Consider the following 72,089-nt stretch of genomic DNA (forward strand, 5'->3'; position numbering starts at 1 on the left):
TTTCCAACTGACTTAGGTCTTTAGCCAAACAATTTTATTTATTATTCGCTTCAATTAAATCAATTGATCGCGGTAGGTAATAATCAAATAACTATTTAATTCTTAAATATAAATTAATAACAATTTATTTTGCTAAATGGTTTCAACCAAATCTATTGGTTGCGATGATTAGCATATTTCCCTTTATTAAATTCGTTATTATTCGTAATCGAATCTATCGATTATGAGGTGTAACGATAATCAATTAAAATATGCACATTTTCTATTCGCGATGATCGAATCTATCGATTATAGTGGTTAGCAATCCTCCATTTAATCCGTTAGCTATGGTAATCAAATCTATTGATTATTGCAACTAACGGTAACAAATTAAAATCAGGGTTGTACGCCCTAAACTTAAAACATTCAAAACACTTCAAATCAAACTGCGGATTTTCATCCCTTTCAAATCACAAATTCAAATCTACGATAGGCCATTCAAAAAGCCTTCAAACCATTCAAATTCAATTCTAAGGCGTACAACCCTGTGCCCCGAACTACGTAGACTCTGATCCTCCATAAGGAGGTACGTAGGCACTTGGCAACAAGGCGAGTCCCCTTCCCAAAAATCTCAATTTTTCCCCTTCTCATTTCCTTAGCTATTAACCTCTGTAATTTTTCTATAAACTTTTACCTTAAATTCAAAGCCAATAGGAAAAGGTTGAGGGTGCCTAACACCTTCCCTCGACCTGAATATAGTATCTTACCCTGATCTCTATACTGCGTAGGGTTTCCTATTCGCCCTTCAGAATAGGTGGCGACTCTCTAAGTTAAAATTTTAGGCAGGTTGCTACACCGTCCCCTAGTCACGGCGTGAATCCAACAACATGTTTGCCAACACAACAAAACTTTGAAATAATGACTTGAGTCTTGAAATTTGTGTACTGAAAAACCATATGAATGAACCTTCCATTTTTGCAAGCTTGAATTAATTCTTGATAAATCATATGCTTAAGAATTTGGATCCCACCAACTAATCTCGAACACCAATTTGAATTTATGGAATCACTTGAATCAACTTCAAATCCCACTCATCTCGATTTCCTAATGAGCCCTTAACTCAATTCGATTCACCACGTCCAACATCACGTGTTAAGCCAAAAATATTAGCAAGAATGGTGCTTTGTACACAATGCTCTCCTTAAGCTCATAACCTTGTACCATGACTCAATATCTTTCGCAACTCACCTCACAAACCCCTTGACTTAACGATCTCAAAACAATAGAAACTCTTTAATTTTTCTTGATTTTCAAATGACGAAATAAACGCCATCGATAACTTATAGCACAGAGAAAGAGGGCAAATTTTGGGGTGCAACAGCTGCCCCTATTCAAACTTCTTGAACCTGACGAGCGAGAAACGAAAGTTTCGAACCGTTGAGGTGGAAGGAGATTGAATACCAGAATGAACTCGAAAATTTGCGCTCTTAATCAATATAAGATTCCATCTTGCAATGAGAAGGAATGTACCACCCCGCAAGCAGGGAGAAAAAACTTCAATTGACCTGGATAATTAAATAAGCTCCAACTTGCGATAAGAAGGAACGGGCACCCACAGGCAGGGGAAACACTTCAAATGATCTGGGCATCAAGAGAAGGAACATCTCGACTGATCTGAGTATCAGGCGTAGCAGATGTCTCCGAACTTGCATCGGGACAGATGTCTTAAGTCGATCTGGGAATCGAAGGAGATACATCAGTTGATTCAGACATCAACGGATAATAGGTATCTCTGATCTGGGAATCATGATCTGGGAATCTGGGCAGACATCTCTTCTGATGCAATTAAATCATCAGGTAGATATTCCAACTAATCTGGGAATTAGCGGCTAGCTCCTTCGTAAGACCAAGGGGATCCGGAGGCGGCTCCTTCAACTGAACTGGTAATCAGGATAGGAACAATATCTCTTCCGAACTGTGTACACCTGGGAAAGAATGCCTTTAAACTGATCTGGACATGATGCCAGAAAATAAGTAGGACAATCTTCATCTGAAAGACAAAGTCGATCAGGCAAACATCTCCATCTGATCTGATGATATCAGTGGCTTGCTCCTTCGTAAGACCACGGGGATCCGGAGGCGGTTCCTTCAACTAATCTGAATCTGAATATTAGGATAGGAACAAATGTTTCTTCCGAACTGTGTACGCCGGGTAAAGAAAGCGTCTTCAACTGATGGTTAGGCATCAGGACTGGGCAGACGAGTTTCTTCTTCTGAACGAACTAAATTGTCAGGGAGTAGATATTTCCAACTAATCTGATGTATCAGAGGGCTTGCTCCTTCGGAAGATCTTGGGAGATCCGGAGGCAGTTCCTTCAACTGAGCTGAATACCAGGGCAGGAACAAATATCTTCCACCGATCTGGGGGCATCGGGAATAGGAATGTCTTTGAACTGATCTGAGCTGCGCCAGAAAATAAGTAGAACAATCCTCTTCTGATTCAAAACATCAGGATAAGCGCCTGTAATGGCTAGGCGGATATTGCTCTCTGGGGAGCATTTGAATCTGGATATCTTTCCTGCAGAAAAGAGACAGATATGATATGATTTATGCATGATGCATGTGTGAATGTTTATGGAATAACGTTCCGGAAAAGGAAGACGCTACACGCTTTTGAGAATGCAATGCGAATGATGCATGGTTCGGACGCTGCTTAGGAGAACAGCGGAGGAGCACTGAATTGCTGAAGTAGTCCTAGAGAGAGCACATGGAACTCTGCGGGGAGGACAAGACGAGTGACTAGAAGTCACAACAACGAGCTGGCAAAGATAGATCGAAAATCTGCTGGAGACGATCAAATCTAGATGTGAGCTCTAACTGGGGAATAAATCCTGCTTGGGGATATGAACATCCTGATTAACTGCTTAGGGAATACCCTGGCAACTTCACTGGAGAAGCAAATTCTCGACACACTGGGGATGTGAAGATAAGGGCAAGTCATGAAGACAACTCTGATGAGGAGTAACAAACTTGCTTGCGTAGAACGCATTCCGCTGGGGAAATCCTTGACGGGAACAGATTATGCTGAGGATACATGTGAACCTCTGCTGAGGAAAGATTCAGTGGGGAAGATGAATACTTTTGCATAACGATCCACTGAGGAGATGAGAGATCCGCTGGGGATAAGGAACTTAGCATAAGATCCTCTTGTTTAGGCAACTCCACTGGGGAATAAGATGACTCTCCTTGGGAAAACAGGTCCATCTGATGGAGAGAGAAGCGCTCTACTGGGGAAAGAGAGGCATTCGGGCAAAGAACCTCATTAAGAGCTTGCTGGGGAATCAGATACCATTCTATCATGATTCAACTGGGGAGAAAACATTCCGTCGGAAACAAGACTTTTGGAGAATGAAGAATGCATTGAGATATTCTTTGACGAGGATATAAGAATCTTGGAACAAAGAAAGTCTCATCTGAATGTACTCAGCTGGGGGATGAGAATCTCTCATTAGGAAGCACTCGGCTGGGGAGTGAGAATCTCTCACTTGGCTAGATCTGCCGATGCGCTGACATGGCACATTTGAAAGGATGTACTTGCAAGGTAAACAGATGAAAATGCCCCAGGATATCGCATAACATGACTTCTTCACGGGGTTTCCTCACATGACAGAGGATGGTGATGCTCACCCACAATGGGCAAATGCAAGAGCAAACAGATTGTCCCACATATTGGCTTTGAAACTTTCCGAACAAGCAATGGATTCAATGAGCTGATAGGCAAGCTATGATTAGAACACCAAACAAGTATCGGTCGGAGTATCAAACAGGCATTGATTCTCCAAAAGAATACCAACAGGAAGTGGGATTAATGGGTCAAACAAGTATTGACTTCAAAGGGACCAAACATGCATTGGATTTCACAGTGTTCTGAATATTCGCCTTGATTGTAAGAATGCCAACAAGTATTGGACTTTCAATCTCAGATCAATGTTAAGGATGACGACCCTGACTTTCAACAGCCTTCGAGTTCATAAGTTGTTTAGCTAACACCTGAACTTTAAACTGAACACCTCATGATGAGGAAAGAATGCCACTGCATAGTGCTTGCCCCAGCCTGTAAGGACTTTGAAGAAATTATTCTCGTAAGGACTTTCTGATATATGTGCTATCATAGCCAATTTGCCCCAGTATCATGAATTATGGAAACATGCCCTTGCTTGACCTGTATTGGAGGTAGCTTCGATTGCACTTGGGTGAATGCCCCTGATTGCTTAGCACTTTGAGAGATTCTTCGAATCTTGACCTGATTGCCTCAGATTGATTGAAAACTTACTCGATAGAGTATTCAAACGCTTCTTGTGCCCCTGAGGGTGATCAAACTTTGAAATATTGTTGCGTCTGCTTAACGGAGTCCTGAAGACAACTCGTCCTTCGGGAGGAAATAACTTTTCATCTGAAGTTCATGCTGGAAACTTTCTTGATGTCAAGCACTTGTTCATATGCAAAGAATGTTTATTATGAGAAATATAATTCTAATGCAAAGAGTATGTTTGTCTCGAAGTTTAAAGAAACTTTTTTTTTGAAAGGATGTCGTAACATCGAGTTTTTTTGAAAGAAAGATGGTGTGATACCAACTCAAGCGCTTAGCGGATCTCCTAGGAGTCAGCTTACCGTATTCTCGTGTATAGTTTGCTTTCGAATTAACCCTGCTTCAATTAGGACTTTTAAGGGTTGTAACGTGGCCAAGTTCACGGTTTTTTTTGAAAAAAAGATTTTTAGGCTCAAAGTTATTTGGTGCCCACCCCCTTCGTGATGTTCTCCAGTCCTAAGTTCAGTTAACTTGACACAAGCATTCATCTATCAAGAGAAATTTGAGATGATTGAGGAATCAATGAGGCGTTCGGACATGGCAGTCACTTTACCTTTCGTTTCTGGTGTCTAATCACACGACTTTGTTCTTTGTTGAGGATCTTTATTTTGTAATCCTTGTTTTTCCTCTTTTGCTTTGCTTTCTTTTTTTGTTTCCCTAACTTTTGTCTGGATAAATTCTTTTGAATTTTGATTTGGATATCCAGCGGGATGCCCTAACTTTTGCCTAAGTCCCATGCTTTCAAGTTGTTGACTTAGCAGGCTTTTTCTTTTTTTTCTTTTTTTTTTTCTTTTTATTTTTTGAACAAGTCGTGTGATCTTGAATCTCAGATTTGTTGGAAATGATTGTGACTGCTTGAGTCCTTGATTGATGAAGAATTACCATTGTGGTATCCTCATATTTTAACCTCTTGATGTGAGGGATAAACCACCGCGGCTTTGATGTTGGTCTCGACCTCTTGATGTGAGGGATAAATTTGATGTCTCGACCTCCTGAGGTGAGGGATAACCGTTGTGGTTTTGACGTTTCGTCCTCCTGATGCGAGGGATAACCATTGTTGTATCCTTAAGTGCACACTCTTGATGAATTTTGAATGCTCGATCAGGTTAACTGAACATTACCCTTCCCCAGGATTAAAATAAGGGTTTTTTAAAGAAAAGAAACTCCTACTTCGAAGGCTCAGAGGGGTAACGAGGGTTTCACTCCCTTATATCTCCAGTGTTTGAGAATTTGAAACAATGCCTGTACATCATCAACAGGGTTCTACTCAAAAGCATACCATTTGAGATTATTGGTATTATGTTCATCATTCTCCCTACAGAGTTATCATGCTTTATGTAGCAAGAGTTGAGTATCACAAAAAGCATAGAAAAACATATAAGAGCAAAAGCGAATGGATTTTTTCAAGACAAACATATCCAATGCATTATGATTATAGTTCAAAAATAAACAAGTTTTGCATGCAACAGTATTGAACAAAGCAAGAAAGCTTAAACATGAACATGCATGATGAATTAGGAATTGCCAATGTTAAGGAGATTCTCTCTGTATGGACTTATTGCTTCAGAAGATCCACTGAGTCGGAGGAGAACTTCAATTCTGGACCTCAAGTGCGAATGTGATAGCCTTTGAGTCAATCAGGTCTTGAACCTTTTCTCTAAATGTTGGATAGTCTTCAATCAAATAACCAAGTGCCCCAGAGTGGAAAGCACACCAAGCACTACGTTAGAACACTTTAGATCACTTCTTGGAAGAAGATTTCGGCAAAGTCATACAGAAGTTGCAAGTGTCCAGATTTCAGGGATTTGAGCCATGCACATGGTGCACAGACTCAAGATACAAGGTGTCTTGCTTATCCCTCGGTCGGGAGCCCCAAATATAGTTGCTGAAACAGAAAACACCATTATGAATGGAGAAACTTTGTATTACTATTGGTGAACAACCATAACCTCTGCCGTCTGGCCATCAAAGTCGTTACTTGGAACACACAATGGTTGTTGGGAAGGAAGCCTCTAGTAGTACAAATTGCAAGTGATTCTCAAGAGTTACTTCCTCGAGGAAGAACAAATAATCTACTTGCAGCAGATGAAATGGGATTGACCAGTAGAAACCATTATGAATAAACTCTAACATCTTTGAACCGAGCAAGTCCTGGACTCTTTGTACCTCATCACCTTGTAAGGCTTGACATTTTGATCAGGTGCCTCAGAATGGAAAACACCGAGTATTGTCATCGAAATCAGGAGATCTATTTGTGGTGAGAAACACCCAAAGCACGAATCTTTAACCAACTGAAATTCCATCAAGCACAGAAGCAACTGAACATAATGGCACTAGGATCACATCAGCTTATTTCTTATACACCTTCCGTCTCTGTTGACAAGTAAAGGTTGCTGAAAAGGAAACTCTAGGAGGAGATGACTCAGGATGTGAAGCAGAACCTTGAGAATGAGAGGCGTGCCCTTGCAGATCACTCTTAATTACTGTCTGGCAGAAAATTAAGTTGAAGTCACACGGAATTTGTAATGCTTTAGGGATTCGAGCAATGCAAATAGTGCAAAGCTCAAGATAGACAGTGTCTTGCTTATCCCTCGTGCGGGAGCCCCAAGCAATTTCAAAGACTTGTAGATCCTAACATCACGACCAGGTGCTCAAGGATAGAATTCACACCTAGTGTCATCATCATCAAGCAGAGAACTTGCAAACATCAATACAGTACGGAACTTAACCAGTTGCAAATAAAGCATCCGTGGAAGCAAATGAGAATAAGACCTGTCTTCAAAAAGAAACCCAATTGAGTTTTCACCTTGGATAAAATCCCCATAAAGTTGTTCCATGACCAATCTTTGAGCTCACAACAGTAACAAGTCAAGTGTGTGAGCCTGAAGAGAGTACCAAGTCTGAATAAGAGATCCTCGAGCTTGAACACCTGTTATGCATGAAATGTATGAGAGGCATGGTATGAATACAATGCCATGTTCATTCGATTTCCAAGGAATTCTCATGTTTTTATTTTTAGCAAGAGATGAAAGAGCTTGACACGAGGCTTAAAGATATGATTCCTTGAAAATGGAAGGAACATGCATGCTAGTATGCTAGTTATTTTTTTTGTACATCATTTTTTGGAAAGTAAACATGCAATGATGCAAGGTGGTGGGATTTTGGATGTCTCCCACCGGACATGTCTAGATATCCTCAAAGTTATACGATCCAGGTTCAAAGGTTCGGCACCAATTCAGAACTCCCCGTAGATCACGGGCCATAATCAATAGAAACAGAACCATAGTCATCATAACAGGAACAAAACCACTCGAACAAGAACCATAGTAACCCTCGAACAAGAACAGCGGTAACCCACGGACAAGAACAGCGGTCACCAACAATGTACCTGTTATATAATCATTGATTCCCGCCCCACTCACGGGTAAAATCTAGGCCAAGGTAAGGTCATGAAACGCAGTATACGGTCCGCCCGAAGGTAAGCATCATCACAGCGTGTAAGCGGGTGACGATAATACATCCGTTTGAAACCACTACTCTGCTCGTGTTCACATAATCCATCCCGAGACGTACACCTCGAGACAAACCATGCTCCCACTCTATCCTAGGGTTCCTATGGTTCACACATAGCCTGGGTATTGGGCCTTTTACCTCTTGAAACACCCACCCAACAGACAGAGATCCAGACAGTCCAGAATATGATGCAGAAAAATAAAAGCGCACATAGAATGCAATGCAAACATGTAAATATGCAAAGCAATAAAAGCACCCAAAGATAAACACACAAGCGCTAGGATCGACTCGCTAGGTCCGGACCAGCAACAGGTCAAGACGTCCCCAGCAGAGTCGCCAGTTGTCGCTACCGCGAAAATTAACAGAGTCGCCACTAACATATTTATCCTGAAAAGGAAGGGAATGCCAGCAAACCACAAAACAAAACAACGGTCTCACGACCAGAGAAAAGGGTAAGGGAGTCGGTTACGCGAGGGGAAGGTATTAGCACCCCTCGCGCCCATCGTACTCGATGGTATCCACGCTTGTGTCTAAAACTATGGGTGTATAACAAATCTACGCTAATCTGGACTAAAATGAATGCAGAATGTAGGGAAAAGAAAGGATTGTGCTCGCACGGGCCCTACCCCGCTGCCTACGTATCTGTTTTGCAGAATCAGAGCTACCGTAGCTCGGCTAACTAATTTCTGTTTGTTTTGTGTTTTTTAGGTGAACAAGTTACATTCACACTCCGCTGCTCGACCTTTGGAGACTTATGCTGGGAATGGAGAGGAAATAACAAGTTCTTAAGAAAAGAAAATCAAAGAGTGTGGTTTGTGTTTTAAAGAATGCATGAGGAAGACCTAAGCTAAGGGGGGAAGCTTGCTACCTAATGTTAGCATACAAAGGGTACAAGTCTAAACTAAACTAACAACCTATGAGGGAAAAGGGAAGCAAACAATGAGCACACAAACGAGCATCTTCTCGTAAAGCAAACAAACCAACGGTACTGAGCGAATGGTAGAAAAGCGGTCCCGCCATAGCCAAGGGGAGCAACTCAACCCAAGTCAACCAAGCATTAGACCTCGCGAAAATGATCGGGCCATAGACAAGAGGGGCGGATCCCTCTCGGCAACCAAGCCGTCACGGATCGTAAAGGAAAACGGTGCGTGCGTACACCGAGCATCAACGTCGAGCGACGCGAGCTATAGGAAAGGCGGGGGTCCGGCTGCATGAACCCTTTTCCTGACATACTCGATAACAAGATCTTGTGCAGGTTCAGAAGCGAGCCACGCGAAGCGTGCGCATACCAAACGGACTCGATGAGACTAGGCGGGGGTTGATTGCTAACCCTTTCCGCGTGCCTTCCATGAGGACTTAACGGAGTGCCATATAGGACTTATTACACCGTGACTCCCTGCCGCAAAGCACAAATATAAACACACCAACAAAAACAGAGCCTCTTTCGAGGGCTTGGCCAGATGAATGTCTAGGTCCTACTTCTCATGTTAAAGGATGATGCGAGAAAGCGATAAAGTGCAAGAGAAATAAAATGAAACGGAAGACAATACCGAATGGATAGCAAATCCGCAATGAGCTAGCAGGCGTAAGCAAAGAAGTCCGAAATACTTCGCGTAAGCCATCATCAAGCAAAGCGAGTCAGAAAGCGTCGTCGTGAAAATAAATCACGAGCGACATGTGGTACACGTCGAGCATAACCACATGAGTAACCTGCAAGATAAACAATCCAGACAATACAAGAATATACATCTCAATGAATGAGAGACCAGGTGAATCGCATCGGGCATAAGTTCGTATCCCACAAATAAAGTGGAACACGACTCAAATCAATCGCACTGGAAGCGAATTTGTGTCCCACAAATAAAGTGGAACACGAAGCAAGTCGAATCGCAATCAAAGGCTCTCTCGAAGCACCTCGCACATCTCAACAAACAAATCAGAAACAACAAGGAGGCACGCACCCGCCATAGAAAATGATAGAAATTAAATTCTAAGTAAATTCTAAAACAAAATCTAACAAGAGCAAATTGTTTTCATGACATTTTTATCTCAAAGTAAAAGAACAAAACTATGTACAAAACAATTAAATTCTAACAAGGAAAAGATATTTTTTATCACTTAGAACAAATATAGAAAACAAACATCTAATTCTAACTAGAAAAGAATACATGTTTTTATTATTTTTATCGAGCAAAAATCTAATCAAACATAATATTTTTCATGGCATTTTCTATCTAAAAACTAACAAAAATAAGAGATCACATGTTTTTGGTTATTTTTTATCATGCTAACAAAATTGAAAGTTTATTTGCTTTTTATTATACTAAGAATTCTTGGTGGTTGAAACCGATTTCTGTTACGTATGGTTGTTGAATTTGAAGGAGTAACAAATGAAGGTTCATAGAGAGCGTTTTTCTGAGTTTTTCTGCAGAATTGGTGGAAGGTCAAGATTGAAGAAGTGAGTTATTCGATTGAGGTTGATAAATCATGGAGAAGATTGAAGCGGCGTGAAGAATTGATGTTTGTTGAATTGGGAGAGGTTGATGAAGATTCGAGGACTTTTTTTTGGTGAAGAGATTCAGAACCTGAAGATTGGTTATGGAGGATTCGGTTATGGCTGAGAAGTTTGTTACGTTTCAGTTAGAGGTTTTGTTACTCTCTTTTTCTCTGTTCTGAATTCTCCTTTTCCTTTCTGTTATACCATTTGGTTTTGTGCCGTTTTGTCAACTTGAAGTAGCAGTCCCAAACTGGTTTATTTACTGATGCGGTTCAGTTTTTATTATGTGCAGCAGGAATCAGTTCTTTTGGGAGTTGATATGGTGCGGTTGGAGAATTGTTTTGAAAGTATCCATGAACTTCTGATTGATTTTGTAACATATGGATTTGAGAGCAAGTTTAGCATAGGCTTAGACTTTGTTTCATTTCTTCAGAACTTGTTTTTTTTTCGATACCAAATTCATGATTGGGAGTGTATGTAATTTGGACTCTGGAATGTATAGACACTCTGAGAGAAATTTTTTTATTGTAATGAATTGTATGAACTTGCAATGCTTTGTAACCTTGTAGACTCGTAACTTCAATGAACAAAATCCCTCAATTATTCAAAACAATCTTTTCTTTTAAATTGAATTTGAAGTCCCAAACCGCTTCGACAAATGTCTTACATACCGTCCCCTAGTCACGGCGTGAATCCAACAACATGTTTGCCAACACAACAAAACTTTGAAATAATGACTTGAGTCTTGAAATTTGTGTACTGAAAAACCATATGAATGAACCTTCCATTTTTGCAAGCTTGAATTAATTCTTGATAAATCATATGCTTAAGAATTTGGATCCCACCAACTAATCTCAAACACCAATTTGAATTTATGGAATCACTTGAATCAACTTCAAATCCCACTCATCTCGATTTCCTAATGAGCCCTTAACTCAATTCGATTCACCACGTCCAACATCACGTGTTAAGCCAAAAATATTAGCAAGAATGGTGCTTTGTACACAATGCTCTCCTTAAGCTCATAACCTTGTACCATGACTCAATATCTTTCGCAACTCACCTCACAAACCCCTTGACTTACTGATCTCAAAACAATAGAAACTCTTTAATTTTTCTTGATTTTCAAATGACGAAATAAACGCCATCGATAACTTATAGCACAGAGAAAGAGGGCAAATTTTGGGGTGCAACATGTAGCCAAGACCACGAGGCCATGAGTCGATGATAACTCGTTGATGGTTTGCAACCATCTGGATCGCAACGCCTATGCTCCCAACCATCTAGTTCTACTTCTCGTAGATGCATCTCTCAGGCATTTAACTCTTGTTCCTAGTTGACACGTTTATGTTTGTGGACAAAAGTGCAACCTATGATGATGTGGTCTACCTTGAGTACTTCATCGACTTGACGAAGATTCATGAGTACAACTGGGGGGTTGCCATTTTGGTCTACCTACACTCGAAGTTGGGGGATGGTTATGAAGGATAGAAAAACACTTAGAAAAGGGGGGTTTGAATAAGTGTAGTCTAAAATCTTGAACGATAAAAACAATATGCACAGTTATTTTTATCCTGGTTCGTTGTTAACTAAACTACTCCAGTCCACCCCCACGGAGTGATTTACCTCACCTGAGGATTTAATCCACTAATCACAACAGATTACAATGGTTTTCCACTTAGTCCGCGACTAAGTCTTCTAGAGTATCCTGATCACAACCTGATCACTCCAGGAACAAATGCTTAGACACAAGCTAAGACTTTCTTAGAGTATCCTGACCACCACGTGATCACTCTAATTACAACTGCTTAGACACAAGCTAAGACTTCCTAGAGTATCCTGATCAACACTTGATCACTCTAGTTACTTACAAATTAATGTAATCAAATAGGAGTTTTACAATGCTTCTTAAAAGCTATAATCACAACAGTGATATTTCTCTTAACGTTTAAGCTTAATCTCACTAATATATTACAACAGCAATGTAGTGAGCTTTGATGAAGATGAAGTTTCTGAGCTTTGAATTTGAACAGCATTTCAGCAAGTTAATTGTTAGCAAATCGTCCACCTTGCTTCACATCAGAACTTCATATTTATAGGCGTTCGAGAAGATGACCGTTGGGCGCATTTAATGCTTTGCGTATTCCGTACAACATTGCATTTAATGTTTCACGCTTTTGTCAACTACCTCGAGCCTTGTTCACACCGTGTCTACTGACGTTGCCTTTAATAGCTTCCAACGTTCCTTTTGTCAGTCAGCGTAGCCTGCCACCTGTACTTTCTTCTGATCTGATGTTTGTGAATATAATATTTGAATATCATCAGAGTCAAACAGCTTGGTGCATAGCATCTTCTTGTCTCCTGACCTTGAAGTGCTTCTGAGCGTGATACCATGAGAACTTCAGTGCTTCTGCTTCTGATCTCAAGTTCTTCTGATGCTTCCATAGACCCATGTTCTGATTCTGCCTTGACCATCTTCTGATGTCTTGCCAGACCATGTTCTGATGTTGCATGCTGAACCTTCTGAGACAAAGCTTCTGAGCGCTGATTTGTGCATACTCTTTATATATTTCCTGAAAGGGAAATTGCAATGTATTAGAGTACCACATTATCTCACACAAAATTCATATCCTTGTTATCATCAAAACTAAGAATATTGATCAGAACAAATCTTGTTCTAACAGGTTATCTATGGAAGACAAAACACGTGAAAGAGAGTTGAATGCTGCTTACAGTAATTTACTACTACTAATATTTTTATAATTCATTTGTTACACTTGTTTTTAATATTGTATCTGAACTATTTTCAGGGATGGACCATCTCCTACTTCCCTCGCGTTACCGGGAGGAAAGCTGTGCTTGCCTACAACGAGTATTGGCCACGTGTTGCCGCATTTTTCTCGTACAAGGGGTTATAATGCAGTCAAACCATTCAGAGTGTATCTTGGTTGTCATGTACCAAGTGACGTTTCCTTCTGCCCATATGAGGGTCACCGCGAGACACGTCAGTTTGACATCATTTCCTTATACTCCGGATGATTGGTATGAAAGTCATCTCTTGTGTATCCTTATCTGTCCGAGCGAGTGATGTGACAATTTTCCTATTTGTAGGTTATTCCGAGACACCATATGAGTCTGTTCCTCCCACCATCCGCTGCAGAGATCTTGATGCGATACCAGATGCTTTCGAGAGTGACTTGGTACTAGATGAGTATTGCAGGGTACAAACTTCTTTTCAGTGGGTTGTATCTAACGCCTACATAACATGGTTCTATAGAGTTTCACGCGATATCATGATACTAGACGCTTCTAGAATACGACATATGCTAACTAATCAGGATGATTGCACCTGTTAGAAATGATAGAAGAGTTTTTCATTTTGCTGTAACATAATTTCTCTATTGTGTATAATCTGTTAGTTACAAAAGGTGAGAACAAGCTATATATAGCAAAGATATGTGACCTGCTACAGCAGGTACACATTTACAAAATACTGACACATGTCAGTTTCCCTTCTATCTATACTAAACAAGGAACTCCTTCAATACCCCCTCACAAACTCATGGGGAGCTAGCAACCCTGAGTTTGTGCTTGAGTTCCAAAAACTTTGTAGAAGGCAGGGGTTTGGTGAAGGTATCTGCCAGTTGTGCAGTGCCAGGAATGTGATGGACCCGAAGTTGTTTAGCCATAACCTTCTCCCTTACCAAGAACATATCTATTTCCATGTGTTTAGTTCTAGCATGCAAAACAGGATTGTGAGCTAGAGAAACTGCAGACTGATTGTCACAGTAAATAATGGATGGAGTGGTGACAATGCTGAGCTCTTGAAGGAGTGTCTGAACCCAAAGTAAGTCAGCTGTAGCTTGGGCCAGACTCCTATATTCTGCCTCAGTGTGGATCTTGCTACAACTTGCTGCTTTGTAGACCACCAACTGATTAGATTAGCACCAAAGAAGAGAGCAGCACCAAAGGTGCTCCTTCTATCATCAGGACCAGATGCCCAATCAACATCACAAAACACTTGAAAAGATAGAGTAATAGATGGAGATAAGGGTGTGATCAAGATGCCCCAATTGATGGTACCTTTGAGGTATCTCAAGATTCTCTTAACTGCCAGCCAGTGAATTTCAAGAGGATGAGCCATATATTGGCAAACTTTGTTGACAGCAAAGGTAATGTCAAGTCTTGTGATGGTAGTAAATTGCAAAGCTCCAACCACAGACCTGTACATAAAGGGATCAGAAAGAGCAGGGAGCCTGTTTTTGTAAGCTTGCAGGTGGACTGCATAAGGGTGTTAACATAGGCAGCTTTAAGCATATTAGTTTTCTGCAGAAGATCTCTAAGATACTTGGCTTGTGTCATCAAAAGGCAACCTGAGGGGGCTTGTTTGACCTCAATTTCTAGGAAATAGTCAAGTGAGCCAAGTAATTTAAGAGAAAAAGCATAATTAAGCTTGGAAATAGTGGCTTGAATGATAGATGAAGAACTGCGCGTGATGATAATATCATCAACATACACCAGCAAATATATTGTGTGACCTTAAGAGACCATGGTGAACAAGGAGGGATCACACTTGCTAGCTTTGAATTGCAAACTGAGCAAGGTAGATTTGAGCCTCTCATACCATTGCCTTGGTGCCTGTTTTAGGCCATATAAGGCTTTAGAGAGCTTGCAGACTAGAGAGGAATCAGAATGCACAAATCCTTGTGGCTGCTCCATAAAAACTTCTTCTTCAAGGCACCCATTTAAGAAGGCATTGTTTACATCAAGTTGCTGAATAGTCCACTTGTGTGTGATGACAATAGTAAGGATGATTCTGATTGTAATAGGCTTGACAACTAGAGAGAAAGTCTCATTGAAGTCAAGTCCTTGCTTTTGATGAAACCCTTTTGCAAGCAGCTTTGCCTTGAACTTATTTACAGTGCCATCTGGATTCTCTTTGACCCTGAACATCCATTTGCAACCTATGGTCTTCTTGTGAGCAGGAAGAGGAACTAAGGACCAAGTATTATTCTTCATGAGAGCATCATATTCAGCCTGCATAGCTGCTATCGATTGAGGATCTGTCAGAGCTTGCTTAAGACTTCTAGGTTCAACATGAGTGAGAAGAAGCCTTGGCTGCAATCTGGGTTGTGCAAAACCAGACTCGGCTCTGGTTTGCATAGTATGGAGATTTGAGGGAATGGCATCCACAGGAACAACATTAGGACCAAGTATTATTCTTAAGAGATGATTTAGCCTTCTGAGACAGATGTTGTAACATATGTTCTGACATCTTAGTTTGACTCTCCACATTGGCTTTATCAATCCTGAGGTCTTCCATGCCCCTGAATCAGAATCATCCCATGTTTCCATGAGACCCTTCTTGGCTTTGAACACTTTCTTAGGTTTCTTGTCTTTCCTAAAATTTGGACATTCATTCTTGTAATGTCCAGGTTCATTGCACTCGTAGCATGTGACTTCTTTTCCAAAAGCTTTATTTTGACCATAAGATGATTTAGTTCAGTCCTTTGATCTTCTTGGTCCTATGAACTTGCTCTTTCTATGTTTCCATAGATGATTTAATCTTCTGGATATTAGAGAGAGTTCATCTTCGCCTGGGTCTTCTTTAGACTCTTCTGAATCTTCTTCTGCTTGAAAAGCTTTTGTCTTTACAGACTTAGGCTTTAGAGCTACAGAGTTTCCTCTCCTATGAGGTTCACCTTCTTGAAGATCAATCTCATGACTTCTTAAAGAACTAATTAGTTCCTCAAGACTGGTGTTGTTCTGATCCTTTGAAAGTTTCAAAGTAGTTACCATTGATCTCCATTTATTAGGCAGACTTTTGATAATCTTCTTAACATGATCTGATGTAGAATATCCTTTGTCTAGAACTTTAAGTCCTGTAACAAAAATCTGGAATCTTGAAAACATCGTTTCCACATATTCATCTTCTTCCATCTTGAAGGCTTCATATTTTTGGATTAGGGCCAGAGCCTTTGTCTCCTTAACTTGAGTGTTGCCTTCATGAGTCATTTTAAGACAATCAAATATGGATTTAGCAGTCTCTTTATCAGTGATCTTCTCATACTCAACTTGAGAAATAGCAGATAACAAAATAGACCTAGCTTTGAAACGATTCTTGTAATCTTTCTTTTGTTCATCTGTCATTACACTTCTTGCAATCTTGACACCACTTGCATCTATTGGATATCTGTAGCCATAAACTACCAGATCCCAATGATCAAAGTCAAATGCCATAAAATACGTTTCAATTCTATCCTTCCAATAGTCAAACTTTTCTCCATCAAACATATGAGGTTTAGCTCTATACTGATCTTTATCCCTATTATCAACAGTGACATTGTTAGTAGGATTAACTGTGGGGGTAGCCATTGTTTTTTACACAGTCTTGATCGGTACTGAACACTGTTAGGTGCTTGATAAAGATTTAAACTCTTTATCACCACTTAGAACCGGAGCTATGATGCTAACTGAAGGTGTGAAAAACACTAGAAAGGGGGATTTGAATAAGTTTTTTTTTTTAAAACAAACAAAGCTTTTATAAAAAACAACTCACCTCTTTAAAACAAAAAAATACTCCACTCTTGATACTAACAATAGATTACAAGAAGGAAAGAACAAGATATGTTTATACTAGTTCACTTGAAAATTATCAAGCTAATCTAGTCCACCCTCCAAGGTGATTTCTCCTCTCTCAAACGAGGTCTTAATCCATTATAATCAAACAGATTATAATTGCATGGGCTAGCTGCTGATGACTAACACAATACAATCTTTAAAATGCACAAGTCCTAAACCTCTCAAGAAATTGTGACCAACTGGTATCTTGAGGAGAAACTCTAAGACACACTAGTCATAGACTTCTCAAGAAATTCTGACCAACCAGTCTCTTAGGGAACAATCAAACAACAGTTTGAATAAGAGTTTGTTTACAAATAAATGTTTTTACACAAGCTGAATGTAAACGATAATTTTTAGATTCTAGACTTCTAAAGAGAATGAAGCTATGAACATTCTTTCAAGAATGTATATGATCGTGAATTAGCAGCTTCCTCTTTGAGTATTCAAGCATTTATATAGCCAATATAATAATATATCTGTTGGAGTGCAAATCTGGAAACTTCAGAAGTTTGGCGGCTTGAACGTATTGGGAGACAAGGTCGTACAACGCGCCCGTCCTTTTCATGGTAGTGGAGTGAAACATTCGTTTTGTACCACGTACTATGTACTACGTATCGTTATCTTTTATTCTTCTTGAACTTCAGAGACTGGCAACATGAGTTGGAAGAACGATAATAATCCTTGGGTCTTCAGAACTTCAAGTCTCTAGAGTCTTCAACACTTGTTCTTCAATACTCTTTGTCTTTAGAAACATCAATCTTCAGAGCTTCAAGTCTTCAGAGTCTTCAGAACCGCGTCTTCAGATTCTTCATCACTTTGTCTTTAGATTGGTTTCTTCAAACTTCGTATCAGAGTCACAACTTCAGAGTCTTCTAAAGTGGTTTGCTACTGTTCATCAGAACTTGTGTAGCGCAGAAGCGGAACTTGTATCTTCTAATGTGTTGGCCACGCCTTTCATCGGATTCCGAACCTGTTTCTTAAAAGCTCAAAGCAACAAACATTAGAGTACCAAAAATTGTTCATACAAACATACTCATTGTTATCATCAAAACTCAGAGATATATTGCAGAACCAAATCTTGTTCTAACATCCATCATATTTGATTTTACTTGGAGGCAAAGTAAATCTATTTAGTGTTTCATAGAAATCTATCATTTTCTTTTTATTGAGACACAAGTCTCGCATGTTGTAGCCGAGTTCCTAATATTAGCAATTTCAAACATAAGCGTTTTATTACTCTTTTCCGTAAATTCATGATAGTCCTTAAGGTTTAAGTTACATTTTTTAATCTTATCATTTTTTCTATTAACTTAGCACTTAACTTAGCTAACTGCTTGTAAGATAGTTTTGTTACCTCATGGTCATCTTCCTAGTGAGACACTTTCAAGCAGGATTTATTTTCTTCATTTGAAGAAGATTCTTCAACAAATCTTCCTGAGATTGATTCTTTTTCATTTACAGAGGTTTTGTTCTCTCTTCTTCTCTCAGAGATTCCATTTGATAATGATTCTTATTTATATCCTCCCACAGATGAACTTTCATCATTTGATGTTGAATCCTCCGAAGAGTGTTCAACTAATGAGTATGTTATTTCAAAGGAAATCACATGAGTTGTTTTGTAGGAGTTTGATGAAGTTGCTGAGGATTCTTCCAGATTTGAACCTATTCCTTCATCATTAATTAATTTAACTAGTTCATTCAACTTTTCTATGATTTCACCCTTCTTTGATTTTTTTTGAAAATTCATAAACACTCACATCTCTTGAATAAAGGTTTGGATCAGATTTCTGATTTCAATTATTAACTCTTAAATATTTGTAGGTAACAAACGTTCCAATACAATTTCTTACATTTCTAAATTTGGAGAAACATTTATGAAAGAAGCGTTCATCTTCTTTGCCTCGTGTATTCATTTGTTATCCTTTGATACTCAGAGAAACTCCATACACCATTTCAAGAGTATTCAATATTCCTTGGAAGATTTACAATTATAAACATAAAGGAGATTACTATCATCTAAAGAAATTACTAGAAAATTCTTACTTTTGAAGTCAATTTCAAATTTTCTCTTTTCCTCTATTCTCGAAAGGAAATCAGATTTATCTACTATTTTTACATTTATGTGTTGAATAGAGATAAATTGACTATTGATTATTGTTTCCCACAATGTTAAATCTATACTTTGAATAAAAAATTTAAACTTAGATTTCCATAATTCAAATCTATCATCATTAAATGATGGAGGTGTTTTAAAGAAATATCTATTATTAAAAAAGTGTTAGGAGTGATCTTCCTCCTGAGACGATTAGTCTTTAAATAGAAGTTAGGCTCTAATACCACTTGTTGGATATATAACTCCACACACGAGAGAGGGTGAACTATGGGGGTTTGAAAAATGAAAGTTTACAATATTATTGTTTTCACTTTCAGAGTTTAAAAACATTTTCGATAAAAATGTTTGACTGATAGTAGGGGAAAAATATATATGCAGAAAATACATAGATAAGGAAAATAGATGACACCGGAAATTATAGAGGTTCATTCTAAATTAAGTGACACAATACTTTTCCCAATATTTGACCTTGAGAGTATCCAATAACTCTTATAAGCTTTTAGTAGGTTGAGCTTACGGACCCTTTTATACAAGGAAAATGAAGTTCCAGGTTAACTTTCAACCAAACAATGAACATCAGAGAAAAGCGGTTAGTCTTTCTTCCAAACACGAACTTGAAGTTGTTACTCCCCAAGTTAAATTGATATTTTGTATAGACTTATCTCGAACCAAAAGTGGAGTTTTAAACTGGCTATCCCATAAACCAAAATAGGGTTTTACACGGGCTGACCACGAATCGAATTGAGATTTTACATCAGGCTAATCTCAAACCAAAATAGGATTATACACAGGGTGACCATAAACCACATTAATATTTTACACTATGTTAATATCAAACCAAAAATGAGCTTTTACTCAGGCTGAACTCACAAACCAAACCAAAGAATTAATACTAAATCCCCAAACCAAGCTTTTAATGGGTTTAACTTTGAACCTTAAGAGAAATTATCCAACCAAGAGAAAAAATGCCTATTAGTGAATTTACAATATTACCCCTTTTCTATAACAAAAGACCTCACTTAAACACAAAGACTTACTCGAAGCATTACAGCTAAATTAAAGTTAGAGAAAATAGAAAAATATTTTTAGAGAGAGTGTGAGACTGAGACAGAGAGATCATGTTTCTGTATGTGAAAATGTGAATGAAGAGGCATCTTTTTATAGGCTAGAGGTTGGCAAAAAAAGAAAAGATCCATGGACTAATTTAATGTCGCAATCAATTAGTTATTTGTCCCAATCGATTGGATGACCCAATACAATAGAGTATAAATGCCCAAATTGGAAGGTTTTCAAAAATAGTTGTTGCCATTCATTAAGATTCTGCCACAAGAGATTAATAAATTTTTTTTCACTAACCCATTTGATTGGGTATATGTGCCAATCGATTGGACAATTAAAAAAATCCAAAATATTCTGACAATTCCTGATTCATCTGGCATGTCTCTAAAATTTTTTTGGTTGTTTTATTTGAGAAATAGAGGATTTAAAGCATGTTTTAGTGTGTGCGAGTGTGTGTGTGTGTGTATGATTTAGCCATACTACTTTACAAGAATGCCTTTGTGTTTTTACAACACATTGATTACTCAAACGCGACTGGGCGAGCTTTCATGCTTTCTCTCTTTCATACTTTGAAGCTTTAAGACTTTGTCGAATAAACCAATCATATAATCACTTGCTTGAATCTTCTTGGATATGAGGCTTAAGATATCTTCAAGTTTAATTCCATCGTCGGAGGATAGAGATTGTAAAATTACCCTAGTTCATCTGCTTGATACAAAGGAAAAGCTTTGAACAAAATTTGTCTTGTGTTGTGCATACCGCTTGCATCTTCACAAGTTTTCATCAGTGAAACCAACACTAATTTGTCATCAAGTTGTAATCATCAAATGCACATCATAAAAATAAAAGTATGATAACCTTTAGCTTTGATCACTTATTGACTGGCCTGCAAAACATGATTCCGTAGAACGTTGTTAAGAGTAACATCTATATGGGAGCTCTCAGTGTTGAGATTAATTGTTGGAGGGTTGAAAGTCGCTTCAGGTTCCTGGGTAGCTTTAATATTCTCATGAGGATCATATACACCACCAACTAGGTCAGAAATGGAAGTGGAAATATGATTAATTTCCTTCTTTAAAGTCTTGCACGTAAACTCCTTATGCTTGACGAGAGGACTAACAACTTCGGACTTACCATCAACATTCTCTCCAATCAATATGACCTTCATACAAACACCATTAGAATTCCTAAAAGAAACATCCTTTTTGAGGAATTTTTTCTTTGAAATATTCTTAGGAAATTTCTTAATAGAGCTCCTAACCTTCTTGACCACCCCTTGCGAAATTCTCAGAATGCTCCCATATTTCGGAAATGCATTTCCGAAATCACTTTTTTCTGAAAAAAAGGGTGATTTCGGAAGTACACTTCCGAAAACACCCCTTTTTTGGGTTATCGGAAATGCATTTCCGAAAACACCTTTTTTTTTGGGAGGGGGTGTCTTCGGATATACACTTCCGAATTTTTTTTGGGAGGGGGGTGTTTCGGATATACACTTCCGATTTTTTTTTTGGGAGGGGGTGTTTCGGATATACACTTCCGAAATATTCCAAGACCAAATTGGTCTTGGAATGTTTCGGATATACACTATCATTAATAGGTATAAAATCAAGATGAATCAATACAACTAATAGGTATAAAATTTCCTAAACAATTTTAAAGTTAAAAATTATTTGACTAATTTATATAAATCAAAAACATCTTAATTTCATAAGTAAATTTTGAATTATTTAAAATTAAGTATAATATATAAATATAAATATAATATATATTATAAATTAAAACACTCATTGTTTTAATTTTTATAATTATTATATAAATGTATAAATATATATATATAATTAATATATAATAATTATTATATAAATATATAATAATTTTTATAAATATATAATAATTATTATAATTATTATATAAATATATAAATTAAAACACTCATTTTTTTAATTATTTTTGTAAATATATAAATATATAATAATTATTATTAATATAAATATATTAATAAAAAATTATAACTCATTTTGTAAGTGAAATTATTTTAATTATTTTAATTAAAATTATTTTAAATTTTAAAATATGAATCAAAATAGAAATATATAATAATTATTATTCATAATTCATAAATTATATCAAAATATATAATAATTATTATTCATTAATCATAAATTATATCAAATTTATGATAATTGAATTAATTAATATCCTAAAATTAATTTTTGGGATTTTTTTGGATTTTTTTTTGTTGTTTCGGAGATGCATCTCCGAATTAGTCAAAATCCCAATTTTTGGGATTTTTTCGGAAATGCACTTCCGAAGTCTGGAAAAATTTAGAAAAAAAAATATTTCGGAAATGCATTTCTGAAGCGGGGTAAAATGGAGTTTTCGCTGGGGTCACCCCATAGGAAGGTGGGTAAAGAAAAAATCATATTCTTATCCTAGTCATACGTGTTCGGCCCTTGTCCGCCATGTTGTTCTAGAGATTCATAGAGTTCTCATAGAAAGATGGAATGTTAGAGTACGATTTGAGTAATGGAAGTGAAAGATAAAAAATGGGATCTTTTTTAATATATATAAATCGAGCCTTTTTGTGTTGGTATGAAGGATATAAGTGACAGTATTTTTGATAAAAGTGGGCTGATAAGAAATCCATTGGGCCCACCTATTTTTCAGCCATACGTGTACTAATTGCAATAAATTAATAATACAAAGACCTAAAGTTGATCAAATATTTTCATATTAAATAGCGTCAAGAGCTTTTGTGAATATGTCAGTCAGTTGTTTTTCTATTCGAACATGCTCAAGAGTGGTTTTCTTTTTTTCAACTAGTTCTCTGATGTAATGATAATGAATACCTATATATTTGGTTCTGTTGTGTTGGACATTGTATGTTATACTATCTTCTTTGAGCATTTGTTCCTTCCACAATAGTTGAGTGAAACTACTTCGAACAACAATATACTCTACTTCTGGAGTTGAAATCGACACACGATTTTGAATTTTTACTGAATAAAGAGGTTAAATTGTGTCCTGGAAAGAAAATTTACCAAATGATGTTTTTCTATCTTCAGCATTGTCTGTCTGGTCAACATCACAATATCCAATCAGATAAGTTGTATAAAGGAGCACAAAATTCTATAATTAGATGTGCCTCTTAACCTAATTAGGATGACAAATCTTAGGACTGACTTGATAGCAAGAAGAAGCACCAATTAAAAAGTGATGTTGTGACAAATGACAGTGACATAAAAGAGATTACCAATCAATAATTACTCATTGTTCATCCTTTGATAACTTGATATGACTGACAGCCGGAGTACATTTATATTGATCATTCTCCATTCAAATTTTCTTCACAAAGTTCTTAGTATATTTGCTTTGGGAAAAAATATCATCTTTCATTCAATTTACTTGGAACCTTAAAAAATAGGTAAGCTCGCCAACCATACTAAACATGAGCATAAATTTTACTCCGTTCATTTATGAACTTAGGATCTTTAACAAAACAATCATTAGTGAAGAATACTCGTGTAAACAAAACCATTTCTTTAAATAAATTATTAAAACTTTATAAATATGCTTAAAAATATAAAAAAACACACACATGCACATGCATGCGTGCGTGCACACACGCCTTCCAGTTTAACCTACTATTTTTGGTGGACCGATGTTTTTGGCTCTCTACCTTAAGAAAAAGGGATGAGGGGGGCAGATTTTGCCCACGAGATTTTTCTAAAAAATTTTGTGTACATAGAATCAAAATTGGATAGTGAATTGAGGAGCTAAATACACTATTTTTTTTCTTTCTCTTTATTGATAAAAAAATTGAATGTTTCAAGATTATATAAATATAATCTTACAATTTTATTTCATCCTTCCCTAACTAGATTTCTTTCCATTTATTTCATCAGCCTCGCTGGAAAAAAAAGACTAGAAGTTGATAAAGTAATAATTCATGACTTATTAAGGAATAAATTTCTAAATTCCAAATTGATTACTTATCTGTGGTTTTTCTTCTTTTGTATGTTAGACTTCGGGCTCATTGTCTTGCATTATACATCATTATACTTGTAGCTTGCACTCTCCTTTAAAATGTAAGGAGCTTTCGCTGCCTGTTTTAGCATAATGACCAACTCCTTTTGTTTTCTTTTTCAATTCTGAAGTATGACTAACCACATGATTTTTTTTTTTTTTAGAATATAAGAGCATTGCTATGTTGAAGCTACTTCATGTTATTGGATCTCCTTCAAGTCCAAGCCATTTTACTATTCTTGTTTGATCAATTCCCTGGTCTGCAGACGAATACTGTGACACATTGCACAAATTCTTCCCATATTACCATGCATCATATATTTGTCTCACCAAATGATTTAAAAATCTGACAAATACAAGAAGTTAAAGGTGTGCTTATCTTACCTTTTTATGGGTTTTTTTCTTCTATTTTTAGTTCATCATCGTATTGTTTTTTATTTTTGTCAAAGTAACAAGGTTTTAAATAAAAAGAGAAAGGAAATATTAAGAACTTAAAATATGACATTGATGTAATAACATCTAGACAGTTAAAATAGAAATAACATGGATCATAAGATCCTACAAAGTTCCTGTAAAAAAATCCTATATAAAATCTTATTTCATTTTTGTACAATATGTAAAAAAAATAAAAATTGGCGTGTCGACCCGACAACCACCCAACTCATTAATAAATGTGTGGATTTGATTTTTAAGTTCGGATGCTGAAGTAGGTCCACTTTTCCATTTTTAAAGACGCTCACACACTCATATGCACGCACACACGCGGATATATTAACTTTAAATATTTAAAATAATATGTTTGATAGGGTAGAGTTAGCTTTCGCTAGACCCAATTAGGAATCCGTTTATTTTGGTTTTTTTTTTTTTTAAATGATTTTTATAACACAATTTTGTGTAAAAAAATGTATAAAGAAACTAAAAGCTTAAAATAAAATTTAGGTTTGAATGATTATTCTTAAAATTTTATTTTAAATATTTTATTATTTTATTTTATTGAAGTTATTTTTGAAAATCAAAGTTTTAAAAAATTACCTAATTTTGAAGTTATTTCAAATAATTTTTCATAAAAATAATTTTTGAGATACAATTGTTTTAAAAATTGCGATTTCGACTTTATTTTGATCTTTAAATGTATCTTTACGCTATAGTATGTCAAAATTAGTCTTTCATTTTAGAAAAAATAAATATAAAAATTTATATTATTTTAAAAAAACAATTTTATAAAATCTACTTTTAAAATATAAAAAAAAAATCCAATTTTAAACAACTTAATCAAATAGACCCTAAATGATAGGACTAAATGTTGTGACAAAATTTTAAAAATAAAATTTAAATTATTTATAGAGACAAAAATATATTTAACGCTAAAAGATATATAATAAGTAAAAAAACTATTTATATTGCAATTTATAGAGACAAAAATATAGGAACTAAAATCTTATTTTACCATTATATTTAGTTTTGTATATGCCTTTATATGTGTATAATAAGGAAAAAAATCTAGGCTTAATTGCAACTTTGGTCTTCTTATTTTGTTTTTTTTTTAATTTTAGCCTCCCCATTTTTAAAATCACGATTTTGGTCCCCTTTTGAGTTTTCTATTGAAAAAGATATAGGAATAGGGATTAATTTTGCAGAAAAAAGCAAAATAGGGGGACGAAAATTGCACAGAAAACTTAAAAATGGAACTAAAATAGTGATTTTTAAAATAGAGAGATCAAAATCAAGAAAAAGACAAAATAGGGTGACTAAAATTGCAATTAAGCCAAAAATCTATTTATATTGCAATTTTTACTACCAAAAAAAACTCAAATTTGTCAGGTGAAAAGTATCCCGCAAATGTAAATATCACCCTGCAACACAACAGTTACGAGGTGATCTTCCCACCCTGCAAAAACGTTAGTCACAACTTTTTGCAAGGGAATTTACACCCTGCAAACACGCTTTTCTAGAGTTGCAAACAACTTCGTTTCTTGTGACAGCTTCGTTCAGAACAGGTGCACAGTTGAGTCAGAGCAGTGATAACAGTGACTTGCGGGGTGAAATTCACCTAACAATATTGAAGGATAGAAAAACACTTAGAAAGGGGGGGTTTGAATAAGTGTAGCTTTAAAAACTTGATCGATAAAAATAAATTGCACAGTTATTTTTATCCTGGTTCGTTGTTAACTAAACTACTCCAGTCCACCCCCGCAGAGATGATTTACCTCAACTGAGGATTTAATCCACTAATCGCACGGATTACAATGGTTCTCCACTTAGTCAGCAACTAAGTCTTCCAGAGTCTTCTGATCACACACTGATCACTCCAGGAACAACTGCTTAGATACCCTCTAAGACTTTCTAGAGTATTCTGATCCACACGATCACTCTAGTTACAACCTGCTTAGATAACCTCTAAGACTTCCTAGAGTATTCTGATCCACACGATCACTCTAGTTCCTTACAACTTAATGTAATCAATTCTAAGAGTATTACAATTGCTTCTTAAAAGCTATAATCACAAACTGTGATATTTCTCTTAACGTTTAAGCTTATTCTCACTAATATATTACAACAGCAATGTAGTGAGCTTTGATGAAGATGAAGATTCTGAGCTTTGAGTATAACAGAGTTTCAGCAAGTTAATATGAGTTGTTTTGTTCAGAATCGTTAACCTTGCTTCTCATCAGAACTTCATATATATAGGCGTTGGAGAAGATGACCGTTGAGTGCATTTAATGCTTTGCGTGTTCCGTACAGCATCGCATTTAATGTTATACGCTTTTGTCAACTACCTCGAGCCTTGTTCACGCTGTGTCTACTGACGTTGCCTTTAATAGCTTCTAACGTTCCTTTTGTCAGTCAGCGTAGCCTGCCACTTGTACTTCCTTCTGATCTGATGTTTGTGAATACAACGTTTGAATATCATCAGAGTCAAACAGCTTGGTGCAAAGCATCTTCTGATCTTCTGACCTTGAAGTGCTTCTGAGCGTGATACCATCAGAACTTCAGTGCTTCTGATCTCATGTTCTTCTGATGCTTCCATAGACCCATGTTCTGATTCTGCTTCGACCATCTTCTGATGTCTTGCCAGACCATGTTCTGATGTTGCATGCTGAACCCTTTGAGACAAAGCTTCTGAGCGCTGAATTATGCATACTCTTTATATATTTCCTGAAAAGGAAATTGCATTGGATTAGAGTACCATATTATCTTAAGCAAAATTCATATTATTGTTATCATCAAAACTAAGATAATTGATCAGAACAAATCTTGTTCTAACAATCTCCCCCTTTTTGATGATGACAAAAACATATATAAATGATATGAATTTGCGATCAGAAAGAGCAGACGGCAAAAGACAAATTACACAGCTATAGCATAAGCATGTGAATATGTCTCCCCCTGAGATTAACAATCTCCCCCTGAGATAAATAATCTCCCCCTGAAATAAATACTCGAAGAACTTTAATAAAAGACTTCCCTGATTATTTCGGTAGAGACGATCACATAAGCTTCTGTCTTCAGAGAATTCATAGCTTCTGACTTCTACTTCCATTGGACAGCTTCAGAACTTGAATTTCTTTAGATCCCTAGAACACTCATAGCTTCTGATTCCTGCTTCCATTTAGGACAGCTTCAGAACTTGAGTTTTCTGGATCTTTAGAACATTCACAGCTTCTGATTTCTGCTTCCCTCGGATAGCTTAGAGCTTTGAATTTCTACCAACATCACTTCATGCTAGATTTGTATCAGAACATTGTTGAATGTACCAGAGCATCATCAGAGCATCTCTACATCCTGAAATGTTACAAAACAAAAACTAAACGACAAAAGTCAGCATGAACGAGTCAGAACATAAAATGTATATTAGAACACATGATATGTATCAGAGCCATATAGGCTAAAATAATGTATCAGAGCGAATAGAATTTTGTCAGAGCAGATAGACAAATTTTGGATCAAATTCTATTATCAGAAATTCTGATCATTCTTCTTTCTTGCTTCTGATTTCTGAAGCTTGACAGCACTCAGCTTGCTTCAGTTTCCATAAGCTTATTCTTTTAAAACCATAAGAAGCGTTATTCTGTAAAATTTTACAGAATAACGCTTCTTATGGTTTTTCTTCTTGTGTGCTTTGAAGATTCTCTTCACTTCTTTATACCTGCAAAACACTTAAACCATATAGAACTTGCAGTTCTTGTTAGTGAATGTGTGGGAGCTTTACCCAGCAACTGATAGATTAATCAAATCATTTATCATTTATCTTCTCCCCCTTTTTGTCATAACATCAAAAAGAATATTTCAAAAGATTCAGATGTATAAAACGACAAATAAAATCACTGGAATGTAAAAACAAAGAAACTTTTCATTGATAATCAAAAGATATTACATGAGGTTCTTATGTTTAACAAGATGAGAAACATTCCTAGCAAATACATAAAAAGTCATCCCAAGAGGAAATGACTACAAAAATTAAAAACAAAACCCTAGCAAGACACATTCTGTGTCAACCCATCAAGAATCCCTGTGGTCTTCTTGTCTTTCCAGACTAGAACCTCCACTGTAGGAGAGATTCAAGAGACCAAAGAGAAAGAGAGGGACAGTTCACAGACAGAGAACTGCTGTTGCAAACGGGGCTTTCTCTTAACATAGAAGTTAAGAATATCATTCTTAACCTCTTCCCATAATTCAAGAAAGTCTTCTGTCTTTGGGTGAACGTTGATAACAACATCAAAGAAGAGGTCTGACTTGAGAGGTATTAGGAGAGCCATCCCGAGATATGCATAGATCTGCCGCCTTTGAGTCATAGATCTTCAACAGGCTTAGAGCATGATTACGAGATCCCGACAAAGGATTCAAGATGAACGCTAGGTTTGAACTAGGATTTTTTAAAGAAAGAAAAACTTTGTTTGAGCAAGAGAAAAAAAACAGGAGAGAGAGAGAGAGAGAGAAAACTTGATGAGGAATGCAAAGGAACGGAGGATTTAAATAGACAAAAAAAATGAAAAAGTACAATAAAGAAAATGGTGAAAAACAATTAATGATACATGACAAGACGGGAGAGAGATTTTGACAAAAAATAAGATACGCACAGTTACCTATGGTCGGCGTCCCTTCAACTGCACGCGCGCTTATCCATGAACAGTAAAGACAGGTTTACCATCCGAGATAAAACCTTACAGCTGTTTTGCTTTAAAAGAGGTTCTGAATCAACTTAGACAATGAAACGTTAGTAATAACCGAATCATAATTTCTAAAAGATTTCAATCAGAACTTCTGATTAAAAAATAATCCACTTTCATTTCAGAAGATACTCATACATAAGAACTTCTCATCTTCTCATTCTGGGCATAAATCCATACTGATGTTCTTCAGAATGAACTTAAACCTATCTTCAGCCAGGGGTTTTGTAAAGATATCAGCCCATTGATGGTCTGTATCCACAAAGTTTAAAGATAGAACACCCTTCTGAACATAGTCCCTTATGAAATGATGTTTAATCTCAATATGTTTAGCTTTTGAATGAAGAATAGGATTCTTAGATAAACATATAGCAGAAGTATTATCACAGAATATAGGAATGTTACTCTCATATATCTGATAATCTTCTAGCTGACTCTTCATCCAGAGCATCTGTGTACTGCAACCAGCAGCAGCGACATATTCTGCTTCTGTTGTTGAAAGAGCAATAGTTGCTTGCTTCTTGCTATACCAGGAGATCAAATGACTTCCAAGAAATTGGCAACTTCCTGAAGTACTCTTTCTTTCAATTCTGTCTCCAGCATAGTCAGCATCGCAGAATCCTACTAAGTTGTATTCTTTAGATTTTCTGTAAACTAAGCCAACATTAGTAGTACCTTTCAGATACCTTAGAATTCTCTTAACAGCAGTTAAATGAGATTCTCTAGGATCTGATTGGAATCTAGCACACAAACAAACACTGAACAGAATGTCAGGTCTAGAAGCAGTCAAATATAGAAGAGATCCAATCATACCTCTGTATAACTTCTGATCTACCTTCTTACTTACCTCATCCTTACCTAGGATGCATGTTGGATGCATAGGAGTTTTGGCTTCTTTGCAGTCTAGAAGATTAAACTTCTTCAGAAGTTCCTTCACATACTTGGTTTGGTGAACATACGTTCCTTCTGATGTTTGATTTATTTGTATTCCAAGGAAATACTTGAGTTCTCCCATCATGCTCATTTCAAACTCAGCCTGCATAGACTCAGCAAACTCCTTTCCAAGTGTAGCATTAGATGTTCCAAAAATAATATCATCTACATATATTTGACAAATTAAAATATCCCTTTTAAAGGTTTTACAAAAGAGAGTAGTGTCCACTTTTCCTCTAGTGAAACCATTATCCAGAAGGAAAGAACTTAAGCGTTCATACCAAACTCTGGGAGCTTGTTTCAATCCATACAACGATTTCTTTAGTTTAAAAACATGATTAGGAGACATAGAGTCTTCAAAACCAGGAGGTTGATGGACATAAACTTCTTCATCTATATAACCATTTAAGAAGGCACTCTTAACATCCATCTGATAGAGAGTGATGTTATGTTGAGTGGCAAATGAAATTAATAGACGAATAGATTCTAACCTGGCCACTGGTGCAAAGGTTTCTGTATAGTCAATCCCTTCTTGCTGACTGTAACCCTGAGCCACCAGTCTGGCTTTATTCCTTACCACTTCACCTTTCTCACTGAGCTTGTTTCTGAAGACCTATTTTGTACCGATTATATTGAATCCATCTGGTCTAGGAACAAGATCCCAAACATCATTCCTTGTAAACTGATTCAGTTCTTCTTGCATAGCAATTATCCAGTCTGGATCTTCTAGAGCATGATCAACAGAAGTTGGCTCGATCAAAGATACAAGACCTAATTGACAGTCTGCATTGTTCTTAAGGAATGCTCTTGTTCTGATTGGATCATCCTTCTTTCCAAGAATGACATCTTCTGAATGACCAGAGATGAGTCTGGGTGATCTTCTGACAGATGGTTCTTCAGAAATGCTTAGATTCTCCAGAGAAGCTGATACTTGATCTTCAGATTCTTTGCTTCTGAGAAGCTCTGCTTCTGATGCGTTGCTTCTTGGCTCAACAACTTCTGATACATCAATATCACAATCTGCAAAATTATCAAACTGCTTTGGTTTTTCAGAACCAAGCTTATCATCAAACCTGATATTGATTGATTCTTCTACAATCAATGTTTCAGTATTGTATACTCTGTAGCCTTTTGAGCGTTCAGAATATCCAAGAAGGAAGCATTTTTGTGCTTTGGAATCAAACTTACCAAGATGATCTTTAGTGTTCAGAATAAAGCATACACATCCAAAAGGATGGAAATATGAAATGTTGGGCTTTATATTCTTCCACAATTCATAAGGAGTCTTATTTAGAATAGGTCTGATAGAGATTCTATTCTGAATATAGCATGCAGTGTTTATTGCTTCTGCCCAGAAATGCTTAGCCATATTGGTTTCATTGATCATGGTTCTGGCCATTTCTTGCAGAGTCCTATTCTTTCGTTCTACAACTCCATTTTGCTGTGGAGTTCTAGGACAAGAGAAATCATGGGCAATACCATTTTCTTTGAAGAATTCTTCAAAGAATCTGTTCTCAAATTCACCACCATGATCACTTCTAACCTTTATGATTTTACACTCTTTTTCAGATTGAATCTGAATGCAGAAATCAAAGAACACTGAATGAGACTCATCCTTGTGTTTCAAGAATTTTACCCATGTCCAGCGGCTATAATCATCTACGATGACTAATCCATATTTCTTCCCTCTGACAGATGCTGTTTTGACTGGGCCAAACAGATCAATGTGCAGGAGTTCTAATGGCCTTGAGGTAGAAACAACATTCTTGGACTTGAATGCAGGTTTGGAGAACTTGCCCTTCTGACATGCTTCACAAAGAGCATCTGATTTGAATTTCAGATTAGGGAGTCCTCTGACAAGATCCAGTTTGTTAATCTGAGAAATCTTTCTCAAACTAGCATGACCTAATCTTCTGTGCCAGACCCACTGCTCTTCAGAAACAGACATAAGACAAGTCACCTTCTGACTCATAAGATCTTGCAGATCTGTCTTATAAATGTTGTTCTTCCTCTTGCCGGTAAATAGGATTGAGCCATCCTTCTGATTTACAGCCTTGCAAGACTTTTGATTAAAGATTATATCATAACCATTGTCACTCAATTGACTGATAGATAAGAGGTTATGTGTTAATCCTTCTACAAGAAGTACATTTGAAATGGAAGGAGAGTTACCAGACTTTATAGTTCCAGAGCCAATTATCTTGCCCTTCTGATCTCCTCCAAACTTGACTTCTCCTCCAGACTTAAGCACCAGGTCTTGGAACATAGACCTTCTTCCTGTCATGTGTCGTGAGCATCCAGAGTCCAGGTACCACGACATGTTGTGCTTTGTCCTTTTTGCAGCCAAGGATATCTGCAATAGGAATAATCTTATCCTTAGGTACCCACATTTTCTTGGGTCCTTTCTTGTTAGATTTTCTCAAATTCTGATTGAACTTGGGTTTAACATTGTAAGCAATAGGAGGAACAGCATGATAATTCTTAATGTGAGTTTCATGATATTTCCTAGGTTGTGTCACATGCTTCTTAGTGTGTGTAATGTGAAAACTTTGAGCATGTGAAGTGTGCCTAATATCATGTGAGTGGCCATACTTGAACTGATCATACAATGGCTTGTATGTGATTTTCATCTTATCAACAGGTTCAAGTTTGTATGGGGTTTCACCCTCAAAACCAATGCCGACTCTTTTGTTTCCAGACACAGCATATATCATAGAAGCTAGCTGACTTCTGCCAATACTTCTAGATAAGAACTTCCTGAAACTTAAATCATATTCTTTCAGAATATGGTTTAGACTAGGAGTGGATTTTTCTGAATCAGAAGGAGATCCAACATTATTGGATAATTTTAACAGTTTTTCTTTTAATTCAGAATTCTCCAACTCAAGCTTCTTTGTTTCAAATTCAAATAGCTTTTTCAGCTTTTTGTATTTGAGACTAATCTGAGACTTGAATTCCAGAAGTTCTGTTAGACTGGAAACTAACTCATCTCTAGTAAGTTCAGAAAATACCTCTTCAGAATCTGATTCTGATGTAGATTCTGATCCGTCATCTTCTGTCGCCATCAGCGCACAGTTAGCCTGCTCATCTTCAGAGTCTGAATCATCTTCTGACTCATCCCAGGTTGCCATAAGACCTTTCTTCTTATGAAACTTCTTCTTGGGATTTTCTTTCAGAAGTTTTGGACATTCATTCTTGAAGTGTCCAGGCTCATTGCATTCATAGCACATGACCTTCTTCTTGTCAAATCTTCTGTCATCAGAAGATTCTCCACGTTCAAATTTCTTTGAAATTCTGACGCCTCTGAACTTCCTTTGCTTGTTCTTCCAGAGTTGATTTAGCCTTCTGGAGATCAAGGACAGTTCATCTTCTTCTTCGGATTCTGATTCTTCAGGATCTTCTTCTCTAGCCTGAAAAGCGTTAGTGCATTTCTTGATATTGGATTTTAATGCAATATACTTACCTTTCTAGCCTGAAAAGCGTTAGTGCATTTCTTGATATTGGATTTTAATGCAATATACTTACCTTTCTTTTGAGGCTCGTTTGCATCCAGTTCAATTTCATGACTCCTCAGGGCACTGATCAGCTCTTCCAAAGAGACTTCATTTAGATTCTTCGCAATCTTAAATGCAGTCACCATAGGACCCCATCTTCTGGGTAAGCTTATGATGATCTTCTTTACGTGATCAGCCTTGGTGTATCCCTTGTCAAGAACTCTCAATCCAGCAGTAAGAGTTTGAAATCTTGAAAACATCTTTTCAATGTCTTCATCATCCTCCATCTTGATGGCTTCATACTTCTGGATTAAAGCGAGAGCTTTAGTCTCCTTGACTTGAGCATTTCCTTCATGAGTCATTTTCAAGGACTCATATATGTCATAGGCCGTTTCCCTGTTAGATATCTTCTCATACTCAGCATGAGAGATAGCATTCAGCAAAACAGTTCTGCATTTATGATGATTCCTGAAAAGCTTCTTCTGATCATCACTCATTTCTTGCCTTGTTAGCTTTACGCCACTGGCTTTTACCGGATGTTTGTAACCATCCATCAGAAGATCCCATAGATCACCATCTAGACCAAGAAAGTAACTTTCCAGTTTATCTTTCCAGTATTCAAAGTTTTCACCATCAAATACCGGCGGTCTAGTATAACCATTGTTACCGTTGTGTTGCTCAGCAGAGCCAGATGTAGATGTAGACTTTGCAGTTTCATCAGCCGTCTTTTACTGAAGCGTTTTTCTCTTCCCGGATCTTTTCTAAACACAGTTAAGTGCTTGCACCTTAGAACCGGCGCTCTGATGCCAATTGAAGGATAGAAAAACACTTAGAAAGGGGGGGTTTGAATAAGTGTAGCTTTAAAAACTTGACCGATAAAAATAAATTGCACAGTTATTTTTATCCTGGTTCGTTGTTAACTAAACTACTCCAATCCACCCCCGCAGAGATGATTTACCTCAACTGAGGATTTAATCCACTAATCGCACGGATTACAATGGTTCTCCACTTAGTCAGCAACTAAGTCTTCCAGAGTCTTCTGATCACACACTGATCACTCCAGGAACAACTGCTTAGATACCCTCTAAGACTTTCTAGAGTATTCTGATCCACACGATCACTCTAGTTACAACCTGCTTAGATAACCTCTAAGACTTCCTAGAGTATTCTGATCCACACGATCACTCTAGTTCCTTACAACTTAATGTAATCAATTCTAAGAGTATTACAATTGCTTCTTAAAAGCTATAATCACAAACTGTGATATTTCTCTTAACGTTTAAGCTTATTCTCACTAATATATTACAACAGCAATGTAGTGAGCTTTGATGAAGATGAAGATTCTGAGCTTTGAGTATAACAGAGTTTCAGCAAGTTAATATGAGTTATTTTGTTCAGAATCGTTAACCTTGCTTCTCATCAGAACTTCATATATATAGGCGTTGGAGAAGATGACCGTTGAGTGCATTTAATGCTTTGCGTGTTCCGTACAGCATCGCATTTAATGTTATACGCTTTTGTCAACTACCTCGAGCCTTGTTCACGCTGTGTCTACTGACGTTGCCTTTAATAGCTTCTAACGTTCCTTTTGTCAGTCAGCGTAGCCTGCCACTTGTACTTCCTTCTGATCTGATGTTTGTGAATACAACGTTTGAATATCATCAGAGTCAAACAGCTTGGTGCAAAGCATCTTCTGATCTTCTGACCTTGAAGTGCTTCTGAGCGTGATACCATCAGAACTTCAGCGCTTCTGATCTCATGTTCTTCTGATGCTTCCATAGACCCATGTTCTGATTCTGCTTCGACCATCTTCTGATGTCTTGCCAGACCATGTTCTGATGTTGCATGCTGAACCCTTTGAGACAAAGCTTCTGAGCGCTGAATTATGCATACTCTTTATATATTTCCTGAAAAGGAAATTGCATTGGATTAGAGTACCATATTATCTTAAGCAAAATTCATATTATTGTTATCATCAAAACTAAGATAATTGATCAGAACAAATCTTGTTCTAACAAATATTTGAATATTCAAAAACCTGCAGGATGAACTTCACCTGCCAAATATTTTGAGATACCATGTATTAAACCTCGTAAATTATAACGTTGATAATCAAAAAAATTATATTTTTCTAAATATTAAAATTAATATTTAGAATAATTTAAATATATAATAAATAATTTAAATTAAAAAATTTTAAAAATGCAAATTTATAATTAATTCTAAATATTTAAATTCATACTTAATATAAAGATATTCATACTTAATATAGAAATTCATAATTAATCTAAAATATTTAAATTTAAAATGATATTCAGTCAGGATGTGAGACGTCCGTGTTATTTTTCGTTTTCTTCATCATTCTCGTCTACCACTCCTTGGTTACCAACCGCTCCAAATTCACCACCACTATATTATTGTTGAAATAGTTGTTGCATTTGTTGTTGCATTTGTTGTTGTATTTGTTGTTGCACTTGTTCTTGTGTAAGCATTATTTGCTCTTGTGAAAATCTCAATGCTTCCTCCAACTCCATTTGTTTATTTCTCAATGTTTAATTTTTACGTGCTGCTTCACTTTGAGCCAATTGTCTAATTGTTTCAGTAATTCCAGGTGTTAATGTCAGAGGACGTGAAAACCCTTCCCCGTCTGCAATTCTCCTAAATAAAGAACACCTAAACATTTCTCTTTCCCAGTAACTAAATTCTAAAAATTATAAAATTACTTGGAAGTTTCCCTCATTAGAAGTTCTTATTTGAACATTCAAATCAAATCTTTCAAAAAGAGAAACTTCCAAAAGTATTGAAAAAAACTTCGAAGAAAAATATTTAAATCAGAAATATTGAATATGATAACTTCTAATTTCCATATTTAAACTCTAAATATTATATAGTGAAAAATACAAAACTCAGTCTAATCTTTTAGAACTTTGGTTATTTTTGAGATAAAGTGTTTTTAGAAGAAAAATATTAAAATTTTAATTTTAAATCTTTAGAGGTATTTTAGTATGTTCATATAATTTAGAGATATAGGTCTCTATTTCATTTAACAAAAATATTTGGGCTAAGAGATATTAAAGACTAGTACAAGTCCAATGACTTTTTTTTTTGACGGGGAAAATTAACTCATTTCATTAATAATAATATTCTGAATACATGTTGGAATATCATAGAAATTATGAAAACTAGCCATAAATGGAGCCACCCGTGCAAGAGCGTGAGCAACTTCATTAGCTTGTCTTCTAACGAACTTAACATGAGAGTTCCTAAAGAAGAGGGCCATCAACCGGTTACATTCTCCCGTAATAGCTCCTAGATCCGAGTCATTAGGTCTCGGAGAGGTCACACTATCCACAACCCGCTTAGCATCTAATTCAAAATCCATATTGTCGTACCCCATATCATGGACCCAGTTAACGGCTTTCAGAAGGCCTAGAGCCTCGCCAATAACAACATCGGTGCAAGGAGAGAACCATTCCGTCCGAGCTACAATGAAATTACCCAATTCATCTCTAATACAGGCACCAAAACCAACCTTATTATGAGAAAAAGCGGCGTCAATATTGCACTTAAATCTGCCCCTCTGCGGTTTTTCCCATCTGATAATAGCTGGCAGTGAATTAATAATCTCATTGTTGAGGCGATATTTCTTAGCTTCTTTCCAATCTGTCAACAACTGATTTGCCCGCTGACAGATGAGCGTCGGAGAGTCTTCCACCTGATTCCAAACCTGATTATTTCTCCCTTTCCAGATACTCCATAAGGTAACTGAGAAAATCGCTTTTTGGTCTTGATTGGAAACCTGCAAAAAGGAGAAAATTACAGACGCAAATAACTCTCCATTACTACTAATCCGCTGCAACAAAGGCCACAAACCCACTCTTATCCAACACTCTATACTTTTAGAACACTGGATGAATAGGTGATAACTATTCTCTTCGCCATCCCTACACACAACACAATTTGAGGGACAATTTGTAACACCCCTCTAATACCCCACGGCAATTATTCAAAATTCAATCAGAGTAAACATGCAAAGGGTGTCACAATTCGAAAATAAAAGAAAACACACGTTCGGCATATGTCATGCATTCACTGAAACATCTGAAATTATAACTCATTAGATAAAAATCATGTTTACACAGCGGAATCAAATCATCAAGTCAACATTACATCGTTAATGTATCAGACTTCAAATAAAATAAACAATAGAGTTATAATTGAAACTCAAAACATCGCGTCCCCAGTGTTACATCTATCAGAGCATGACACCGACACAACAACTAAACCGACTTATGAGCTAATCCTCACCAAGTCGAAAGCAGCTATCCTCAATATGAAAATGTCAACAGTAAGAGTGAGTCTCATCACAGTTAACAAATGTTATTGCATCTTAAATAACAACACATCATAGTTATATTATTCACCCAATTTCATCATACTCAGATTATCAGGAACATCCATCATTTACACAAACGTCAACAAAACACATCTTTCAAACAGACAATCATACTCATCATTAATTCAACAAAACACACAACCAACACGTCATCAATATTTATAACACTAGAATACTTCCAATCATGTTATAAAGGTATGCATATGTATGAACTGACACTATGCATGTGGTACCAAAATTCGTGAATCATATTCACAGGACTTCTCTCTGCGATACTGCCCTTCAATCGCTCACACCCCACATGGGCACACGATTAACCTCATCAAATGGGAATAACCCATGACCGATCCAACATCATCAAGATACGGCCCTGCCAGCACAGATTCCACACAATGGGAATCATGCCCTTCACTGATCCAACACACCCTTATGGATACAGTATCATCAATGAACATGAATGAATGCAACATATACAACATACTTATACCATCATCATCATCATCAACATCATCATCATTATCAAGTATGTTCATATATATTAACATCATTCAATCACAATCAATCATCATCATCAATAACAAGAACACACATGTATCCACATCATTCCAAAACAAATCAATCAACATCATACAATTCTCAACAATTCATCACATCATAATGTTTCTCAAAACAACATCTTATATTGTTACATTTCATCATATATGTCAACAATATATCATCCAATTAAACAAATCGTCACATAATTAATATTTCAACATAGCATGTATTTAACACATCTCATCACATACATGTAGAATACATCATTCACCAAGAAATAAAATCATATTTAAAAATAATTGGATTCACACCTCATTCCATCATTTAAACACGTAGACTATCTCGTAAGATTTATCGTGCTCGAAACGGCACTAAAAACGGACTTACGGTTCGAAAGTTACACATCATTTAACTTTTCCAAGAAAACAACTAACGCTACAGCACGCGGCGCAACCAAAGTTCGCGGCGCGACCTGAAGCACACAAACACGTTCGCGACGCCAACCTATGCACGCGGCGCGATGCGAGAAAACAAGTACGCCTTCGCGGCGCCAGCACTAGGACGCGGCGCGAACTGGCGATTTCACAGATTTTTGGGTCTGCGTCAGATCCTGCGATCTGACTCAATCTAAGTCCAAAACTGACTCTAAACGTCATATACAGGCAGTTAATCATCAATTGCATCATTATTCATCATCACACATCAAAACAACACATAATCAATCAATAACCCATGCAATTTTCATCAATTCATAACCTCCCTAAACCCGACATATAATTCAACTGACTCAACAACATCCCTAATCAATATTATTATCCAAGAATACGATAATAGATGATAAACGGAGAGTCCCCCCTTACCTTATCCAAGAGTTCTTGATTGGTCTCTCCCTCCATTGCTCCTCTTCACGTACCAGCTTTCCAATCCCTTATCTCCTCTGCTCTGCTTTTCACGTTCCTTTCTCTTATTCTCAATTCTTATTATTTTATAAAAATAAACTTTAATTGGAATAAGACCTTTACTAACATAACACCCCCTCATTCCTTAACATCACACATGGCCCAACACCATAAACCATCCTTTTCCAATTAAATCCCACAAACCACATATAATTCTAATTATTAATTAAATTTCTATTTAAATTAAAAATTAAAATATACGGGTGTTACAACTCTCCCCCACTAAAAGAGTTTTCGTCCTCGAAAACATACCTCAAATAACCAGCTCGTATAAGAGTCCTCCACCTGACTCTCCAGCTCCCAATTAACATTACCATCGGTCAATCCTCAAAATCCATCTGACATAACCAACAGGAAACGTGTCTCATACATTCAAATCCCAGTTCTTACGTCGCATTTGACCATCCAATAGTATATCACTCGCTATATCTCCAAAAGGTTAACAACAACAGAACATTAAGGTACAACCTATACAACACGCTCAACAACTGAGTAATACAATTACACAATCCATATTATGATCACACTTGATCAACAATGCAATAATGCATACCATCTACCAAACATACCAACCTAAGGCATACTCTTCCATCTGAGCGATAAAATAATACTTACACTTTTCACCAACCGCTTCCTTCAAGAAACTCAATAACAACATTCCTATACTATTGAATTCCAATTATCTGACTCCTCTTAAGTCACTCCAGCAATTATCCAACACGTTACATTCCGTTTTTTTTTTCCGCACTACTCTGATTACTCATCACAATCATCTATACCAAATAGATTTATGAGTTTCACCCGATTCCGACTGTCTTTACTCATTCGTCCAAGAATCATCCTTCATCATTCATGGTACCAATTTACCATTCAGTAATACTTACTCGCACTCAAAAACAAATTCCCGAGTTACTACATCTATTAAACATTTCGGCCATCGGAACGAGTGCACACAAGTAATTGTAATCACGCTCATTAGCCTCAATACGCCATTTCTTACAAAACAACTCAAATTGAGTTTCACTCTTTTCTAAGAATTAAATCAATTTCTCCCTTCATAAAGTATAATTCCTTATTGTATCTGGACTCTACAATAACCCCTTAACAACAACACAAAATTATTACAACGTCATTAGCATCAACTCTTCGTTTTAATTTCGCCGAATACATACTCGTTAACTACGTACAACCGTAATAACATATTCATCATCTCGACAATTATTCAAAAGAGTTATAATTCTTCGACACGACATCCTTACATCCACTGGATTCTAAATCCAACATATAGATCAAGACATATTCTCTATGTAGGCTTCCGACATATTAATTCCTTAGTTCCCGCGAGTAGTACTCATAACACTACTCTACATCACACTTTCGCTGTGCGACTCTGATTACCCGTCTTAAGTCATTATCCACCAGGTTGCACTCTTTCATTTTCACCTCTTCATAAGTTCTCACAACATAGTGAGTGATTATTCTCACGGCTTAGCATTCATCACATCTTAAACCTTTAAGGTAACAAACAAGCTCATCCCATCTATATGATTCCATCTACTACCAACAAGAGATTTAGGGTGATCAAGTCCTAAATTTGTCAATATTAGTTGAAAATCATATTTAAGCATAAACCGTCGTTACTACATAATGGTGTCCTTTCCGGGTTTGCACTCAAACTCATTAACATCGTCATTGTTCAATAATTCAATACGGTGTCCTTCTTCTAGAATATTCTCCCGAAGCTCAAAACATCAGGAACACAAATCCAATCACTCAACCTCATTATACTATTCTCGTTGATTCTGAATCCACCGCCTTTACCTTGGTAATTCAAAGTCAACTTATCGATCAACTCAACATCAGCTTTCTGACCTTCTCTAATCTCGTCAAGAGTACCACTAGTCATCTTTTAGCATACTCAACCTAACACTATTACGAGTTCCTTCACATACCAACTCAAGTCTCTAAATTGTCCAATTAAATCCAACTCATTCATCATTAGCACCGACATATTTAAAGACTTCCTACGCAACACAATAACACAACATTCATAACTCGTGGTTTTAATCCAAATTCCATGACATCCTTCACGTCCAAATATCATCCCACTCGGAATCTCAACAAAGTCTTCCTCACGTCAACAAATGTTAGAAATTCCCTACAATTCTTCTTTTATACTTATCGTTACCTTGCCATCGCAAATACGATTCCAAGGGTTCTAAAGTTTATTCCATCTTTACTACTAATTCACTCATTCACCAAAATCCATCGGTATTCAAATCATCTTTGTGACCGAACATCTCGTCGACTTATTCATCAACAACATGTTCTACTCCACGTCGTTTCTAATAATCGCGGTAGTAGGCATTCTTATTCGACAAGTTTCATGCTTCCTTAACCGGCTTCAGAACCTCTCCTCATAGGGTCACTCTACTGTATTTATAACTCTCCCATAAATTAGAACACAACCCCTCCTCCTTGTAGGTTCAAACGACACATTAATCCGACACTCGGAACTCAAGATATGAATTTTCCAATCATTGCCCGAAAAATGCAACACTGACATCATGCAGCGACACTCTATATGATATATACAAAACTCTTCAAATGCTATATTCAATTCTTAAAATTACTCCTCAACAAACCTTCTAATTATTCCTTCAATCCGTTCAACACTGACACTGACATCCCGTGCAGTACCAATAAACAAGTCTAGTTATAAGAACAAGAGCAACCGCAACTTCACCTCTTTCCAACGTCATCCTGTCTCAATTAAATATGTTACAGCTGCTGCAACTATTTTTATAACAAAGTTCATCTCGTTAGCTTTCCGACGCTTCAAACGGAACTCAATTCGGATGTCCAGAACTCCAGTTATGAATTTTCGAAGTTTCGCAGCTATTCAGCAATTTTTCTGCGTTTTGCTTACGAAAATCTCTCTCCAAAACTCATTCTCTTCAACTCTATCACATTCCAAACAGCCCCTTATCATATCTCTTCACTTCCAAACATTCTTATGACTTGAGCAACACATCCTTTCGCCGAAGTGCGATTTCTGGAACATTACGACAGCAATCTTCTATGCAAACTTGCAGCTGAATCTCTTCCGAGACGTAAAGCTACTCAACTGACAACTTCGCAACACACCAGCAGAGCTGACACATTGCAACTCTCTAATTTTCCCCCCTCCAAATAATCATCAATTACCTCTAATCATCTTCTTTCAAGATGTTCCAACTCAATTACCAGTCAAGTCTTAATTCCAAGTCACCTTCAATTCGGGAAACAACAAACTCCAACAACGCTCGCACTGTTGCCAACAACAGTCTACTGAATCAATCTTCTTACAACTGAAACATAACCGAGAAGCGAAGCTTCTCCCCCACTTGTTTCAATCCAACACCTGCAACAAACAACCAAGTACCGACAGTGATTCACTCACATGTCGCGTACCAAGGAATAAAATGCCGACAATATACAACTGTCGCGCAACTCAACTGACTCAACAATTGGCCGGACGGACCGACCTGCTCTGATACCACTATTGTAACACCCCTCTAATACCCCACGGCAATTATTCAAAATTCAATCAGAGTAAACATGCAAAGGGTGTCACAATTCGAAAATAAAAGAAAACACACGTTCGGCATATGTCATGCATTCACTGAAACATCTGAAATTATAACTCATTAGATAAAAATCATGTTTACACAGCGGAATCAAATCATCAAGTCAACATTACATCGTTAATGTATCAGACTTCAAATAAAATAAACAATAGAGTTATAATCGAAACTCAAAACATCGCGTCCCCAGTGTTACATCTATCAGAGCATGACACCGACACAACAACTAAACCGACTTATGAGCTAATCCTCACCAAGTCGAAAGCAGCTATCCTCAATCTGAAAATGTCAACAGTAAGAGTGAGTCTCATCACAGTTAACAAATGTTATTGCATCTTAAATAACAACACATCATAGTTATATTATTCACCCAATTTCATCATACTCAGATTATCAGGAACATCCATCATTTACACAAACGTCAACAAAACACATCTTTCAAACAGACAATCATACTCATCATTAATTCAACAAAACACACAACCAACACGTCATCAATATTTATAACACTAGAATACTTCCAATCATGTTATAAAGGTATGCATATGTATGAACTGACACTATGCATGTGGTACCAAAATCCGTGAATCATATTCACAGGACTTCTCTCTGCGATACTGCCCTTCAATCGCTCACACCCCACATGGGCACACGATTAACCTCATCAAATGGGAATAACCCATGACCGATCCAACATCATCAAGATACGGCCCTGCCAGCACAGATTCCACACAATGGGAATCATGCCCTTCACTGATCCAACACACCCTTATGGATACAGTATCATCAATGAACATGAATGAATGCAACATATACAACATACTTATACCATCATCATCATCATCAACATCATCATCATTATCAAGTATGTTCATATATATTAACATCATTCAATCACAATCAATCATCATCATCAATAACAAGAACACACATGTATCCACATCATTCCAAAACAAATCAATCAACATCATACAATTCTCAACAATTCATCACATCATAATGTTTCTCAAAACAACATCTTATATTGTTACATTTCATCATATATGTCAACAATATATCATCCAATTAAACAAATCATCACATGATTAATATTTCAACATAGCATGTATTTAACACATCTCATCACATACATGTAGAATACATCATTCACCAAGAAATAAAATCATATTTAAAAATAATTGGATTCACACCTCATTCCATCATTTAAACACGTAGACTATCTCGTAAGATTTATCGTGCTCGAAACGGCACTAAAAACGGACCTACGGTTCGAAAGTTACACATCATTTAACTTTTCCAAGAAAACAACTAACGCTATAGCATGTGGCGCAACCAAAGTTCGCGGCGCGACCTGAAGCACACAAACACGTTTGCGGCGCCAACCTATGCACGCGGCGCGATGCGAGAAAACAAGTACGCCTTCGCGGCGCCAGCACTAGGACGCGGCGCGAACTGGCGATTTCACAGATTTTCGGGTCTGCGTCAGATCCTGCGATCTGACTCAATCTGAGTCCAAAACTGACTCTAAACGTCATATACAGGCAGTTAATCATCAATTGCATCATTATTCATCATCACACATCAAAACAACACATAATCAATCAATAACCCATGCAATTTTCATCAATTCATAACCTCCCTAAACCCGACATATAATTCAATTGACTCAACAACATCCCTAATCAATATTATTATCCAAGAATACGATAATAGATGATAAACGGAGAGTCCCCCCTTACCTTAGCCAAGAGTTCTTGATTGGTCTCTCCCTCCATTGCTCCTCTTCACGTACCAGCTTTCCAATCCCTCATCTCCTCTTCTCTGCTTTTCACGTTCCTTTCTCTTATTCCCATTTCTTATTATTTTATAAAAATAAACTTTAATTGGAATAAGACCTTTACTAACATAACACCCCCTCATTCCTTAACATCACACATGGCCCAACACCATAAACCATCCTTTTCCAATTAAATCCCACAAACCACATATAATTCTAATTATTAATTAAATTTCTATTTAAATTAAAAATTAAAATATACGGGTGTTACACAATTAACACCTTTATCCAACAATCTCCTTCGAGTAGGCACACAGTCTCTACACAGACGCCACATAAAATTCTTAACTCTGGGTGGGGCCTTGATGTTCCATAACAAATTCCAGCTCTCCTTAATTCTTAGGTGAGAGGTATCAATAGCATCATTGATACAATACCTATAAGCACTTCGAACTGATAACTTACCATTGGACTCATGCTTCCATAACAATTTATCTTTATGAACCGCCGTAAAGAGAGGAGTGTTTTGTATCTTATGAGCTGACTCTTCTCCAACAAGCGCATTAATCAAACCATGGTTCCAGTCTTTACCATTGTGAGTCATCAAGTCTGAGACTTTAAGATTATCTACCACCATGTTATTCGGCCAAGGATTACTTAATGAAGACCCATCAGCCAACCAATAATGATCCCAAACCGAAATATTCTCTCCTGACCTTATACTCCATTTTAAACCTCCCTTAATCACAAACTTGGAACTCCAGATGCTACGCCACACATAACTTGGATTATGACCAATGTTAGAACTTAGATAGTCACTATTCGGAAAATACCTGGCTTTGTAGAGACGGGAAACCAGAGAATCTGTATTGGTCGTAAGTCTCCAAGCTTGCTTACTTAGCATAGCGAGATTAAAAGCATTCAAATTCTTGAAACCCATACCCCCATCAACTTTTGGCATAGATAGTCGGTCCCAGGAAAGCCAATGTATACCTTTGGCTCTATCTCTTTTATGACCCCACCAGAAGGAGTTCATCATCTTCTCGATCTCATCAATTAAGGAGGAGGGAATAAGGAACAAGCTCATAATATAAGTCGGAATAGATTGAAGAACAGATTTGATCATGGTTTCTCTCCCTGCTTGAGACAAACTTCTACTACTCCAAGAATTAATTTTCCTCCAAATTCTGTCTTTGATGAATCTAAGAGCTGATTTCCTACTTCTACCAATCATGGAAGGAATACCAAGATAGTTACCGGTACCCAGAACCTGTTGAACCCCTAAACACGTAGCCAACTCTTGCCGAGTATCAGAGTTTACAATCCTACTACAGTAAACTTCAGATTTTTGGAAGTTAATAGCTTGACCTGATGCTTCCTCATAAGTAGCAAGAATATCCTTCATGACATTAGTTTCTGCAGTATTAGCTCTGAAGAAGAGGAAACAATCATCGGCGATCAAAAGATGAGAAATAATTGAGGCATTTCTGCAAATTTTAACACCATGTATATCACCTCTATTTTGTGCTTTCCTGATAAGAGCGGTAAGACCTTCCGCACAAAGAATAAATAAATACGGAGATAAAGGATCTCCTTGCCTCAATCCACGCCCGGGGACTATCGGCCCGATCATGTTGCCATTCACATTCACTGAATATTCCACCGTACTAACGCAAAGCATGATCCACCCAACCCATTTTTGACAAAAACCCATAGTGATAAGGATATCCTTTAAGTAATCCCAGTCGATTCTATCGTAGGCTTTACTAATATCAAGCTTAAGAGCTATCTCTCCAACTCTACCTCTAGTTTTGGTCTTCATATGATGAATCACTTCAATAGCAGCCATAACATTATCCAGTATAGATCTTTCGGGTACAAAAGCTGACTGATTATCTGAGATGCATTTCCCTAAGATCTTCTTGAGTCGATTAGCAAGAACTTTCGCTATAACTTTATAAAGAACATTGCATAAAGCAATCGGGCGCCAATCCTTCATAGTGGTTTGGGTATCTCCTTTCGGAATGAAAGTGATGTTAGTCTTATTAAGACTTTGCGGAACAGAACCTGTTTCGAGCCAACCACACACAGCTTGAAATATATTAGTGCCACAAGTATCCCAAAAGTGATGATAAAAACCAGGATTAAAACCGTCGGGACCCGGACTCTTGTCAGCTTGCATCGAGAAAATAGCATCTCTAAATTCGTTCAATGAAAATCCAGCAGTAAGCATGTCATTGTCTTCTTCTGAAATTAAAGTATCAATAGCTTGTAGTACTCGATCCCGAGAGCTTGCTTTTTTTTGGAATAAATCATTGAAATAAGCACTAGCCACTTGACACATCCCTTCAGTAGACTCAATAACATCTCCATTCTCATTGACAAGAGACTTTATAGCATTTACTTTTTTTCTAACAGTAGCTGTGACATGAAAAAATTGAGTGTTGAGATCACCTTTCCAACTTTTTAGTAATTTCAGCATACTCACAGTAGTTCCAATTGTCACGCACAAATTCCGTAAAACCCGGTTCCGTAAGCCACGCATTCTCAAACTTGAAGGTCCTGGTTGAACTATGTTGTACCGTGGGAATACAAGTTAGCAGAACCAGAAAGTGATCTGAGGAGGCAGCAGTCAAGCACTCTAATTTCGCACCAGGGAAAGAATTGCTCCACTCCGAATTCATCATTGCTCTGTCTAATTTTTCTTCCACTGCTCTGGGAGTTCCAAGACTTTTGAACCAAGTAAAACAATACCCTTCTAACGGGATATCAATCAGACCCGCATCCTGAATCGCATGTCGAAATCCTGACATCATCCAATTCGGCCTTTCAATTCTACCTTTCTTTTCGTTGGAGAATAAGATATCGTTGAAGTCGCCGATGATACACCAAGGTAGATTGGAACTGTCAGCTAGATTACGGATTAAATTCCATGAGTCCCTTCTACGAGAGCTCTCGGGGAAGCCGTAGAAACCAGTAAGTCTCCAATTGCCTAGAATGGGATCTTCAACCAACATGTCAATGTGATTATTAGAGTAATTTTGAATAGAGCATTTTTTACGATCATGCTAAAACACAGCCATACCACCGCTTCTACCAGTACGATTAATCGAAAAGCAATAATCAAAACCCAAAGAATAGCGTAAACTTTCAACTTTATTAGAGTAGCTTATTGTTTCAAACAAAAATAAAACATCCGGTTTATATCTTCGGATGAGGTATTTAAGATTCGGAACTACACTCGGGTTACCCAGACCCCGGCAGTTCCAGCTTAGTACAATCATTTGTCTTGGCAGGCCTGCTGAGCAGTACCCGCCATAGTTACAGCGACAATAGAATCAGGAATTTGTTGTTTGAGATTGTCAGTTCCAACAGCTCCCTTATTTTGAATAACATCTTCTAGCATCAAGTCATATGCAGCAGCAGGGGCAGTGATAACTTGATCAATTGGGCCAGCTATGGTATTGTCAGTCGTACGAGATCTCTTCTTTGCAGCATTCATATCACTATCTTGTTGGACCTCCATCTCCGATAATACGATTCCTTTTAATTGAGGTTTACGGCGAGCTTGAGTCTTCATGGAAATCTTTGTGGCAGCGAACTTGCTTCTGCTCATAGAGGTATAGGTCTAAAACAGGGATATAAAATCCAATTTTCTAATAATATTCAACATTTCATTTCAATGTCCAGTCCATCACTTTTCAATTAATGCTGTCAAATACTTTTTATTTTTATTTTTAAAAGGTTGTCTTTTTTCTTAAGGTATGCATTTCGATCCGAACCTTTTTAAGAGTGATTTTGTATTCTTCATTATGTTACAATCTTGCTCACAAACAACCATTATGTTCGTCTTCCTACTTTTAGTTTAGTTTTTTTTATGTTCTTCTCTCCTTAAGTTTTATTGCTCTATACTTTAAGTTCTTTAACTAATAGTCACTAACAACCTCCTAACAAAAAACTATCAATCTACTCTAAAACAGATAAACTAAACATAACATGATTTACTAGTTGTCATACCCCAAAATTTGCCCATCTCATTTCACCTTTCAAATGCTCAAAGATCTCCAATTGCTCAAAGTCACCTATCTCCTAAAGAAATGCCTGTGAACTAGGGTTTTGATCTTCTTAAAGAGAAATCAACTTCAGATACTTCAAATGGACTCCATGGTCTCTCATGTGATTTAAAGAATCTCTATTCCAAGTTTCAAGTCCTGATTCAAAGGACTGCTTGGTCAATGGCCCAAACGATCGATAATCGACTGGTTGACCTAAAAATCAAACTATGGTCAAACCACAGTCAAAACTTCTGATTTTTGGTCAACATCCTCATTATGAAGAATCATTCATCATTTAATCAAGTATTTATCATGATTAATAAAGAAAATATCAGAAATCAACAATTCCAAAAGTTTCTAAATTAGGGTTTTTAAGGGGAAAGTCAACTCAACTTTGACCAGCCATAACTTTCACATGGAACATCAAAAATTTCCCATCCAAAGCTCATTTTGAAGAAAATTGAATTCTCTATAAATTGGTCTCTCACATGCCAAGTCTAAAAATGCTTCATCTGAGAGATATGGTGCAAGGGATTATAGGTCCTCCGAAAAGTCAACAAAAACGCATTTTGGTTCAAAGCTCATAACTTGAGCATGGAAGCTTCAATTGAGACGAAACCAAAAAGGTCATTTAAAGGACCCTTTGAGATTTCCATAAAGCCATAGAACACCTTCATATAAAAAAAATTGAAAGAATTATAGCTTGATGAAGTTGGCAAGTTTTGAGGAAATACACAAAGGTTATATTGGGCAAACTTGGATTTTTCACTAAATGGGCCTAGGTTTTTGTCTCTAAACATGCTTGTGACAATGTTTAGGGCCCATAAATTTATCTCTTCATTCCCCATGATTTTTATTCATTTTATTTTGAATTTAATTCAATTTAAAATAATTAAATCATAAAAAATTATTTAAGAGATGCATGACCATGATTTGCTATGAGATTGGTATCATAAAACAACTCATCAATCCTTTAAGTTTCGTGGAAAGAGAATTATAGAAGATTGAATCAAATATAGAAAGATTTCATATAAATTTCAAACAAATATTGTCAATATTTTTCTCTCATCAAAAACTTGAAGCCCAAGCCTACTTTTAACCTAATGCTGAGCCATATACATAGATGTACATGCAGCATAAAAAAGGGGGGATGCAGCAGCCAAGCCAATAGGGTTCTCCCTTCAAAATATTCAAGAAAGCTTGCACAATCAAAACGCAAATTCCAACCTTCCTCTACCAGTATCGAGCATACATTCGTCTTCAGGAGACTCCGAGGGACACGTCCATACCGTTCCTGAAGCTTCACGCACATCCAAACGTCCACCCGAACATCATCGGTTTGCTTTATATTTCAAGTTTTGAATCTTTAAATGCATACAACATGAACGATTTACATAGATATATTTAAGATCAGGGTGATGTTTAGGTTCTATTTGCACCATTGTTTGTGAGTTTTTACGCAAGAACAAGCACTTGCCATAGTTAGGGAAAAACAAATATGGCTTTCGTTCTCACATTTACAGGTGTTTCCAGGCCAAGAAAAGATCACCATCGAATTCACAATGGTCAAATTAGTTGATCTGGGCTGATATTTTGTTCGTTTAAATCGCTATTTGAATGTTTGATTATTGCAGGTTTAGCTACCAATTTGTGTTGCAGGAATCATAGCCAAAACGCATGAGAATCGTAGCAAATCATGGTGTCTCGAGGAAGAAGATGATGAGTCATCTCCTGGGCCCACCGGAGACACACGCGTGAGAAGGTAATTGGACGGTCAACGAATCTTTCTTCTCTCTCCATTTTAATTGGTTCTGGGTGAAGCGCATGGGCCCACGTTTTGACTGTCCCTATGTTTTTCTCGTTTTTTATATATATTGTTTAATGACCACATAATTTGCAGCGAAAGAATCTAGGCCAAGTGGAAAAGGAGTATCATCTGTAATTCATGCGACGTGTGTTCGAACCCCCAGCGGTGCACTTTTTATCATTTATATGTTATGTCCTTTGCAGATTTAGTATGTCATTCTCCTGAAGGAACACCATGCGCATACAATTATCATCATCAGATCTTCATTAAAGCTAGATCCAACACACAAGGAATGCGAGCACACCATGCACCATCAGGAAGCTACCTCACCCAATCGCAGCTAAGTTTTCTAACTTTATTTGTTTGTTTTAATTACATATCTCCTCTTTTATTTACTTACTTATTCTTTATTGCTTCTTGGTTATTTTCAAAAAGGAAAACTGGTTTTATCTAAACCTATTTATTCATAAAATTATATTTTCACAACCTTTTAATTTATTTAAACGAAATTTCGACTTTTTATATAATATTAATATTTATTTATATTAATTAAAAATTAGGGTTATTTGATCACTTAGATATTCATTAATTTTATATCAATCCTTTTAGGGTTTGCTCAACCCCATTTACTTGCTAGGGTTTGTACCCATAGCTAACGAATCTTAAATACACTAACACTTCATTTCTTTGTGTCCGACTTTTCAGGGTTAATAAAAAATCCTCCGACTACGCGCCCTCAATCAAAAAGCTAAGTTTCTGACCCTCTCTGTTTAATTATCATTTTTATTTTGCCTCTTTGCCTAAAATAGGGTTTGCCTCCATAGTTAATGGATCTGTAATACACTAACTTTTATTTATTTTCCGTTTAATTCTCAGGTGATCAGAGTCAATCAAGGGTTCGAGTAAGATGGAGGGGAAGATGGAAGATCAAGGCTCAAGATGAAATAATTCAATTAATTACTCATATTTTTATTTTTAATTTCCCCCATCCCCGTAGGTGCTTATTGTAATAGCGTAGGACTTTTAATTTCTGCCTTTACTTTTTGCTTATTTTAAACTGCATGGTTAGCAATCTTAGGGAGTGCAAGCCTTTAACAGAATTAGAATAACTAAATACAAGATTAAATATTCGAACTGAACCACGTGATTGTTGCACCCACACACCTTTAGGGTAATCTCTCTTGTTGCCTGTGGCCTTATATTGTTGCCTTATATTGTTGCCTTAATTATTGTTGCCTTAAAATAGTCAAGTCCCTCGATTCCGAGGATACCTAAAGCAAAGGTCGCCTTAATCATTGAAATCATCAATGTTGTCCCTCGAAGTTGCCTCGATAAAACATGATGATTGTCCCAATTGCTAAGGTATCCTCGCATGATGCCTAAATAGAATGACTATTATATCCTTCCCTTAGACTACCTGCCCTCTTTATGGCAAGGGACAGTCTTATGGAGAACGATATTTCTCGATGACCCTTAACATCTAATTGAAAGACTTCCTGCCCTCTCATGGTATGGATAGACCCTTTCGCCAGAAAAGCTAAAAGAACGATTTTTCAAACTTAGGGTAGTTGCTATTAATTGCTTGCTCTATTTCAAATTCAAAATCAAATTCAAACTCTTTTTCCACTAATTTTCATATACTTTTCAAAAGGCTACGCTTATTTACAAGCTAAAGTTCTTCTTCAAAGTTTTTACTTTTCACACCTCATTTTCAAACTTTTCAAACAAACAAGTGAGCTAAGCAATTAAGAGCCCATGGATAACCATGGATACAAAGGGTGCCTTACACCTTCCCTTTGTATAACTTACCCCCCGAACTCAAAATCTTTTTAGAAGGTCTTTTTCTGTTCTTTTAGCCTTTCTATAAATTGGATAAAATAAAAGTCGGTGGTGACTCTTGCTTACCGCAACATTTTGATAAATAAAGTCAGTTCACCGTATTACTGAACTGGCGACTCTGCTGGGGACGCTTTCGATTAAAAGAGGGGTTACCTTAGAGTTTAGGATTCACTTAATTGTTTGATTTGTTTGCTTTATATTTCAAAGGTTGTTTTGGGTATTTACTTGTGTGAAAGATCCTAACCCGGATCTGAGAACCTTAGGTAAATGGCATGAGACCAAGGAGACTGCACAGCGTATACTGATGTGGTTGATATGGTGGCCATCGTTAGTGTGACACATTTGTTTGTCCTGGTGTTCCTTGGGATCCGACTCGAGGAAACACTTGGCTGCTGCGTGGTGTCATTAAGCACTAATTCGCCCTAGAACCCTAGTTGAACTTGACTTTAGCCTATTAGAAAGTAGCGAGATGGCTGGCTTTGGTTCCGACTGAAGTTGGTTGATACTCGAAGCTATACTCATATGGACTGGACTTTCAGGACCTTCTTGGTTGGTGATTCGATTGCCAAACTGAGATAAGCGCCTTCGAGAAAGGTCAACGATATGAGCTCCCTAGAACCCGATCTTTATATAGGACAGGTTGAACCGACTTAACTTCAGTGGGGAGGGTACTTACCTACAAACTTCATGCGAGCCTTTAAACCTAAGGACACTTGTGTGACTTGTCTGTGCTTGCTACTAACCCTTTGGTTTTCTTGCAGGTTTTTCTTGTGGGACTCACTAGTCCTTTCTATCTTAAGCTTTGCTTGATGCATTGCATTCGCATAACATTATGACATCATGACATCATAACATTGCATGTTAACTAACCCTTTCAAGGATCTTAGGTATTTAGGGCGCATAATTTCAGGTGCCCTTATCAAGGAATGAATTCCTATCTAGGGGCAAGAGGACTTATTTTCCTCTAGCCACGTACCTTCCAATTCAGAAACTCAACACCTATCAAGGGGCAAGAGGATTTATTTTCCTCTAGCCGTGTACATTCAAATTCAGAAGTATCCTGAATCAGAGGCTATGACCCACTAGATATGGTGAGCTTGATTCCCATAGAAGAACATCCAAAAATCAGAGTTCTTCAAACGAAGAAGCGACCAAATCATTTTTTACGTTGCTAACTAAATTTCCGGAGATTCTTGAAAATATTGCATCTGCATTCATAACATTGCATCACAGGTATCCACCACAGGTTTCTCACCTCCTCGCTGTTTATTTCAGCACAAATGGATCTCGAGCAATCAGTCAAAAATCTTCAGGCTCAGAACAACCAATTCCGAGAGATGATCTTTAACTTGGCCAAGGGGCAAGAAGAATTAAAGGCACTCCTATTCTTGGGGTACAATTACAATGCGAGTTGCGCTTATTATTCGAACAATTCTGGTTATGGTGTAAAGGATGGTAGACCGTTGAAGCGTGCCATTAAAGATTTAATCATGACACTCAAATCAGAAAAGACCACGACAATGAAGTCACGACAACTGAGTCACGACAACAAAGTCACGACAACTGAGTCACGATAATGGAATCACGACAACTGAGTCACGATAATGGAATCACGACAACTGAGTCACGATAATGGAGTCACGACAACTAAGTCACGATAATGGAATCATGACAACTGAGTCACGATAATGGAATCACAAACAACAAAGTCACGACAACTGAGTCACGATAATGGAATCACGACAACTGAGTCAGAACAATAAATTCACTCATATGATCCAGACGCTCAGGGCAATCGAGCCAACGAATTCTAACGCCTACTATAAACCCAATGCGAGGTGCGCGTACCATTTCAACAGTCTTGGACATTACACAAACAATTGCTGGACATTAAAGAATAAGATTCAAGATCTGATCAATGACGGAGAAATCAAATCCAACCCTCCTGAAACCCCTGTGGTGATCACCGCTCTTATGCCTAGTCATGACAAGATTAATTGACGTCTCGACGGACAAACTTTTGGATCATTAGATCTACTTTCATTTGCAAGTTATTTCCTGTTTGTTTAAACATTTGACTCATGATAGACATTATCTGTTTTAATAATCATCATCAGTGCATTGCATATGTTTGTCTTGAATTAATCATTTTGCTATCACTCATTTTAACTTTGTTTTTACTTTGTTTTTGTTTTGTGATAATCTAACTCCTGCTAAGTTGTAAGCCTTTTGAGGGAGGATGACGAAAACGATACCGCAACCTCATACAGTATGCTTTTGAGCGGACTATGCTGACGATGTACAGGCATTGTTTCAATTCCTAAACAGTGAAGATATAAGGATGTTAATCCCTCGTCAACCCCTTCGAGCCTAAGGAGTAGAAGTTTTCTTTCTCATACAGATTAAAACCCTTCATCATAACCTGGGGCAGGGTAGTTACCCAGTTAACTCAATTATACCAGGTGCTTTACACAAGTGATGGATTCCCGTAATTCTCAAGTCAGGCAGTCAATATCCAAAAAAGAAAAAGAAAACTGTTAAGTCAAAACCTATGAATGAGACTTATCAAAAATCAAAACATCCCGCTGACTGTAATCTCAAAACAAACAGTTCAGGCAAAAGTTAGGGATAATAAAGTCAAAAAGAGGTTACTACAAATCCTCGACAAAAGAAAAAATTACAAAAAAGGATGACTGCCTTTTTAAATAAACTTTCGGTGCTTCAACCATCATCAAATGTCAACATTACGACTTCAAGACCTGCTAGAACTTAAATGCAAAGTTAACTGAGCATAGGATCGAATAACATCACGAAGATTGGGATGGGTACAAATAAACTTTGAGCCTTTATCTTTTGTTTCTTAAACCGTGAACCAAGACACGTTACAACCCTTGAAAGTCCTAACTGAAGCATGGTTAGTTCGAAAACATACTGTCACAACAAAGGTATCCTGACTCCTTAAGGTTTACCACAAATGCCGAGTTGATATCACGTTTTTACAAACATCACATTGTTACAAATATCATGTTTTTACAAATATCACGCCTTTACATCTCCTATTTTAACGTTTTTCAAAAAAATCAAGACAAACGTATGCATTGCATCTCATGAATTCATTATTAAACATATTGTGCTACATAATTTCAAATGTTAGCATCAGAAAGAAGTTGCACAGGGTATGACTAATGACTCAAAGTTATCCCGACAGACAAGATTAATCTGAGAAGCAATGTTTCCTACGTATACAAGGGGCATGGCACGCTTTTCAATTTGGGGCAATCATGTCAAGAAGAATCTCTCAAATGCCAAAAAGTCAAAGGCATACATCCCAAGTGGATTTCAAACTATTTCCCAATCAATCTGGGGCAATCAAGTCAAAATTTCAAAATTCTCTCAGAAGCATCAACAATCAGGGGCATGCACCCAAGTGGGGCCGAAGCTACCGCCCGATCAGTCAGGGGCATCATACTAAGTACTAGGGGCATGTCGCCCATAGTGCACACCTCATAAATTCCTCGCGAGGCGAATCTTTCTAAAGTTCCTACTAGCAGGGACAAATCTATGCAAGTCCAGTCAGACATCTTGATCAATACTCAGTGGTGTGTCTTAATCAAATCCAGGAATGGTATTTACTATAATACTGGGGGCAACTTTCAAGACACCCATGTCTCCCCACAGAGCCGGGTTCACAAGATCATATCCCTACAGAGTAATCATCCTCAAATGTTCTCATCCCAACAAAGACTTAGTTCCTCAACAGAATTGCCATCTTCGACAGTGTCGGTTCCCCAACACTTTTCTCTTCCCCAAACATGTTTATCCCTCTTTATCCTCAGTCAGGGTGCATCAAAGATCAATCATTCAAATCGCTTCCATCCCCAAGCAGAAATCATAAATTCCCAGCCGAGCATCTTCAAGACGAGATCAAACATCAAAATCAACAACAGAAAGATCTATCCTCTCAATCAAGATGTTTCAAACAGCATAAATCATAGTCATACATCATAAATCATAAACATATTCATACATCGCATACATTACCTCATAATGAACTCATGCATAACATACAAAGTTTCTTATTTATTTTGAGGGACTCATTACATAACACATGCATCATGACATTATATAAATTGCTATACCTATTGCAGGATACATGTACCGACAAATGAACGAAATCTCCAACTTTTCAAGATCTAATTCAGCTACTACGAATGGTACTGACACGGTCAATGCTCGAAGATCTAATTCATTTACCATGAACGGTAATGACACGATCATTTTCAAAGATCTAATTCAGTTACTACGAACGGTACTGACACGGTCAACTCTCAGAGGTCTAATTCTATCATCACGAACGGTGTAGACACGATCACTGACCTTCCCAGTCTAATTCAGTTACTACGAACAGTGCTGACACGACAAGAGAATCTAATTCTATCATCACGAACGATGTAGACACGATTATCTCTACAAGATCTAATTCGGTTACTACGAACGGTGCTGACACGATCAACTCTCAAAGATCTAATTCCATCATCACGAACGGTGTGGACACGATCAACTGTTTCTAAAGTCTAATTCAGTTACTACGAACGGTGCTGACACGACAAAAAGATCTAATTCTATCATCACGAACGATGTAGACACGATTATCTCTCCAAGATCTAATTCGGTTACTACGAACGGTGCTGACACGATCAACTCTCAAAGATCTAATTCCATCATCACGAACGGTGTGGACACGATCAACTGTTTCTAAAGTCTAATTCAGTTGCTACGAACGGTGCTGACACGACAAAAAGATCTAATTCTATCATCACGAACGGTGTAGACACGATCATCTTCCAAAGTCTAATTCAGTTACTACGAACGGTGCTGACACGACCAACTCTCCAAAAATCTAATTCATCTACTATACGATCAACATTCAAACAACTACTTCTCAAACACTTCAGTCTCGACATCTGGATGGCATCTTTAAGCCCATCTCCAACAAATATTCCTCAATACAAAAAATTTCAGCCTAACGCACGGCATTCCAGACATCTACGGATGCAATTTGGATTAGTCTAATGCACGACTCATCCATCAGCCTAACGCACGGCATTCCAGACATCTACGGATGCAATTTGGATTAGTCTAACGCACGACTCATCCATCAACCTAACGCACGGCATTCCAGACATCTACGGATGCAATTTGGATTAGTCTAACGCACGACTCATCCATCAACCTGACGCACGGTTTTCCAGACATCTGAGGATGCAATTGAGAATAGTCTAACGCACGATTTATTCTTCGACCTAACGCACGGTTTTCCAGACATCTGAGGATGCAATTGAGAATAGTCTAATGCACGATTTATTCTTCGACCTAACGCACGGTTTTCCAGACATCTGAGGATGCAAGCTAGACCCAGTCTAACGTACGACTCAACCTAAGTCTAAGGCTCAAAAACAGTCTAATGTACGACACATTCTGACTCTCAAGTATATCAAGTCGGATGGCATCTTCAAGCCCATCTCCATCATACATCTTCTCGAAACACCTGGATGGCATCTTTAAGCCCATCTCCGACAAAAGTCCCTACTTCAGCTAGGGCAAATTTCTTGGTATTCTAGTGTTCAATCATCTTCCACCTTCAGATACCGACTGGCCTACAAACCACTTTACATCTTCAGGTTTAAGATAATTAAACAGGGGAAGCTCTCATACCCCAAAATTTTCCCATCTCATTTCACCTTTCAAATGCTCAAAGATCTCCAATTGCTCAAAGTCACCTATCTCCTAAAGAAATGCCTGTGAACTAGGGTTTTGATCTTCTTAAAGAGAAATCAACTTCTGATACTTCAAATGGACTCCATGGTCTCTCATGTGATTTAAAGAATCTCTATTCCAAGTTTCAAGTCCCGATTCAAAGGATTGCTTAGTCAATGGCCCAAACGATCAATAATCGACTGGTTGACCTAAAAATCAAACTATGGTCAAACCACAGTCAAAACTTCTGATTTTTGGTCAACATCCTCATTATGAAGAATCATTCATCATTTGATCAAGTATTTATCATGATTAATCAAGAAAATATCAGAAATCAACAATTCCAAAAGTTTCTAAATTAGGGTTTTTAAGGGGAAAGTCAACTCAACTTTGACCAGCCATAACTTTCACATGGAACATCAAAAATTTCCCATCCAAAGCTCATTTTGAAGGAAACTGAATTATCTACAAATTGGTCTCTCACATGCCAAGTCTAAAAATGCTTCATCTGAGAGATATGGTGCAAGGGATTATAGGTCCTCCGAAAAGTCAACAAAAACGCATTTTGGTTCAAAGCTCATAACTTGAGCATGGAAGCTTCAATTGAGACGAAACCAAAAAGGTCATTTAAAGGACCCTTTGAGCTTTCCAAAAAGCCATAGAACACCTTCATATGAAAAAATTGAAAGAATTATAGCTTGATGAAGTTGGCAAGTTTTGAGGAAATACACAAAGGTTATATTGAGCAAACTTGGATTTTTCACTAAATGGGCCTAGGTTTTTGTCTCTAAACATGCTTGTGACAATATTTAGGGCCCATAAATTTATCTCTTCATTCCCCATGATTTTTATTCATTTTATTTTGAATTTAATTCAATTTAAAATAATTAAATCATAAAAAATTATTTAAGAGATGCATGACCATGATTTGCTATGAGATTGGTATCATAAAACAACTCATCAATCCTTTAAATTTCGTGGAAAGAGAATTATAGAAGATTGAATCAAATATAGAAAGATTTCATATAAATTTCAAACAAATATTGTCAATATTTTTCTCTCATCAAAAACTTGAAGCCCAAGCCTACTTTTAACCTAATGCTGAGCCATATATATAGATGTACATGCAGCATAAAAAGGAGGGATGCAGTAGCCAAGCCAATAGGGTTCTCCCTTCAAAATATTCAAGAAAGCTTGCACAATCAAAACGCAAATTCCAACCGTCCTCTACCAGTCTCGAGCATACATTCGTCTTCGGGAGACTCCGAGGGACACGTCCATACCGTTCCTGAAGCTTCACGCACATCCAAACGTCCACCCGAACATCATCGGTTTGCTTTATATTTCAAGTTTTGAATCTTTAAATGCATACAACATGAACGATTTACATAGATATATTTAAGATCAGGGTGATGTTTAGGTTCTATTTGCACCATTGTTTGTGAGTTTTTACGCAAGAACAAGCACTTGCCATAGTTAGGGCAAAACAAATATGGCTTTCGTTCTCACATTTACAGGTGTTTCCAGGCCAAGAAAAGATCACCATCGAATTCACAATGGTCAAATTAGATGATCTGGGCTGATATTTTGTTCGTTTAAATCGCTATTTGAATGTTTGATTATTGCAGGTTTAGCTACCAATTTGTGTTGCAGGAATCATAGCCAAAACGCATGAGAATCGTAGCAAATCATGGTGTCTCGAGGAAGAAGATGATGAGTCATCTCCTGGGCCCACCGGAGACACACGCGTGAGAAGGCAATTGGACGGTCAAAGAATCTTTCTTCTCTCTCCATTTTAATTGGTTCTGGGTGAAGCGCATGGGCCCACGTTTTGACTGTCCCTATGTTTTTCTCGTTTTTTATATATATTGTTTAATGACCACATAATTTGCAGCGAAAGAATCTAGGCCAAGTGGAAAAGGAGTATCATCTGTAATTCATGCGACGTGTGTTCGAACCCCAAGCGGTGCACTTTTTATCATTTATATGTTATGTCCTTTGCAGATTTAGTACGTCATTCTCCTGAAGGAACACCATGCGCATACAATTATCATCATCAGATCTTCATTAAAGCTAGATCCAACACACAAGGAATGCGAGCACACCATGCACCATCAGGAAGCTACCTCACCCAATCGCAGCTAAGTTTTCTAACTTCATTTGTTTGTTTTAATTACATATCTCCTCTTTTATTTACTTACTTATTCTTTATTGCTTCTTAGTTATTTTCAAAAGGAAAACTGGTTTTATCTAAACCTATTTATTCATAAAATTATATTTTCACAACCTTTTAATTTATTTAAACGAAATTTCGAATTTTTATATAATATTAATATTTATTTATATTAATTAAAAATTAGGGTTATTTGATCACTTAGATATTCATTAATTTTATATCAATCCTTTTAGGGTTTGCTCAACCCCATTTACTTGCTAGGGTTTGTACCCATAGCTAACGAATCTTAAATACACTAACACTTCATTTCTTTGTGTCCGACTTTTCAGGGTTAATAAAAAATCCTCCGACTACGCGCCCTCAATCAAAAAGCTAAGTTTCTGACCCTCTCTGTTTAATTATCATTTTTATTTTGCCTCTTCGCCTAAAATAGGGTTTGCCTCCATAGTTAATGGATCTGTAATACACTAACTTTTATTTATTTTCCGTTTAATTCTCAGGTGATCAGAGTCAATCAAGGGTTCGAGTAAGATGGAGGGGAAGATGGAAGATCAAGGCTCAAGATGAAATAATTAAATTAATTACTCATATTTTTATTTTTAATTTTCCCCATCCCCGTAGGTGCTTATTGTAATAGCGTAGGACTTTTAATTTCTGCCTTTACTTTTTGCTTATTTTAAACTGCATGGTTAGCAATCTTAGGGAGTGCAAGCCTTTAACAGAATTAGAATAACTAAATACAAGATTAAATATTCGAACTGAACCACGTGATTGTTGCACCCACACACCTTTAGGGTAATCTCTCTTGTTGCCTGTGGCCTTATATTGTTGCCTTATATTGTTGCCTTAATTATTGATGCCTTAAAATAGTCAAGTCCCTCGATTCCGAGGATACCTAAAGCAAAGGTCGCCTTAATCATTGAAATCATCAATGTTGTCCCTCGAAGTTGCCTCGATAAAACATGATGATTGTCCCAATTGCTAAGGTATCCTCGCATGATGCCTAAATAGAATGACTATTATATCCTTCCCTTAGACTACCTGCCCTCTTTATGGCAAGGGACAGTCTTATGGCGAACGATATTTCTCGATGACCCTTAACATCCAATTGAAAGACTTCCTGCCCTCTCATGGTATGGATAGACCCTTTCGCCAGAAAAGCTAAAAGAACGATTTTTCAAACTTAGGGTAGTTGCTATTAATTGCTTGCTCTATTTCAAATTCAAAATCAAATTCAAACTCTTTTTCCACTAATTTTCATATACTTTTCAAAAGGCTACGCTTATTTACAAGCTAAAGTTCTTCTTCAAAGTTTTTACTTTTCACACCTCATTTTCAAACTTTTCAAACAAACAAGTGAGCTAAGCAATTAAGAGCCCATGGATAACCATGGATACAAAGGGTGCCTTACACCTTCCCTTTGTATAACTTACCCCCTGAACTCAAAATCTTTTCAGAAGGTCTTTTTCTGTTCTTTTAGCCTTTCTATAAATTGGATAAAATAAAAGTCGGTGGCGACTCTTGCTTACCGCAACATTTCGATAAATAAAGTCAGTTCACCGTATTACACTAGTAAAACCCTCATTTATGTCTTTTCCTCCTCTGGTAGACCTTCAGGGTCTTTTCTATAGGTAAGAACAAGTTAACATTGTATCTTGCCTAATAGGGGAACATAAATGCAAACTAACAGCCACTGCCTAATAGGGGAACATTCACCCTTTAAATATAAAATTCTTAAGAAATACTCTTCCCTAATTTGTTTCTATATATTTAGTGAATACCATAAAATTGTAATAGGGAGAATTCAGCTAAAAAAATAGCATGTTGTATAGATTTGTTTTTGTTGCCAGGCCATTCACGAAATTGTCATGAAATAATTTTAACACTTTAACATATTTAAAATCTAAAAACCCAAATCAGAATATACACCAGTTCTAACCAAAATCAATTAATATTTTAACACTTTAACATATTTGTAAACAGAATCATATAAATTTCATCAACAAATTTCTAAAATATCATACTCAAATCAGTTCATTCATATAATCAATTACATATGAAATTAACTCATATGTGTTCATTCATATAATCAGTTCATTCACACGAATATGTTTTATTTAAATATTATTGCTAATTATACTAAATTAAAAAATATTGATATCAATAATTTTATATCAATTGTGTCTTTAATTTAAAATATAAGTGAGTTGTGTTTGATGTTTTATAAAATTACTTAATTATTTAAAATAAAAAGTATAATGTCAAATTAATAATTGAAATAAAAAATAAGTAGAATTGTGAAATTGAAATAGAAGCAATTCAAATTATAATTAAGAATTAAAAATTGAGTACGAAATTATAAATTATAAGTTATAAATTATTATTTTTTAAATAATTATATGCCAAATAAAAACCATAAAATAAGAAATTCACCATTACATAGTGGATATATTATTATTTTTGATTGATTAGAACTTTTAATTTAAATTTACTAATTGTTAATATTTATTTAATGAATTAAATAATTTAATTAAATAATTTACTTATTAATTAATATTATTATTAAATAATTTATTATTATTATTATTGTTATTAATTTTGAGAAAGAAATTTGGTAGAAGATATTATACGTATCAGCAAGTTTTATTGAATTATTTAAAAATAAAAGAAAACAACTTAACTAACGTTGGTTCATAATTTTAATAACATTATAATCAATTGTGAAATATAAATAACATGCCTCAAGGAAAAATTACAAAACCCATAAAGATGGTGATGTCTAGCATGAACTATCACAAATAGGTGATTCACGGGTGAACCACTTTTGTACACCATAAGATTTATCTAAAAAATAATTAAAGGTATGGATGGGTTTATAAAACAAAAAGGAATGTGTGTATTTTTTCACACAATCCTTACTCCACCCTCTTTCTCTCCCACTTATATCCCTCAACCTGTACTTTAACTTCTCGCAAAATCCAATATATCTACCGTCTCGTGAATGATACACCCAAACCTCTTTCTATTTAATGGGACAAATTTTTTAGATGTTGATAATTCTCATAGTGAGATAACAGGTTTCAAAAAGTTTCACTAAATTTGTTTAATTCAATGTTGCTGTGAGGATTGGTCGGATATGATAAGATAAGGAAGACAAAAGGTCTTTGTAATGGTGGGTATATATGCAAATTAGGGAACATAGAAATAAAATGGGAGAAGAGGTTAGAAGAAAAATAGGTGTAATTTGGTGTCTACGGTGTATAATAAGATTGGTAAATTAGATTAATCTAATGACTCTTATTTGTTTTTGAAATGGTCAACTGGTGAGAGATTTGTTAGAGCCCTCGTCTTAGAAGTCACCCATAAAGATATGTAAGTTTAAGTCATTGTTAAATAAAAAATTAAATTAAAAAATACATAATAAAAAAACAAACAATGAAAATAATTTGAATATAATAATTTAGTGGGAAAGGTAGTTTTAAAAAATTAATTTAAAATAATATAATAAGTTAGTGTTTACTAAATAAGTTAAGTGGACTAAATGGGTCAACTGAAAAAGTAAATGATTATTGATTATAATATTTAAATAAATAAATAATAAATAATAAAATATAGATTATTAATAATAATAAATAAATATTAATAAGTATAATTACTCAAATAATTTTAAGTTTGGCTCCAAAGTATAATTGAATGACTTAACAACTTTAATTAATAAGATTAGTATACTAAATTATTTTGGATTATATGCATCAAAAGCCATAATTCTTGGATTATGAAAGCAATCTTCAAACAGAGAGCCATAATAAATGATATCTAACAGGTGTGAGATACTATACTACTGGGTGTAGTTACCGTGCATAGATAAAAATCTATGCACCGTGCATAGATTATTATGGACCCTTGGATCATTAGATCAAATTCTAAACATCCATTGTTATTACTCAATACTCAATACTCGCCACTCAATACTCAATACTCAATACTGGATTAAAAACATGATCCAATGGCTTAGATAGACTTATGCATGGTGCATAAGGAAAATCCTTATGTATATTAGCCAATGCCCTATACTACTTACTAGTAAATTTAAGATGAAAGTTGTATACAAGGCGATGTGTAATGATGCATTACAAGTTATTTGGAGGAATATGTTTCGTCATAATGCTGCTAGACCGATGGCCCTGATGACTACATGGCTTGCTTGTCATGGTAGATTGGCTACGAGACAACGCCTCTTTAGGTTTTGTATGGTTGTTGATAACAGGTGTTGTCTATGTAATTGGGAAGAGGAATCTATTAATCATCTCCTTTTTGTGTGTCCTGAAACAATTTGTATAACAGGTGCTATCTATGTAATCGGGAAGAGGAATCTATTAATCATCTCCTTTTTGTGTGTCCTGAAACAATTTGTATTTGGGCCAAGATCCTTGTTTGGATTCAGGTTAGTCACATCTCGCAATCTTGGGATGTGGAATTGTTATGGTTGAGCAAGAATACTAATGGTAAAGGATGGAGATCATCCATCTTGAAGCTAGTTGTTGCAGAGACTGTGTATGGTGTGTAGAAATTTCGTAACGACGCATGTTTTGGTAATACCGTAAATAAGAATATAATTATGGACAATATTATAGATATGATTGTTTATAGGGGCTGGTATAACAAGAAACTTAGGATACATATAGCTAAGCTGATGGCGTTTTAAGTTTTTTTATTGCCTTGTTGTCTTATGTGATGGCTGGATCCGAGCGATTGCCTTGTAATCCATTGCTTTTTGAATTAATTCAATCTTCGTTGATTCAAAAAAAATATTAGTGTAATTTTCCTATATTAAATACAGGGGCCGACCCAATTAATGACGGGTCCTGTTTTAATTTAAAAAAGAATATGATAAATTAATTTTAATAATTAAAATTAACACATAAAAATTGTATATTAACTAAATAAAACTAAAAGATTCAAAATATTATTTAAATTATAAATTTTTTATATAAATTTTATGTTTTTAATATTTTTTTATTTATTTTTAATATTTTTTTTATCTAATTATAAAAAAAATTGGACCCTCTAAAATTTGAGGCCCGGTGCTGTAGCGCACCCTGCACTTGTGCAAGTCCGGGCTGATTAAATATAATCTTTCCTCTAATGTGCTTGAATTCAATAAATTATGAATGCAAATAATCTGGTTTCATTTATGAGTTAAAAGATAGTGCACTGACAGTGTAAAATAGTTTTACAATATCATTCAATAGAAAATCATAAATGTGTCATGTCATTAAGTTTTTTTTAAATAAAAAAATGGTTTAATTGGATACATGGGTGATGATTGGTTGACAGTGTAAAAATATTTTACACTGTAAGTGCATCACCCTTTTTCTCTTCATTTATTACATCTTTTGGTGATGGCAAAAAATCTGTATCCGCGGATATCTGCAGATAAAATTCACTATAAATATGTGACAGATAGTTTAATAGGTATTCATGGATAAAATAAATGGATATTTAAATATTCTTTTTTAAATAAATATGGATACGAACTTAATGATATGTGTCAACAGATATCCATATTCTGTCATTGGATTAAAATGAAATTGATCTAAATTTTAAATTTGATATTTTTCATTTTAAAATAATTAAACATATGTTAAATTATAAACCATTCAATCATAATCTAACGATTCTAAAGCTGTCGAGTTAATATAAATGCATAAATATTTTGAATGCACGGGATTTGATTTCGGCTACAAGGCAACATTAATGTCATATAACATTTTTTTTTAATTGGAAGGTGGTCAAACCCACCACAAAATATATATATATATATATATATATATATATATATATATATATATATATATATATATATATATATTAATGTCATATAACATTTTTTTTTAATTGGAAGGTGGTCAAACCCACCACAATATATATATATATATATATATATATATATATATATATATATAAATAAGGGAAGATACAGAGAGAAGAAAACAGGGGGACCGAACCAAAATCCCTTAACGAGAAATCCTATAGTAGGGAAGACCAATAGAATTTCTAGCAAAATCCATTAGAATGTCCCTATGAACAATATCCCACCAAATAAAATCTTGAACCTGTAAGCCTAAATTAGCTAACCTATATGCGCAGTGATTTCCTTCCCAATATATATGAGTGACCAAAAAATTGATGGATCTGGTATGTTGAAGAACATTTTCCCATCTGTTACGAATCACCCAAGGCACTATGAGGGGTTTGGAAAAAGCAATGAGCACCAGCTTTGAGTCAGTCTCTATCCAAAGTTTATTCCAATCTCTCTGCTTAGCAATTTCAATAGCGAAAATAGCACCGTACAGCTCAGCTAAAAAAGCATTACCATCCCCCAGGAATTTAGAGAAACTACCTTGATGCTTTCGGGTATGGTCTCTGAAAATACCACCACAGGCCGCTCGCGCAGGCACCCCTGAAAACGCGCCATCTGTATTGCATTTTATCCAGTGCAGAATCGGAGGATGCCAAAGAAACTCTTTGACCGTAAAAGTGTTAGGAGGATTGACTTTAATATTGAAACTCTTGAGAAGCTGGAAGTCCAAAATAGAGTTCGAACCGGCTTTCAGTGTGGCATTACTTGTAGTAGCAACATCAACCTTGACCGCGCTAATCAAAGAAGTCCAAATTAAATCCTTATCCTCAAACCTTTAAGGTTTCTAGCTTTCCAGATCTTACTGATAATGCTAAGCTCCGCGGCCAACATTACAACCTTACTCTGAGCAGATGACACCTTGTTGTAAGCGTTCCAAATATCCTCCACAGAGTAGAAATTAAGCGACATAATCGACGATAAAAACTTCCAAAACCTGGCAGCAAAAGAACAGGAAAAGAACAAGTGATCCGCGGTTTCCTCATTCATGCCGCAGAGACTACAAATGGAAGGAAGGTGAAAGCCCCTGATTACCATATTATCATCCGTTGGAACCTTTTTATGAAGCATTCTCCAGAAAAGCAAGGAGTACGAGGCTTAAATATGAGCATTCCAGATGGTCTTCCCCCAATCTGTAGCATCGTACTTGCGGGATTGGAAATCGTAAGCAGATTTCATAGTGAGCATGCCGTCTGTAGTCGAAGTCCAGACTAAAAAGTCTTATTTATCTAAGACAGAAAGATGAATATTAGAGAGGAGGCTAGCAAGCATAGGGTACTTGACCTGAACATCACACGGAATACACCAAATACGATTCTGAATGTAAGTCGCGACTTTGTCTTTGAGAAAAGGATAGGATCCGGCATCTGCAGTTAAGTTTTCAATCACATTCGAACCTTAACAATTGTCTGTCCAGAAGAGAATTTTTTCTCCATTTCCAATCAGCCAGCAAGAGTTCTTTTTCACCTCATCCAGATGGACTTTCATACTGCTCCACAGAGAGGAAAAATTATGGTACGAAATCTGCCGGTTGTTACGAAACACTCTAGCTTTAAGCAAGCAAGCCCACTGCTCATCAGAATTGAAAAGGTCCCAGCATTGCTTCAAATTTGCAGCCTCATTAAGAGTGATCAAAGATCTAATTCCCAGCCCACCCTCTTCAAAAGTCCTACAGCATTTATCCCAAGCCACCGTAACAATCTTGCGAGTGTCGATGTCACCACTACAAATGAAGTTTCTAGCCCATCTATGAATAAACTTCAAAACAGAAATTGGCCAAGAGTAAATCGAGAGAGTGTGAAACAGCATACTCTGTATCACTGATTTTACGAGAACCAGCCTGCCCGCAACAGTAAGTAAACTAGCTTTCCAAGCCGATAGTTTGATACGAATTCTATCCGTTATGCCTTGAAAGTGGATAGGTTTCGGCCTGCCCCGGAAAATAGGAGCCCCTAAGTAAATGAACGGTATCGGCCCCGTAATGAAACCAATACTAGCAGCAATGCGAGAATGTCGGTGATTGGAAATGGACCCAGCATATATGATGGACTTAGATGCATTCACCTGCTGACCAGACGCCTGAGCATACTTTCTAAAGAGAGAAGATAAAGCCTCCATTGATCCCTTGTCCCCTTTGCAAAAAACCATTGTAACACCCTTCTAATACCCCACATAATATTAAACAATAATCAGAGTAAAACATGAAAAGGGCATTACAACTTCCATATTAAAATAATACTCATGTCATGCCATAAAAAGGAACGTTAAACCCAATTATCATTCAGATCGTCATGTCAACACAGCGGAATTATATTTAACATCTGAACAATGCAACATCCAAAGTCATAGACTTAAAACACCACCATAATAAAATACTGAAATAAAAAGAGTTCCACAAATAACTCTAAACAACGCCCCCAGTGTTACACGACCAGAGCATGACACAGACCCAACTGACTCTAACGAACTACTTGACGAGCTAATCCTCACCAAGTACAAGAGCTACTCCTCAATCTGAAAAATAACAACAGTAAGGGTGAGTCTCATTCACATTTAACTAATGTTATAAGATATAGATAATAAAATATCATTTCACATGCCATTCACCCAATCACAGTTACGATCGGATTCAAACCATACAATCAGTAAGCAAACAACCAATCAATACATATTATAACATTGGACAATCTTCCATTCATGTTATAATAGCACAAACAGCCTAATGCAATGCAACTATATGCATGTGGTACCAAATCTAGGATAACCCAACTCACCGACCCAACATCGTCAAGGATACGGTAACACCCACTCACTAATTCCACACAATGGGAATTAGCTACCACTGATCCACCATCGTCAAGGACCAGCCACAAAATGATTATGAATGCATGCATCAACCATAACATGCTCATCACCCACATAAATCGACCAAATGTCATAGTCATCAATTACCATAATAACCAGCCACACACAATCATACTATTCCTCAACCATAGTAAAACACATATTTTACACCAACAATACATGTATAACAAACACCGGTTACAACCACAACATCATACAGGTAAAACATTCATTAGTGTACCTATAAGCATAAACCACCACAACCAAATAAAATCGAGTCACAACTCAAACATCATTTTATTATGTAAATTATCTGATTAGCTTCACTATGCTCGAAACGGCACCAAAATCCGGTTTACGGTTTAAAAGTTACACATTTTTAAACTTTCAAAATGGCCTGTCACCAACAGCACGCGGCGCCAACCTTGGTTCGTGGCGCGAACTGAGCGAGTCAAAAATCCCCAACATTCTGCCAAGCACTTCGCGGCGCAAACATGTGTTCGCGGCGCGAAACGAGCAAATAAGTACGCCTTCGCGGCGCGGCCATATGCTCGCGGCGCGTACTGAACACAACAAAACTTCCTGGCCTTCTGCCAAGCAGTTCGCGGCGTCAACTCCTGGACGCGGCGCGAACTGGCAATTTCCAGAACTCCGAATCACAGAAGACAGCCTACGATTTCGTCCCTCTTTCACCGAATCACTACCAAACCAATCCCATTCCAACCAGATTTCGCATACAGCAAACAAACACATATTATAACACATTTATAATACATTCAACCATCCAATTAACACCATACATGATCAATACAATCATCATAAATCAATTTTCCCAAAAACCTAACATTTCTACAATCTAAGCATAACCTAATTGATACGAATAACACGATCAAATTCTATCATACTACCTATAATCCCATAATAGAAGATAAACGGAAGAGTCCCCCCTTACCTGAAGGTTGATTCTTCGCTCTTCCTCTTGTCTCACTTCTCCGCTCCTCTTCTCTTTTCACGTTCAGACTTCTTTTCCCAAAATGTTGTAACCCTCTCTATTCCACAACTCCTTCTATTTTATTAAAATTGAAATAAAATTGTTTTAATCAGTAATAGGGCCTACCAATGCACCCCCTTCCTTACTAACCACAACTCAAGCCCAATTGCTTAATTCCTCATAATCTTCCATAATTCCAAATAATTCCCCATAATTCAATTAAATTAATTAAATTAAATTATGAAAATAAATGGAGTGTTACAACCATGATGTCGTCGGCGTAAAGAACATGAGAAGGAACATATGAGTTTCGAGAAACTTTAATAAGCTTCAGCTTTCTATCTACCACCAGCTTTGTTATCCCTCGGCTAAGGACGTCTTCCGCCAAGCAAAAGAGCAGGGGCGATAAAGGGTCACCTTGACGCACCCCGTTCTTGCAAGAGAAAAATCCTTCATGAGAACCATTAACTGAAACGGACATAATAGCGGATTGAAGAATAGCATATATCCAGTCACAGAATTTTTTATCAAATCCAAAGGAATGGAGAACGTGAATAAAAAAATCCCAGATGAGAGTGTCAAATGCCTTGGAGATGTCGATTTTGATGGATAGATTACCGTTCTTGCTACGGTTAGGGAGAATATTTATTGCTTCGGAAGTGACGCAAATACAATGTTTGATGCTTCTTCCTTTGATGAAGGCTCTTTGTTCTCTAGAGATGATAGTGGGCATTAACAAAGACAATCTATCCGCCAGAATTTTGGTGATGATTTTGTGCTTGAAGTTTGCTAGGGCAATAGGCCGGAACTGCTCAATAGAATCAGCATTCGGAACCTTAGGAATCAGAACCAATGTGTTGGTGTTATAGTTCGGAGAAATCCAACCTTCTTTAAAAAACTGCATCACTACTCCAAACACATCTTCTTTTATGATTTTCCAGTATGTCTGATAAAAGAATCCATTGAAACCATCCGGTCCCGGGGCATTCTCCTTGTTCAAACTCATGACTACGTTATAAACCTCCTCCAACAACGGCAGCCTGGTTAGATCCATGTTGTTTTCTTCAGTTACCAATTGAGGAATAACCTCATCAATCAGGTTATAGTCCTGCAAAACAGAGAGATTATTAAATATGTTAGAATAGTGAGAAACCACATGCCCTGCTATTTGATCTCTATCCGTGACCATATTTCCATCCACTTTCAAACATGAAATGCTCCTTGTAGTCTGTTTAATCTTAGTTAGTCTGTGAAAAAATCTCGTATTCTTGTCTCCATCAGCTTGCCATTTTACCCTATCCTTTTCCTTCCAAAAACATTCTTCCCTTTGAAGAGCAATGTCAAGCTGAACCTGGGCGTTTCTTTCTATATCATCAAGGGAGTCTGAAGGACCTATCCACAATCTTGTCTTGAATCTGTCTGAGGTTCTCTTCCGCGGATTTGACATTATCGTGTACATTCCCAAAAGTGGTTTTATTCCAAACTTTGAGTTTTGTTTTAAGAATTTGGAGTTTTCTCTAAAGAATGAACATGGGGCATCCCACCACTCTAGCTTTCCAAGTTTCAGAAATCAAAGCTTCACAACTTTGATGGGAGGCCCATGTTTGCAAGAATTTAAAACTGGTGGCAG

At 36.6% G+C, this 72,089-nt stretch overlaps 1 protein-coding gene and 1 long non-coding RNA gene across 2 annotated transcripts; one reads left to right on the forward strand and one right to left on the reverse strand.

Annotated features, from left to right (window-relative positions):
- The first annotated feature begins 11,562 nt into the window (after positions 1–11,562).
- LOC131641231 (uncharacterized) lies at positions 11,563–13,818 on the forward strand. The gene is made up of 4 exons (XR_009295462.1): positions 11,563–11,835; positions 13,043–13,092; positions 13,169–13,400; positions 13,470–13,818. It is a non-coding gene; the product is annotated as an uncharacterized LOC131641231 (long non-coding RNA).
- Positions 13,819–21,028: 7,210 nt separating this feature from the next.
- Positions 21,029–48,087, reverse strand: LOC131641227 (uncharacterized). Its single transcript, XM_058911530.1, has 4 exons — positions 47,559–48,087; positions 45,333–47,491; positions 36,978–37,574; positions 21,029–21,316 (listed from the first exon to the last, which is right to left on the reverse strand). The coding sequence occupies exons 1-4, from the start codon at positions 48,085–48,087 to the stop codon at positions 21,029–21,031; spliced, it is 3,573 nt and encodes a 1,190-aa protein (XP_058767513.1).
- Between the last annotated feature and the right edge of the window lie 24,002 nt (positions 48,088–72,089).

Source organism: Vicia villosa, unplaced genomic scaffold (genome assembly GCF_029867415.1).
Source record: "Vicia villosa cultivar HV-30 ecotype Madison, WI unplaced genomic scaffold, Vvil1.0 ctg.003588F_1_1, whole genome shotgun sequence".
Lineage (NCBI taxonomy): Eukaryota > Viridiplantae > Streptophyta > Magnoliopsida > Fabales > Fabaceae > Vicia > Vicia villosa.

Coding starts and splice junctions, on each gene's coding strand:
- LOC131641227 (XM_058911530.1), bottom strand. CDS start 48,087: ATGTTGGTTGAAGATCCCATTCTAGGCAATTGGAGACTTACTGGTTTC. Junction 37,575..45,332: donor GTGTTAATTGTGTAACACCC/GTATATTTTAAT, acceptor TCCTTTTTGCAG/GTTTCCAATCAAGACCAAAA. Junction 21,317..36,977: donor TTGCTCACGCTCTTGCACGG/GTGGCTCCATTT, acceptor GTTTGTATGAAG/GTCATATTGATTGGAGAGAA.